This window comes from Enhydra lutris, unplaced genomic scaffold, assembly GCF_002288905.1.
Source record: "Enhydra lutris kenyoni isolate GAN:26980312 unplaced genomic scaffold, ASM228890v2 scaffoldscaffold4, whole genome shotgun sequence".
Lineage (NCBI taxonomy): Eukaryota > Metazoa > Chordata > Mammalia > Carnivora > Mustelidae > Enhydra > Enhydra lutris.
In genome coordinates, this window is record NW_019154088.1 from 51,537,332 (window position 1) to 51,608,259 (window position 70,928).

At 38.7% G+C, this 70,928-nt stretch overlaps 1 protein-coding gene across 2 annotated transcripts; it reads right to left on the bottom strand.

Moving 5' to 3' along the window:
• Positions 1–8,286: 8,286 nt before the first annotated feature.
• Positions 8,287–52,222, bottom strand: LOC111139155 (GTP cyclohydrolase 1). 2 transcript variants are annotated; one of them, XM_022491316.1, is made up of 6 exons: positions 51,790–52,222; positions 27,547–27,656; positions 23,158–23,213; positions 11,239–11,270; positions 10,247–10,331; positions 8,287–9,308 (listed from the first exon to the last, which is right to left on the bottom strand). In XM_022491316.1, exons 1-6 carry the CDS (start codon positions 52,127–52,129, stop codon positions 9,182–9,184), a joined length of 750 nt encoding a protein of 249 aa, XP_022347024.1. In that variant the 5' UTR covers positions 52,130–52,222; the 3' UTR covers positions 8,287–9,181. The 2 variants fall into 2 exon arrangements, with proteins under 2 accessions (XP_022347024.1, XP_022347033.1); XM_022491325.1 differs by having other exon boundaries at positions 9,037–9,058.
• Positions 52,223–70,928: the final 18,706 nt, after the last annotated feature.

Consider the following 70,928-nt stretch of genomic DNA (forward strand, 5'->3'; position numbering starts at 1 on the left):
TTAAAACACTCAGCTCATCAGAAGCACTTTTCTTTGCTAAAGTGGTCAAATTTCTGTAAAGTGGACAAATTTTTTGGCAGAAACTTTTGCTAAAAAATTTTCCAAAAAAGCACCTAATGTTGATCTAAGAACACTACAAATGATAATCTTAATGGATCTTACATCCCGATGGTTACAGAAACCACTCACCACTTAAGAGCCACCCATGTTACCATTAGAAGTACAAACAGTCAGCCTACACGGGGGAAAGAAAGGTTTTCAATTCACAATAATAGTAAAGCATTTCATAAGATATCCCTGGTGGTAACAGTTGCCTGCCTTACTCAAGGGCAGAAGTGAAGGTAAGCTTTTCCTTAATGTCATTTTGTGCTATGTGAATTTTGTGCTAAGTACAGGTATTACCAGTATAAAAAAAAATAATTTTTTTAAAATGTGAGCATTTAAGACTTACAATAAGATGGAACTATACAGATAGCTAATTCACACCCCTATCTTAAAGTTACTCCCCCAGAGCACTGTTGAGTTCAAAGGGGGAAGCCAATTGTAAACATGTTCCAAAAATCTGATTCCAATTCAAAACAATGGGAGCTTGGAGATACAGAGGTCAACTGGAAAAGATTAACCAGCTGCAATGATGAGCTAAAAGTGATCTAATGGCCTGGGCCCACTGGTTAATAGAAAGACCAACAGATGGAGATTCAAGATAGGAACATCTGCTCTTTAATCCAGTGACAGTGACGCAAGTCATTTAAGTCTCCTGGAGCCCAAACTTGCTCACTGATAAAACAGAAATGTTCTTTACTCAGAAAAGTGTTGAGAAAATAACACTGTGAGAAGTACTATTAAAAGTTTAATATACCCCATTTAAAAGAAAAAAAAAAGACGCCTTATAACAACGATTCCAGACTTAATGTTGGGTACACATGCACATGTGCACACACAACGTTAGATCTGGAAAATTTCTCTTCCATCTCCATAAAACTAAAAAGCAGGAAACATAAATTGCCATTTCTCAGCACTCAAGGTTCAACCTTGATTTTAATTTTTTTTATACTGCTCTAGTTGAAAAGGCCATGAGAATTCATTGTTGACTTACTTATACTTCAAACACACAAGAACTTTTTCATTTTATAATTATTTTCTAAATACTAAGTTTATATGGAAATTTCATTAACAAAATGTTCAGGCACTGACATAAGTCACTCTCCCCCTTACCTGTTCATTATGAGGTGATTCTGACAACTGCTAAGCAGGACACGGTCAGTAAGACTTGAATAAGGATTTCAAGTACCTGGCTTCTAGCTCACAGGTGAACCAACTTTCAGGAGAATTGACTTTCAACCCAGAAATGAGAATTTTGCTCTGAGATTAGTTGTCTTTGGTTAATATGACTTTCCAAATGACCAATATGAAATAAACCTGCAGTCCCTCCAGTTATTTTAAACTGATTTTTTACTTACTGGCTTTTCTGTCTTTTCAGTTTATTTCTAGGTTTTAGAAGTGAAAGAGCCCTGCAAAGAGAAAAATCTCTATAAAGAAATTAACCAGTCAAATGTGCTATGGTGAGTGCTGTGAAATGTGTAACCATGACAATTCACAGACCTGAACCCGCGGTGCTAATGTTATATGTTAATAAAAATTGAAAAAAATGACATTTACCAGTCAAGACAGAAGATAACTGTAAAAATTAGTATCATCACATATGTAATGGGAAACCCCACAAAAAGAAAAATTAAAGGGGCGGCTGGGTGGCTCAGTGGGTTAAAGCCTCTGCCTTTGGCTCAGGTCATGATCTCAGGGTCCTGGGATCGAGTCCCGCATCAGGTTCTCTGCTCAGCAGGGAGCCTGCTTCCTCCTCTCTATCTCTGCCTGCCTCTCTGCCTACTTGTGATCTCTGTCAAATAAGTGGAATCTTTAAAAAAAAAAAAAAAAGACAAATTAGAAAGAAAAATAGCCCGTTTGCCTAGTCATTCAGCACATTTTCAAATATGAAAAAATCCAGGAAAAAAGAGGGAGAAGACACTCATCCCAAAGTCAAGAGAAAATCAACAAAGCCTAAGTGTGATGGCCTTAGAGGAAGTTTCCATACATGTCCAGGCAATTCATCACAGGACTTCCTCAACAGAGCCTTCTCTGTGCTGACCAACAGCCAAACCACATCTCTCTGGGCATCACAGTCAGTTCCAGAAGTTAAAGGATTTCTCAGAAGGTCAGTGCTGTAGACACATTGCTCAAACCAAACAGGAGAATGCCGAAATAAGAGGAAAAGCGGGGGGGATGTATTAGGGTTACGTAAGGCATGTGCTACAAGTTCTCCCAATAGGATTTGTAAACAAATCAGAACTACACTGTTAGAGAGCAAAAGAAGCTACTTAAACACAAGACCTGGTGTGTCACTTCCTTCTCCACCCCAATCAGCCAGAGCCTGCCTGGCATCCTTACTCAGAAGGCCAAACAAATGTAACTGCAGTCAGGTACCCAAACACTCCTACCGTCCAACCCAAACCTCGGAATTCCCCAGGGGTTCAGCCCTCAAAGTGATGGCAAGTCTTGGGGGATTCACTATTTCCAGTCCTACAATAAACCAAAATCTTGGCAGCCAAGGAAACTACCACACTGTGGGAGCCAAGGAAACCGTGTGGTAAATGTTTTACAACTGAAGCCTATCCAGAAGGTTAAGACACTCCAGCCCAACCCACCCCAAGGAGGAGTATATTCTGTTCCATACCTAGGAGGGTACAAAACTAAAAAGCGATGTGCTCAACTTGAATGTCAAGCAGTGCAGGCTGACCTGAGCTGTCTCAGGAATAAGAATTTAAGGATATGAAGGAATGTTGTAGCAGATAGCAGCCCTTTTCCCTCTGCTCAGCTGAAGTCCCTCTTCATTCAGACCGTCACAGACATCCCAGCTGTTGACATTTCCTGGGGTACACATGGAGCTTCTCCAAAAGCAAATAACCAAATAAATTGTAAGGAAAGTATGAAAGAAAGGGAGAAAGAGGTGAATCTACAACTTTAAACAGGCTTATGAAACATACCAACCAATGAACAATCCAAAGAAAAATTAAGAAAATTCTATTTACAGTAACACCAAAAAGAATAAAACAGATGATGAATGGAACACAGATCATATTTAGAGCAGAAAACTACTTTGTATGCCAATGTAATGGTGGAGGCAAATTATTACACTATATTATTATATTGTCCAAACCAACAGAAGGTACAACACCAAGAGTGAAACCTAATAAAAACTATGGACTTCGGATAGTTACTATGTGTCAATGTAGGTTCATCAATTATAATAACTGGGGGGTGGTGATAACTGGGGAGGCTACACATGAGGAGGACAGGAGGTATATGAGAAATCTCCATATCCTGCACTCAATTTTACTATGAACTTAAAACTGTTCTAATAAATAAAGTCTGTTAAAAAAGAAAATAAAATACTTAGGAATAAACTTAACCAAGATAGGGAAAGACTTGTACAGTGAAAACTATAAAACAGTGGTGAAAGAAATTTAAGATAAAAATAAATGGCAAAATATCTCATGTTCATGATTATTAAATATTATTAAAACAGTCATACTATACATACTATACATATCTAAATATGTATACCAAATATGGATACTATACATATCCAAAGCAATCTACATTCAATGCAATCCCAACAGCCTTTTTTGCAGAAATAGATTCATATGGAATCTCAAAGGACCCCAAATACCCAAAACAATTTTGAGAAAGGAAAACAAAGCTGGAGGCCTCACACTTTCTCATTTCAAAACATACTACAAAGCTACAACAATCAAAATAGTGTGGCTCTAGCATAAGGACATATAGACCAATGGAAAAGAATGGACAGCCCAGAAATAAATCTGCATATATATAATTAAATGATTTTTTACAAAGGTACCAACACCTTACAATGGGGAAGGGATTCTCTTTAGCAGATGGGGTTGGGAAAATCAGACATCCACAAGCAAAAGAATAAAGTTGGACCCTTGCCTTACACCATACACAAAAATTAACTCAAAATGGATTAAAGATCTAAATGTAAGAGCTGAAATTATAAAACTCCTAGAAAAAAGCAGAGGGAGATCTTTACAAATTGGAATGGACAATGATTTCTTGGATATGACACCAAGAGCATAGGCAACAAAAGCAAAAACAGACAAATGGGACTACATCGAATTTAACAACTTCTGTGCACCAAAAGAAACAATCAACAGAGCGAAAAGGCAATCTATAAGATGGGAGAAAATTTTTGCAAACTATTTATCTGATAAGGGGTTATAAAGAACTCCCATACCTCAACAACAACAAAAAATAAATAACCTGATTTAAAAATGGGCAAAGGGGGCGCCTGGGTGGCTCTGTGGGTTGAGACCTCTGCCATCGGCTCTGGTCGTGATCCCGGGGTCCTGGGATCGAGCCTCGCATCGGGCTCTCTGCTCAGCAGGGAGCCGGCTTCCCCCTCTCTCTCTGTCTGTGTGGTCTCTGTCTGTCAAATAAATAAATAAAATCTTTTAAAAAAAAAAGTGGGCAAAGGATTTTGAATAGACTTTTCTCCACGGAAGATATACAAATGGTCTACATGAATTTGAAAAGATGCTCAATATTATAAATCATCAGGGAAATGCAAATCCAAACCACAACGAACTATTACTTCATGCCCCTTAGGATGGCCACAATCCAAAGAAGTCGGAAAATAACAAGTTTTGGCAAGAATGTGGAGAAATTGGGACACTTGGTACACTGTTGGTGGGAATGTAAAATGGTAGCACTACTATGGAAAACAAAATGGAGGCTCCTCAAAAATTTTTAAGAGAGAATATAAAAATTCTGTAATCCCACTGCTGGGTACATATCTAAAAGAACTGAAAGCAGGCTCTCCAGGAGATAATTTGCACTCCCATATTCATTGCAGTATTAGTCACAATAGCCAAAAGGTGGAAGCAATCTAAATGCTCATCAACAGATTGATAAATCTTTAAAAATATACTATATAAAAAAAAATGTACTATATACTGGGCACCTGGGTGGCTCAGTGGGTTAAAGCCTCTGGCTTCAGCTCAGGTCATGATTCCAGGGTCCTGGGATGGAGCCCCACATCAGGCTCTCTGCTCAGCGGGGAGCCTGCTTCCCCCTCTCCACTTGCCTCTCTGCCTACCTGTGATCTCTGTCAAATAAATAAATAAAATCTTTAAAAAAAAATGTACTAGATACTTACAGTGGAATATTATTCAACCTTTAAAAAGAAGAAAATCCTGTCATTTGCTACAACTTGGATGAGTCTTGAGAACATTACGCTAAGTGAAATTAAACCAGTTACAAAAAGACAAATACTGTATGATTCTGCTTATATGAGGACTCTAAAGTAGTCAAACTCAGAAATAGAAAGTAGAATGGTGATTACCAGGAGCTGAGGGGAGGGAGAAAAAGAGTTCAATGGATATAAGTTTTCAGTTTTACAAGATGAAAAAATTCTAGAGATCTGTTTTGCAACAATATACATATAGTTATTACTAAACTTACACTTAAAAATGTTTAGGATAGTAAATTTTCTGTAGGTTTTTTTTTTAAGATTTATTTATTTTAGAGAGAGTGTGCATCAGGGGAGGGGGGAGGCGGGGGAGGAGAAAGTCTTGAGCAGACTCCCTGCTTAGTGTGGAGCCCGCTGTGGGGCTCAATCTCATGACCCTGAGGTCACGATCTAAGCCAAAACCAGGAGTTGGGTGCTTAACAGACTCTGCCACTCAGAAACCCCTATGAATTTTTTTTACAATTAAAAAAAATCAGATCAACCAATTGCAATGTATGGATCTCATCTGTACCTTGATTCAAATAAGCGATGAATAAATTTATGAGACAATAGGGAAAAACTGAATGCTGACTGGATATTTGATATTAAAGCATTAATTTTTTGCGTGATAATGAATGCACTTTTTTTTAATGTGGTTCTTCTCCTTTTTGATAATCTGAAATATTTTATGGGTGAAATAATATCTGGAATTTGCTTTGAAATAATCCAGTGGAGATAGGAAGTACAGGGGAATCAAGATGGCCATGAGTTGAGACTTACTGAAGCTGGGTGATGGGTAGAAGAGGTTCATGTAATTATGTACAGTCTATGCTATATATGTTTTTTTCTGTAATAAAGACTAAAATAAAGCAAGTGCCTCTGGAGGGTTGGGGCTATTGGGTATTTACATTTGGCCTTGAACTCATCTACTGAGACTCCCTCTTCTCACCATCAGCAACTTCAGGATGAATCTAAGTTTGTACTGATGACATTCTCTCTTACCTTTGGTGTTTGCAACTGCTCTTCCCATAAGTTACAAAACAAGGAACTCGGCCAATCTTTCGTGAAAATACTCAGGAGCAGCAACTCAGGCTTAGCTGAGCAGCTCATTGTTTTACTGACACCTATGAGTTGTGGTTTTAGGAATGTTTATACAATAAGCAACCCTAGTTTGGGTGACTAGATTCACTACCCAACAGTCTACGAAGTCCTTTGAGGAGCAGCAGGCCACTCCAGAGCCCTGACACCTGGGCATGCTGACACCAGTGAGTTCAGGGGCCTCTGCTTGGGTAGAGCAGAGAATGGGGAGAAGAACAGCCCAAAAGAGGGACTGACAAGGTCACCAGCCACAGACAGAAAAGAGGCAGCAAAATCTTCACATTTACTCAGAAGTCTTGTCCAGGGAATGTTCTTCCCTAGAAGAAGGAGTGAAAATCTCTTCTACTCCCTGCACTGCCTGGCTCCCTGCCCCAGTCTGCTCTTCCTTCTCCAATAGCTCCCACACAGAAACAGTGCCAGTTCTCAGAAGGCTGCAGCTTCCCAAACTTAGATTTAGAATAACAGAGGCATGAGGGCCACTCAGATTCCTCACTCTTACCCCAGACCTCCTCATCCCTTATCAGCCAGAGGGTGAGGACAGTAATAGCCAAACCAAATACCAAAGGAAGACAGAGAACCCCAGGTTAATTTCTACCACTACTGGGATTTACATTCTAATAGCTTGATGACTATCAGGGTATCTTTGGTAAAAGAGAATACAATTAAAATAATCTAATTTATTGGCATATTTATACAAATGGTTCAAAAAGAAACTACTTCCACAAGAAACTAAGTTATAACACTTTAATAATTTCAATAGAACCAACTTCAGGAACAGATACGCACACACACATTAAATTCAAACAATTTAATTGAACAGTGTACTTAAATGCATCAACTTCTTAAAAATCCCCAAAATGGAGTCAAGGCCATGGATATGAAAAGGTAATTTTGAAGTACTACAGACTAGAGTAAAACAGACAAGGTTATTACTTTGCATTTACCAATAAGACGACAGCCTGCAGATACATTAGACCTTTATGAGAACACTTCCAGGCAATGTTAGAACAGAGACTCATTAAAAAGAAATACAATTGATCTCAGAAAGATTAATTTATAGCTAACAATTTCTTTGGTCCTCCAAGTCACATCTGTTTTTACTTTAAAATACCAAACATGAATAGAGTGTTTAATTCTACTTCTAAGTGTCTATTAAGCAGGATAATGTTTATATCACATTAGATTTTAAAGAGAACTCAAAATAAATTACCACTGTACTTCAGAAACTCCATAGAAAAATATAGGAAATAGATGTAGGGAAGTTTAAAAAACAAAAAACAAACAAACAAAAAACCCCAGCACTTCTGCCACCTTGTCCCCATCCTAAGGCAAATGACATCAAAATGGCAGAGGCAGGACTACCAAGGTTAGAGTAATCACTGTAGTTAGTTCTTCTTAAGGTAATGGAATAAATTTGAAGGATACAATGTCAACCAAATATGAGACTTTTCCATGGAATGACTGTAGCTTTGTTTTTGCAGGGAGTTGGGTTTGGTTTTTGTTTGTTTTAATTTGGCCCACACTGCCCCAGTGGAGGGAATTTTAAGTAGTCATTAATAAGGCAAAAGCTTCCTGGACAAAAAGACTTGTATACCACTTGAACAGTTACACTGAGGACGAGACCCATATGGAGCACAAGAGGAATCAGTATGGGGCTTCTAATAATTTCCAGTAATTCCAGAAAATTATAGAGCATTTTCACAGATACCAACAATGCAGCTTTCATTGAACATTGGCTATCACTCACACTGTGCAGTCCACAGTTAGTTCATTCTGCATGCTTTCCTGTACACAGAAGCTATGGTTCTGCAGACCTGAAAGTGATGAACATTTTCAAAAGTTTCTGGAAATACTTAGAAAAATATTTGTTAAGGTAAAAAAAAAAAAAAAAAAAAAAAAAAGTTTTGAGACATCTCCAAGGAATACACAAAGTAAGCTTGCAAGAAACTCCTAAAGGTAAAACTGTGAGGACTAGTTATTTGCAGGGTCAGTACTGAAGTCTCATAAAATAATGGCTTTTTTAAAAAGGCAAAGGTATCTATACTCTAAGTGGTGTGATATTCTCATCAAGGCACAGAGAGTTAAATATCTAAATCCCTGTATGTTCACATGAGAATACACTTGTAAACAATAGGAACTAATTCCCTGTACTTGAATTTTAAAAAGGATGGAAAGTAGAAATGTGCCTTTTTAACTCACAAAATCAAAAACATAGATATTCCACCACCTTCCTTTGGTGACTAACGTCACAGCTGGAGAGTCAAAAAATAAATATATAAAAAATAAAGTGCCCTGGCAGTTTCATAAATGTGATTAAAGTGAAGCCTGTTGGACTCTGAGTTTGCACAGCAATGCTGCACAGTGTACAAAAATTCTTTTAAGCACTACACCATTTTTGTTTGGGGAAGGAAAAAAATAGTATTGGCCATAGTTTCCCCCCATTCCCAACATTCCTATGCTTAGGAACCCAGTTACCATAGTATTTGAACAAAATACTTGAATTTTTCTTCCTTCCCAGCACCCTCAAGGTTATCCAAATGGCAGTGGTTTTGTGCATGTAACTTACACAATGGGCAGTTTCTTTGATAGTTACCACTAAAAGGTGGCAAGAAGAAAGTAGAGGTCTCACCCCTTTGCTAATTATTTTTATTTGATTTGCTATAAATAATTATTAAACACCATTAGTGACAAGGAATAACGTTCACGTCTGAAACAATTGAAAATGCAACGTACAAACAATTAAGACCAATGATCCTCAAAGCACATGACACACGCTGAAGTTCAGCTCTTAATGAGAGTTAGAAACTCTTCCCGAGTCTTTGGGTCTTCCCGGAACACACCCAACATCGTGCTGGTCACAGTTTTGCTGTTCATTTTCTGTACCCCTCGCATTACCATACACATGTGTCTACAAAACAAGACAACAGAGGTGGCTTAAAGGAATAGACAGTTGCTGGTTTGGTTTTTAAAGTCAAAAGCAGCTCCCAAAATTAAATCCGGTTATATTGAGTTCACAGCTACCAACTATATCCAAATGTCACTTCTTGGACAAACGTGACCTAAAATGTTTTATTTATGTTTCTTAGTCCCACGGATCTCATTCTCATCAGTGGTTGAATCTTTGAAGCATCTAGCAGAAGGGGAAACAAGGGAATTTTCTCCCTAGGTGAAAATAATACAAGGGGTCCATAGAGATAAAACAACTTTGGTATAAAAAGCAATTCAGAATTCTCACTTGCTCCATCTGTAAGACCCAAAGAGCACAATCTTAGCTTAGGTATTTGGAGAAATACTGAAGTATGTGGTATCACCAGACAGAATCTAGAGAACAGTGGCCCCAGTGCACGTGAGCAACCTGGGGAAGCTAGATGGCGTGCACAATACAGAGCTCATGCCCTGTCGGAAGAATGGATAAGATGTGTGCAATTCTCGCAATTCATTCTAACTTAAAGAAGTGTCTTCGGATGCCCTTTACACCCAGTTTTTGCTCCATTTTTAAAAACGTGTGACAAAATATTAGGAAAAGTCCTCTTGGAGCAACAAAGAGCTAAAGAAGAAATCAAGAGAAGACATAAAATGCTTCTGGTTGCACACATCACTCCGCTTAGGCTGATGACTCCCGACATGGCCACCAGCCCCACGGAAAACAAAACAAAACCAGTCTCCCATCTGGTTCCTGTATCGGCCACGCAGTCAATGCAAGAGGTCAAGAAAGCTTCAGGTCAGAGGCAGAAAACATGACAGTGTCAATGATGTGGCATCACGGGGTGCTGGAAAAACTGAGCAACACTAAATACCACTTCCAGGCACCACAAGGACAATTGTTAAGGGCAAGCGTGGACTTACGTGGCTTCCACCACCACCCCGACTCCAGCAGGCCGCAAGGCTTCTGTGATTGCTATGGCAATTTGTTTCGTCAGCCGCTCTTGAACTGTGGGGGTGACAAGAGGCTCCGTTGAAGAGTCTGACACAAACAGCAGTCTTGAGAATATTTGTTGTCTCTAGAATATTCGAAATCTTAAAAAGCAGACTTCTGTGAGGCTTCAGAACCCAGACGCACGAGCTCTTACAGGTCTGCTTTGTCTGTGGCCCACAGGAGGCCGCCGTTCAATTCCCTCACCCGCAGATCCAGTACTGAAGAGCGTTTGGCACCCCCACAGAAAACGGGTGCGAGCGACAACTGTCCCAGGCGTGCAGGAAGACCAACTGATAATGAGCTCCTCCACGCAGATGAATAAGTCGCTCGCGACAGGATTAACAGAGGCACTAAACCCAATTACTGAATTGTACATGGAACTCAAAGCCAACAATCTAACCTAAACAATGCGGTCCCTGTGCTGAATAAACAACTCGTCTTTGAAAACATATTAAGAGTGTTCACTGCAGCATCGTGTTTATTTGAAAACTGACAAAAATCTGCAAATGTCTATTAGAGCAGGGACTGGTTAAATCAAGTCCCAGTACAGCTGGACAATGGAATGCTAAATAGCCAGCATAATGAACGAGATAGTTACATGCATGTAGGAAAAAAAAATGTTTGATTTGTTAAGTGGAAAAAAAAAATAGGGGGAATAAAAGGCCATTACATACAATATGAGCCCATTAAAAAATGTAATATATTGATTTTAAAATGTTGGTAGACACACAAAATATGAAGGAATATGCAAATACAACAATGATTTCTTCTGGAGGCCTGAAACACTGCAGACTTTCCCTTTCTATATTATATTCCTATGAGGTTTTAAGTCATATGTATTACATGTGAAATAAGAACAACAAAAAATACTTTTTCCTTAAGAAGAAAATGTTTTTCTGCAAATAAAAGTTTAAAAGTTTACCTTGTAATCGTCTACTATAGATTTCTACAATCCTAGAAAAGAAAGAATTGTTTCAGTTAATCATAAATTTGTTTGAAAAATGGAATTGGCTTCCTCAAAGTACCAAAAGGACTTTATTGAAGAAATTGTAGGGTGTGGGCAGGAGATCACTGCTTCTAAGAGGAAGAAAGATACAAAAACTACATGGAAATGAGAAGAGGGAGGGTCTTGAGGAAACCACCAAGAATGACACAGAGTGTTAGTACCCTATGTCTCCAAAGAGAAAGAGAATTACAAGAATATTCACTAAGGAAAAACACAGTGATTTTAGAGCTCCCAAGTCATCAATTTTAGACCAAGTCTCAAGTGTTCTAATTAGTCATATTGTTTAACCAGAGCTTAAAGTTCAAGTTAAAAATAAAAAGACTATTTGTTAATTAATAGCAGGCCATTGTCAGCTACTGTACCCACTAAACCTATTAGGGTAATCAGATTAGGACTGAACAGACTTCTTCAGACATCTCTTTATAAGCTACGTCTATATAAGCACTCTGTATGATTAATTCCCCAAAATAAGAGCCTCCTGATCTTGGCTTCTAACACAATCTGTCAAGTGACAGATTTTCCCCTTTTAACACTTTTCACTCTAGTTGTGAAATGTAAAGATGGTCACATGAATTACATATTTGAGGATAACAATTCACATTAAGGATCTTTTCTTAAAATTTGGCCTTCTAGTCATGAATTTGGACTCGATTTAAGGATCACTTCACCGAGGAGGCATTTTACAGCTCTTCCCTCTGCACCCCCCTCCATATGGTGCTCAGATAAAATTACAAAGTTGCTCCTTTATACCCATTATAACCAATAAAGTCAGTAACAGATACGGTGGCCTGTTTACCACTCAAACTGAAGGCAGGATGCATTCTGATTCTTCTTGTTTCTAGGAGATTTATAACATTGAATGAATACAATTATATATTTTAAATTTTGAATAAAAACCTGAAGAAGGATGCTGTTCAAGCTCCTGGATAGGAAATATGTCTTATTTCTTCTGAGTCAAATCTCTATATATTACTTTTTATAGTTTTCCAGGTAATTAATTTCTGTTGTATGACTAGGAGATGCCATTGATTTAAAAATTAGTAATATCTCTTTTTTTTTTCTCATAGTCATCATTTCCTTCTCTAGAGTAGAATTTCAGGTACAACATTAAATAACATTGACAATATTGGACACCCATATTTTGCTCTATACTTTAACAGGAATGTCTGTGACATTTTACCATCATCCATGATTCCTGTCTGTTTCTGGTAGACAGCCACTCTCACACCAAAGGAAGGCCATTCACACAGATCATTATTGAGTGCCTTCTACATATATGATTATGGGATAAACAGGATCCCTATGCTCAGAGTTTATAATCTATTCCTAGTTTATTCAGTTTTCTAAGTAAGCAGAAGGCATTGAAATTTTGTCTTCTCAGCGCTAAAGATAATTATATAGCTTCCCTGAATTTAAAAAACAAAAAACAAAAAAACCAAAAAAGCCCCCCAAACCTCTATTTTGGCCTCTTTCTTGAAGATAATGTGTTTAGAGGTATTTGTTGAAAATAGAATTCTAATTTGACACTAACATTCATCTGCCTTTTAATATTGACATTGGCAAATAATCATCAGTCTAATTGCTATTACTTTGTAGGTTATGTTTTCTATGAAGCTGCTTTTATGATATTTCAGTATGTGTACTCTGAGGTTTTCTATGTCATATCTAGGTGGGGATTTAATTTTTTTATCCTGTTCAGGATTCATTAGGGTTCCTAAATCTGAAGACTGATTTTTTTGCATGTTCTCCAGAAACGTTTTTAGTCATCACCTTCTCCAACACTGCACCTACTCCATGGCCTCTGTTACCTCCAGGAATTTCAATTAAGGACATAATAGACCTGCTCAGTCCTCCACATCTCTTACATTCTCACCCATATATTCCACCGAGCTCTGAACACAATTGCTTCAGACCTTTCTTCCAGTTCACTATTTTTGGCTGTGTCTAACCTGCTATCTATTGATCTGTATTTATTTGTATTATTTGTATTTATTTATTGGAGAGAGAAAAAGTGCACAAACCTAGGGAGAGGCAAAAGGAGAGAGAGAATCCTCAAGCAGACACCCCACTGAGTGTGGAGCTGGACTCGATCCCAAGACCCTGAGATCATGACCTGAGCCAAAGTCAAGAGTCTGCTTAACTGCCTGAGCCACCCAGGCGCCCTTCAGGATTATTATATTCTAACATATTTGTTGTATGTTCTGTATGTGTTAGCACCAGCCTCTGCCCTCTTTGACCATTTGTTTCAGCTGACTCTGCCTCATGGTGGCCTTTCTTTTACTTTTGGTGAATTCATGCTCCTTAGAATATCATTTGTGGGAATTCTCTGAAGCCAAAATAAAAGTGCATCAGAAAAAAGAGCACTTGTTTTTGCTAGGTGCTAAAAGGCTGCCTCCTTGGCAACATTTTAAATTAAATTACTGCCCTGGGTCTGAGGACCATCCATGGTGATATGAATTCTGAGCCTAAACCCTTGTGAATATATGGCTATAGGTTCTTTTTCCTGCTCTTCCCAGAACAAAGCTAACAGGTAATATCTCTTCCAATTTGGGGTTGAATAGGGAGGACAGAACCTTACCTTTGACTCCAGTGGCAGCTAATTCTTGTAAATTCTTACTGGAATTTCCCCCAATGTTTGAAATGTTCATACACATTATAACTTTGTATGCTATACTAGGAGGGATATCATTACCATCTAGTTTACCACAGTCCCAGAATCAGTAGTTCTTAATTTTAATCTAAGCCATTTCTGTATTCTTAGAATAAATCTCCCTGGGTCATGATGGAAAGAGTACTTGTGCCTGTTAAAGTAGGAATTGATATTTGGAATTCTTCAACTATATTAGTAAGTGGGATTAGTCTATCATCTTCTTAGATGCTAGTTTTATCAGACTTTCATCAGGGATATACAGCTTCATCAAATTAATGGTGTAGCTTTTCAGGTTTTTCCATGCTCTTGAATAATTTATACAACACTGGAATTAGTGGTTACTTGGAAGTTGTCTATTAAATTGACCATCCACCCCTTTCCCTCCCACCCCACTCCTAACATTAATTTGACTTTTTCCAATGGTTACTAATTTATCCAGGTTTTCCAATTCTTGGTTCATTCCCTTCTCTCTCCAACTTTTTCAACTAATTCATAAAGATTGAAAGTTCCTAAAATATATTTTTAGTTACACAGCTTCTCATTTCCAGATGTATTTCTTCTTCAATCAGACTGCTAAGCAATCTATCATATATGATATTTTGGATTTATGTTTTCTGTTCCTTTTTAAAATTTTATAATTTAATCATTTTATTTTTCTTTCTTCTTTCCCATTTGTCCTATTAAGCTTGCTTTTTCTTTAAAAAAAATATTGAAGTTTAGTTTACTTGTTGGGTTTCTTATTCAATAATGAAAGCATTTGTGGCTATAAATTTATCTCCAAAGCACAGGTTTTTTTTTTTTAATTTTAAAATTTAAAATTTAAAATTTTTGAAATATCATTTTAATTTGTATTAATTTTAATTTGTATTAATTTTAATTAATTATACCTTTACTGAGCTATAATTGACAAAGACTGTAAAGATAAAAGGCATAATTGACAAAGATTATAAAGTATACATTGTGATCTAATATATGTATACATTGTGAAAAAAATCCCCCATCTAGTTAATTAATATACCCATCACCTCACATATTTATCTCCCCCACCCCACCCTAGTGAAAACAATAAACACTGAAGTAGAGCTATCTCTTTAATATCCTATCTTCACTTCTTCTGGATATATACCCAGAATTAGGATTGCTGGATCATATGTCAGTTCTAGTCTTAATTTTTTGAAGAATCTCCATACTGTTTTCCATAGTGGCTGCACCAATTTATATTTCCACCAACAGTGTACAAGGGTTCCCTTTCTTCCACAGCCTCACCGACACTTACATCTTATCTTTTTTATAGTACTGCAGCGGTAGTTGTGCAATGATATCTCATTGTGGTTTTTTTTTTTTTTTAATTTTATTTTTTTAAACATATAATATCTTTTTATCCCCAGGGGTACAGGTCTGTGAATCGCCAGGTTTACACACTTGTGGTTTTGATTTGCATTTCCTTAATGATTAATGAAATTGAGCACCTTTTCATGTCCGTGTTGCCCATCTGTATATATTCTTTGGGAAAATGTCATTTAGTTCCTCTGCGCATTTGGATCGATTCTTTGCTATTAAGTTGTATGAGTTCTTTATATTTTTTGCACATTAACCCCTTACCAGATATGTGATTTGCAAATATTTTCTCCCTTCTGTAGGTTGCCTTTTTATTTTGCTGATGGTTTCCTTTGTTATAAGAAGCATTTTAGTTTGATGTAGTCTCGCTTGTTTATATTTTATTTTGTTGCTTTTATGTTTGGTGTCAAATCATCACCAAGACTAATGTCAAGGATCTTACCCCCTATGTTTTCTTCTAGTTTTATGGTTTAAGGTCTTATATTCAATCCCTTTTAAGTGGATTTTTGTGTACAGTATAAGAAGGGAGTCTAGTTTTCCCAACATAATTTTTAAAGTTTTATTTATTTTTAAGTTTTATTTATTTGAGAGAAAGCAAGCAAGCACACAAGCAGGGAGAGTGGCAGGCACAGGGAGAAGCAGGCTCCCCACTGATAAGGGAGCCTGATGCGGGAATCGATCCCAGGACCCTGGGATCATGATCTTAGCTGAAGGCAGACGCTTAACCGACTGAGCCACACATGCCCCAAGTTTATTTTTTAGTAATCTCTACACTGAACGTGGGGCTCAAACTCATGAACCTGAGTCGACTACATCAGCTTAGTCACACATTCTACTGATTGAGCCAGCCAGGTGCTCCCCAACACCATTTACTGAAGATACTATCCTTTCCCTATTCTTTCTTTGTCATAAATTAATTGGCCAGAAATGCATGGGTTTATTTCTGAGCTTTCTATTCCATTCCATTGGTCTATGTATCTATTTATATGGCAATGCCATTCTGTTTTTATTATTATAGCTTTGTAATTTAGCTTGAAATTAGAAAGTGTGAAGTCTCCAGTTTTTACGGTTTTTCTCAAGATGGCTTTGACTATTTGGGGTTCTTTGTGGTTCTATACAAATTTTAAGATTGTTTTTTCTATTTCTGTGAAAAATACTATTGAAATTTTGAGAGGGATTACACTGAATCTGTAGATTTCTTTAGGTAGTATGGACAATTAAACAATATTAATTCTTCTAATTCAAAAACATGAGATATCTATTTTTATCTTCTTCAGTTTTTCTCAATAATGTCTTCAAGTTTTCAGTATACAGATCTTCCACCTGTTCGGTAAAATTTATTTCTAGGTATTGGTGCAATTATAATTGGATTGTTTTCTTAATTTCTCTGACAACTTGTTGTTTAATGTATTGAAATACAATTAACTTTTGCATATTAATTTGTATCCCTTAACTGAATTTATTAGTTCTAACAGTTTTTTGATGGAGTCTTTAGGGTTTTCTATATATAATATCATGTCATCTGCAAATATAGTTTTCCCTCTTCCTTTCTGATCTGGATGCCTCATTTTTGTCTAACTGCTCTGGCTAGTATTTTGATGCTATATTGAATAGAAATGGTGAGAGAGGGTGTCCTTGTCTTGTTCCTGATATTAGCTGAAAGCTTTTCATTATTGGTATGATGTTAGCTGTAGGCTTCTCACATATGGCTTTTATTATATTAAGGCACATTGCCTTTATATGTAGTTTGTGGGGAATTTTCATCGTGAATGGGTGTTAAATTTTGCCAAATGTTTCTCTACATCTATTGAGATTATTGTATCATTTTTGTCCTTCATTTTGTTAATGTGGTTTATCACTGATTGATTTGCAGATATTGAAATATCCTTGTGTCCCTGCAATAAATTCCAGTGGATCGTCGTGTATGATCCTTTCAAAGTATTGTTGAATTCAGTTTGCTAATATTTTGTTGAGAATTTTTACATATATGTTCATCAGAGATATTGACTTGTAATTTTCTTGTAGTTTCCTTTCTGTTTTGATACCGGGTTTAATACTGACCTCGAGAAATGAGTTTGAAAGTATTCCCTTCTATTTTTTAGAAGAATTTGAGGAGGATTAGTATTAATTTTAAAGTACAGTTTTTTACTTCGAATTATATACACTGACATACAGTGTTTGCATCATAATGATTGTCATATCAAAGGAATTTAAAAACTTTAACTTTCAAAAAGCTAGTTTTTAAAAATAGTTTTGTGGGGCACCTGGGTGGCTCAGTGGGTTAAAGCGTCTGCCTTCGGCTCAGGTCATGATGCCAGGGTCCTGGGATCAAGCCCCACATCGGGCTCTCTGCTCAGCAGGGAGCCTGCTTCCTCCTCTCTCTCTGCCAGCCTCTGCCTACTTGTGATCTCTGTCAAATGAATAAATAATCTTTAAAAATAGTTTTGTATTAATTTCTAGTTTTCTTGTTACACAATAGCCTGTTCACTTTTTTTTTTTAACTTAAAGTCTGTCTTTTGGCCAAAATCCTATTACTCTGCTTTGTATAATCTTTTGTCTGCCCCAACCAAAGGCTGAGAGGTAATTAGTGTTTCACTCATTTCTTTCAGGTTTGTCAGTTTCTCTATGCATTTAGCCCAGTTTCTGTTTTCTGTTTTAAACCAATTTGACGAAAAAAAAAAAAAATTCATGACCACTTTTTATTATACAAACTTCCTCAATATAAGAGGGCCAACCCAGTCTCCTTTGATAAACTTTCCTTTTTAACTTTAAAAAATTTTTTAATAAAAGGGACATGATTAGGTATTGGATTTAACCCAGTAGACATCTTATTGGACTTGCCCACTTATTGGTCTTATAAAATCTATGCTAGGTCCTCTGTTTCCTGTATTGCATTATGCTTCCTCTCCTCTTCTTCCTCCTCCGGGAGCTAGAAAAGTAATGTGGTAATTCCTTTGCAGGTGGATGGTATAATTTAACCCTTGCAAATCTTAATGGTATTTTTGATGTCTTCATATAACTTGACTTGTCACCAAGCTGCAAACTCTCAACTATGGTCACAGCAAAGAGCAAAACGCAGCAGGAAGTAGAGGTGGATCACAGTGGGACTTGTCGGCTAAAGTAAGGAGTTTGAACTTTATCTTAAAAGGTATGGGGAGCTACAAAGGAGCAGCAGTATCAAATCCACACTTTGGAAAGTACATCCTAGCAATGTACGAGAGCAGGTTTAAAGACACTGAGAGATTAGAGTCAAAGAGGAGTTCAAGAGTTTTATAATCCAGAAAGAACATAAGTAAGGCCCAACAGAGAGTGGCTGCAAGGATAGTGAGAAGGCAGCATGGTAACAGGAAGGAAATTGGGGTGCTGCAGGAGGTCAGTGAGGATACAATGGCAAGGGATGGATTCCTCCCCACTCCTTGCACCAAATGCATTCCAGATGGAATGAAGATTTAAATATAAAAATAAGGCCATAAAAATAAACCAAAAACATGAGTTTATGACTACATAAAAGTTTTAAAACTTCTTTGTGGAAAAATGATATTTTAAAACAAAACCAGAAGACAAATGACAAGCCTGGAAAAATTATTTGCAGCACCTGCCTAACTGGTTTAACATTCAAAGACCTCATACAAATCAGTAATAAAAAGACAAGCAGTACAATGGGAAAATTAGCAAAGGTTAATTAAAAGCAGGAAGCTTCTATAAAGATTCAAATTCTATTAAAGAAATGCAAGTTTTAAAAATGTGCATTAAAACACGAGGTACCCCTTTCCACTTATCAGTTTAGCAAAGACTGAAAAGTGTGATGAAACCCAGTGTTGGCAGAAGTGGAGAAACAAACACCAGTTGACCATATAAACAGATATGCTTTTCTTTGTAGAGCAATTTGACAACATCAAAAATTCAGCTACCCTGAACCCAGCAATTTAATTTCCATAATTTACAATATGCAAAACATGTTCATGAAAGTATTTTCACCTTTTCTGACAATAGTCTCAAAGTATAAAGTATATTTCTATCAAAGACTGGCTAAATGAATTATATTGAACAATTAAAGAGATATATGTGGTCATTAAAATGGACTCAGACTTTTGGGACTAAAACCAAGGGATTTCAAAGTTTTTTAATTAAAAAAACAAACTAGGGGCACCGGCATGTGACTCTTGATCTTGGGATGTGAGTCTGAGCCCCATGATGGAATTATTTTTAAAAAATTAAAAATTAAAAAACAAAAAACATAAGGCTGTAGTACAGAATGTGGGTATGAGCTCCCTGTTTTGCTGTTTAGTTTCGCTAATTTTAAAAAGCTCCATGTTTGTGCTTGCAAAGAAATTTTCCAGAAGGACAATCTCCAGTCAAGAGACAAGAAATCTCTAGTTTTAACTATGGGGAATAGAAATAGAAAGGAAGGCTTTCCCTTTACTCACTCATTCGTATTTAAGCTTAATTGGTAAGTATGTTACATTTATAATAAAAGAGGAAAAAATAATGTTCTTGTAATCTAATACCCACCCTATCTTTCCAACTATCTTACATTCATCCCTGTCTAAATCTCTTAGTTCTATCAATTAATCGGCTCCCCATTCACTGGAATATGCCTTGTGCCTACCCTCTTATTTGCTTTTGCTTATTATGTATTAACCTAAAGGAATTTCTCTTCCATTTAGAATTCTGCTGTCTTCCACCTCTCAGTCTCTTCAACCCTGCCACACCACAGTCGTCTTAGCTCCTCTGAACTTGAAGCTTCAAACCAGGAATCTCAGTGGTACCTGCTGCCTCGTACTGTCCACCCTCCTAGAAGACAGTGGCTGTGTCCTCTCTAGCAGTCATCGTAGCTGCCACAATATCCTTTCACAGTAGATGCTCAATTGGTAGATGAACCATGGCTACCCTGAGGCACTTCAGTTCTATATTCAAGATTTAATTATGTTCACTCAGTTATTCTAAGGCAAGAAAAGGAAGATATATTCAATGGATTTTCAGTAACAAAAGGATTTTTTTCTTAAAAATAAGATTTTATTTTATTTTTTAAAAGATTTATTTAAGTAATCTCTATACCCAACACAGGGATCGATCGAACTCATGATACCGAGATCAAGAGTCACATGCTCCTCCAACTGAGCCAGCCAGGGACCCCAACAAAAGGAATTTCTATTCAAACTGCATTTACTCTGGACTTCTACTAGAGTTAAACCAGATCAACTCACTTCTGGCATTTTCTTGTTACTTAAGGCTTTACTGTTTGATATTTGACTTCCCTGGCACTGAAAGGTCATTCGTTTAAAGGCAAGCATATAACAGACTTCACATACAAGATTAAAATGAGCAGTGAAGTTTTGCTAAGACATCCAGCTTTCTTTATTACTCTTCATTTCCTAAATATTCCTACTTCTTATAAGAAATAAGCAGTTGGATAAAATCTTTGCCTCCTTTCCTGTTTAATAGACCCTTCAGTCAATTTTTTTTTACAAATATCTGAAAGTAACATACACTCTGTTCTTTGGTTTAGTGTTCCTTTTTTTAAGTTTTAATCCCATTGGCATAAGGACAAATCCCTATGCTAATAATCAACTCCTTTGTATTGTTTCATAAAAGCTTAATTATTGGAGATCTTTCCATTTCCCTAGGAAAGGAAGTAACCAAAGATTATTCCTTTCTACCTCTAAATTACCATTTATTCCAAGGTCTCACTGGATTACTCAAGAATCCAATTCCATAAAGTATTACCCATGGTCTACACAGCGTGGTCTTGTAGAGAAGGCTACTTATATTAAGACCAAGGCCTAATATGGTCTATCAAGCTTCCTTATAATCTGGAAACTATCCACAACCTACTCTCTCATATGGACAGTGTGTTAAAAGCATCAGCAGTGCCAGAATTTCTACATAGGAAAGGCAGAGGGTTAGCAATCTTGCAGGAAAGAAGCATGCCATGGGGCTGGGGCTGGGGCTGGGCCTGGAGCTAGGTTTACACAGCAACCACACTGACTTCACTTAGACTCTGTCTTATAAAACAGTAAGAATAACCAATTTTAGTAAAGACGCTTCCATTCACTGTTGACATGACCTTATTTATTATTTAGGAGTTGCTAGGGAGGGGGTTGCTAATAGAAATTAGAGTGGGATTATTTCCCCCCATCACCACCAATACCCTTTTTCAGCCACCCCTTGGCGCTGCCACTGGGTACAGATCACTGAAAAGCGGCAAGATGTTTCTGTATTTGTGTAAAGAGCCTTTCTTCAGTGCAGCAATTACAACCATGATATAAAAACATCTTTTCATGGTACCAAGTAGCCCTGTCTGATGGAGAAAGTGCTGAGCAGGCATGAGGTCAGAAACTAGGGAACTTAAATGGCTCTCTTCTACCTACTCTCTCATTAATTCATAGAGGAAATGAGTGAGAAAGCGGAAGTGAAAACAAAGTAAAAAGAAAAGCTGTGGAGAGCAGCTGTCAGATTGGCAGGGTGGTTTTTACAGATTCCAATACAAAACTGAAAAAGATCTGAACCACCATTTCAGGACTGTAGTGTACCCTAATGTCTAAGTGAAGAAGCAGGAACCCATCAGAGCCATAGGATAGTTAGCCAGTCACCAAGACTCATTTATTCCAATTTTGATACAGTCACTACACCCTCAAATTATCCACACCTCGCTTGGTTTATTTTAAGGGGCAAGGGGCACTTGACTATATTTTCATCACCTGTTCCCTCATTTTGTTCTTTTTTCTTTAACATTTTATTTTTCTTTAAGATTTTATTTATTGATTTGAGAAAGTGAGTGAGAGTACACGTGAGAGACAGAGCACAAGCAGAGGGAGCGAGAGGGAGAAGTAGGCTCCCCGCTGAGCAGAGAGCCTGAGGTGGGGCTTGATCTTAGGACCCTGGGATCAGGACCTGAGCTGAAGGCAGACACTTAACCAAATGAGCCACCCAGGCACCTCTCACTCATTTTGTTCTTAATTCCCTCCACACATACACACATACCTCCCAACATTTGCCCATACCTAGGACTCACCAACTCCATACAAAAAAATTACAAAAAAGAACATTTAGGGGCAATAAAGAATTGGTGACTGAACCTAGCAGAGATATACGAACACTGATCCTCAAGCTGATCTCCACTCAAACACAGATGACCGTACTTATCCATTACTTCTCCTTCCTAAGGCTGAAATAAAAATAGGAGCAAAGGAAGTTTTTAAAAGGCATGAACCCACAGGATAAAGAATGAAAAAGGAGACTGTAGTAGAAAAGAAAGAAATAGGAGAGTAAGTATTGTTTTGGAATATTGCTGAGAAAGCCAAGAAAGGCACAGCACAGTCGTGTGTCTGCAGAGGTAAAGAAACCAGAAGTGAATGAATGGCCCTGCAGGACCCCCCAAGAGATGCCTGGAGACACCCAGATGCAGTGGAAGACAGGACTGAGACCCCAGTAGTAGTCTGATTAAAAGTCTGAAAACAGGGTAGTGCAATTAGATCCCTGCACAGATTTCCTTTTCCCACCTGCTAGCTAAACCACCCTTAAATATGGGGGCTGGACTGAAAGTACCCTTGGATCCTTTCCAGTCAAGAAAGGTCCTGCAGAGAAAGGTATGAGCTAAGACTTTTTAAGGATGTGTTGGTGGAAGAGGGGTGGGAGGTGGGGGAGGAAGGCAGGGAGGGCTGAAAAGAAAAGGGATTTGTGTTTCAGGTCCTCCAAATATGTTTGTCTCTGCAACCATAAATTTTAAGTAGCAATGTGACTTCCAGGTTAGAGCCACACCAGTCAGGAAAGCCTTATGAGATTCTTGCCATATAGGGACAGGTCCTACAAATCTGTTTTCCTGTTCACCACACAGTCATACTTACCTCGCAAGTTTGCTGAGGCCAAGAACTTGCTTGTTGGGAAGATAACCAATATGGACCTTCAAAGAAGAGAGAGAAATCATGACTGAAAATCCAATGCTTCTTTGTAACAAAATAAGGAAATAAGGAAACATAATACAGTATATGCACTATGTAATTCAACACAACGCAAATGTATCCTTAAGATATCTATATTGACTTAGAAAATGAAGAACTTACAAAAGCATTTAGAAAATTACATATATGCAGTAAAAGAAAAATATACATGAATGTTAATGAAATGGCAAATTTGAAATACAGTCATGGTATTTCCTGGTGAAGTTAAACTCTTCATATAGTTCTTCAAGTCCTTCTTCCATTGAGGGGACACACTCTAGTATCCTGTAACAACATTAAAATATAGCCAGGAAAGCATCCTTCATTTTTTTTTAAAGATGTTATTTATTTTGAGAGAGACAGAGAGAGAGAGTATGAGCAGGGGGAGGGGCAGAGGAAGAGGAAGAGAGAGAATCTCCAGCAGACTCCGTGGTGAGCGTGGAGCCAGACACGGGGCTCGATTCCACAACCCTGAGATCATGACCTGAGCCAAAATCAAGAGTTGGTCTCTCACTGACTAAGCCACTCAGGAACCCCAGGAAAGCTTCCTTTAAATGGCTGAAACTGTAACTATAAATATTGCCATTCCACCTTAAAAATCCCACCCTGTTGCACAGAAAGAGGGTCTCCATGCTCTCTGTCATGCTTGGTGGCCTCATTTCCAAGCTGCTGGAGAACACTGGAGAACACTATCTTCCTGATGGGAGATAAAGGACACAGATACAAATGTGACTCATCAAGACCTGGACCTTAAGACCTAACGCCAAGCCAATTCTGTAATATTAAATGTCACTAACTAGTATCTCCTATGTCCATGTTACCTCTCTTTGAGCCATGTATCAATTATAAGAAATCATTAGTTCTAAAAAACCTAGTAAAGTAAATGGTCATTTGTAGGCTATCAATTAGCCTAATATAAAATCACAGATTCATTTGCATCATGGTTTGCCAGCATTTGTTGCATTTCTTCAGCTAATATTTATTATATATGTGAATAATCGATCTAGTAGTTATTAGTAACTTTTCATCTATTAGCACCTTGCTTTGGGAGTTTGAGAATAGTAATTCATCACCTTCCTGGTCAGCAGAAGGGGAAAATAAAGTAGCACCTCAACACCAGGTATTTCAAAGAAAAAAAGAGTTAAAACTTTCTCACAGAACTTAGAGCTTCTGTACTAACTTGAAATTTTTATACTTCTATACAAAGCCATCCTTTATTGCTTGTACTATTTTTTATCTTTCTGAAGATCCTAAGTCACTTAAATGTCGATTATAGAAAATCCTCACTGAATAATATATTTTTTTAAAAGTTAACAAGAACACAAACATAGAGATAATCATAGCAGAAGGTAACAGGATATAGTGGTGAGAGAATGAGCGTAGACCAAGTCCTAGGTCTAGCCCCAACCAAATCACTAACTCCCTCTGTCCTCTCGGACAAGTCATAGGCTTTCTGGGCCTAAATTCCCCATTTACAATAAAAGGTAATAAAAGGTAATAAAAGGTAATAAGATAAGCTCAAAGGTGCCCTCCTTGAAAAACCTAAGCCCTGATGTCACATGGCTGGCATGATTAATTGTGGGATTGCCAATCAGTGCATACCTCTTGATGAGATGAAATACAGAGCCTTCAGCAACCCCATGAACTACTCCTATCAAAAATGTTTAGCCTTAATCTTAGGAAGTTTTGGATCTAGTCTAGTTTATGGGAAATCCAGAGGTTGAATGGAAGAAATCCAGAAGGCAGGACACTCTACAAGACAACCAGCCCTGTCCCTTCAGTAAGAGAATGTGGATGTGGGAGGGGGGAACTATTTTAGAATAAGAGACTTAAGAAGCGTAACAACCCAAAGCAATACAAATGTGTGACTCTTATTTGGATTCTGGTTTATTTATTTATTTTTTTAAGTAATTTCTATACTCAACATGGGGCTGAAACTCACAACCCTGAGATCAAGAGTCACATGCTCTAATGAGCTGAACCAGCCAGGTGCCCTTGGATTCTGGTTTAAACAAACCAACAGTAAGACAGTTGAGACAACTGTAGAAAGGTAAATATAAGGGTTAGTGACTAGATGCTATTTAGGAATTACTTTTATTTATGGTAGTGCTACTGTGGATAAGAAAATATTTTAGAAATGTGTATTAATAATTAAAAAAAAGAAATGTGGGGGCGCCTGGGTGGCTCAGTGGGTTAAAGTGGGTTAAAGCCTCTGCCTTCGGCTCAGGTCATGATCCCAGGGTCCTGGGATTGAGCCCCACATCGGGCTCTCTGCTCAGCAGGGAGCCTGCTTCCCTTCCTCTCTCTCTGCCTGCCTCTCTGCCTACTTGTGATCTCTGTCAAATAAATTAAAAAATCTTAAAAAAAAAAAGAAATGTGTACTAATAATTAGTGATGAGGAGTCATGCTGTCTACAACATACTTTATATTCTGTTATATGTTGAAAAATTTACTGCTAACTTTTCAGACTGATAGTCAGATCAGAGTTACATTTCCTTAAAAATCCTTATCTTTTACAGACACATACTAGAAGAAGATATGGAAAAAAACAATATCATATCTAGGATTTTCTCCAAAATAGTCCAGTGGGAACTTATATATAACAAGACTGGTCCTTTATCGATAACTATTGAAGTTGGTTTTAGGAAACATGGAACTTTATCATACTAGTCTTTCCATTCTTACATATGTTTGAACTTTTCTGTTATAAGAGGTTTAAAAAAGAGAGATACCACTACATCTGTATGAAAATATTAAACTTAAAAAGACTGAAAGTGCCAAGTGTTGGCAAGGATGTCAAGTGACTGAGACTCACCTTAGAGTACATGAAGTCTAAAGTGGTACAACTACTTTGGAAAACTCAAGATCAGTATTTATTAAATTGGATATGCATATATCCATGACCCTGTCAGTCTACTCCTAGGTATATTCCTAACAGAAATGCGTGCACATATACACTCAAAGAATGCTGATATCAGTATTGTTTGTAATAGGAGAGAGAGAGACAGAGAGAGAGAAAAAGGGGACAATGTAAATATCTATCAAGAACAGAGTAAATTGTGATATGTTTGTACAATGAAATAATATATAGCAATGAAAATAAGCTACAATGACAGGTAATAATATCAGTGACTTTTGCAATGTGGAACAACAACAACCAAAAAAAAGCCAGACACAAAAGATTTCATGCTATAGATTCTTACCATTTATGAGTTGAAAAACAAGCAAAACACTATAGTGTTTGAAATTGATATACGGGTTACCCATGGGGACAAAGGATGGGTTAGGGACTAAAAAGGGCACAAAATGACCCTGCAGGATAGTAATAATATTCTAGTTCTCCACCTGTGAAGAAGTAAGGAATAACTTTATAATTTGTGCATTTTTCTATGTTTCACTTTATTAAAGTGAGAAAATAAAATACTTTTAACAAAAAAAATGACACAAATGTTAACATATTAAATTTAGGTGATGGGTATATACGTACTCGTAACACTATTTCCTGTAAGTCTTCTGTTTAAAAACTATTAATAAAAAGTCAAAATAAAATAAAATTATAATGGGGGTAAGGACAGCACTACTCTTCGTCTTAAATCCACATGTTTTCAAAGAGATGTTTAAGTAAAACAAGCTAGATAACATTATCTAGTTTACATTAGATTCATTTTTCCTAATACAGACAAGGTTGAAAACAAATTAAATCCACTAATACTATGACCTCTACCACAAGAAATTCTGCAATCATTGCTGCTCATGCCGTATTATACCAAAGTAAATCTTGGATCAAACACTATTTAGTCAAAATAAAGAGCAAAGGTTTTCAGAGCCTGTAGCAACTACCTAGGAAAAGAAAATGAAACTTTAATCTCATTATTTTAACCTATTAACATGGTATTTACTATGAAATGTTTGTCCTGAGGACTTTCTGCTACTTTGTTTTTGTTAGTTTTTTTTTTCCCCAAGATTTTATTTATTTATTTGACCAAGCACAAGCAGGAGTGGCAGGCAGAGGGAGAGGAAGAAACAGGCTCCCCGATATGGGGCTTGATCCCAGGATGCAGGGGTCATGACCTGAGCCAAAGGCAGGTGCTTAACCAAATGAGCCACACAGGTGCCCCTCGTTTGGTTAGCTTCAAACTATTAGATTAGTCAAGTTGATAAAGAGTAAATGTTTTTGTGTAACTCTACATACCTGGGATATTAGGAATTAACAGGTAATGATTTTAAATATAATAATCCTAATTTTAAAACTTTAATGTGCTTTTTAAAATTACTAGGAAACAGAGACAACCTTACCTTTCCAACAAATGGAACTAGATGATGCTCGCACATGGAAAACATATCTATGTCCTTCACAATCACCATCTCATCGTGATCTTCATCAAATATAGCATCATTTAGGACATCTGAAATCAAGAGTTTTGCGTTAGTAACATTTCTGATTTTATAGAAAGATATGGAGTAGAAAAAGTAACAATCTCCATGGATAAATATAGACAGTCAACAAAGACACAACATTAATCCTAACTAAAATATTAAGGGAATACAAATTAAAACTACTTATTTTTCTCCCACCAAATTAGCAAAGTCTTTTTTTTTAAATGATGAGAAAAATCCTAAGGATATAGTATTACATAACAAATGCAGGATTACAAACAAATGTGTTTGCTGCATGACAGAAGGAGAAAGGGAGAAATTATGCAAAACAAAAGAGTGGCTATTTCTGGTGATGGAAATGAGTTGCTTTCACTTTCTTCCTTACATTTTCTTGTACCTAACACTTTCTCTATAATAGATGTGTAGAAAACCATATCTGACTTCTGAGGCCAGAGGTCCTCAGCCATCTGACTCTAAGCCAGATCTAGATACCCATAAACTTGATATGTTATCTATCCCCTAAATAATCATCTACTCTTACAGAATTTTCTAGTTACTGTATGCAAGCATCAGACTTAAACAGTTGCCTTCTTCCCTAAAGAAATAAATGCTACAATTTTTATGTATATGCCTGTCCAGACTGGCTTTTGACCTCCGGATTCTGGTACATATGGCCAGGCATATGACAGACATTTAGAAACAAAAAAGCTTTATTTTTAAAAAGCACACTGGCATCTGGACATCTTGGCAGCCTACACACATTTAAGACTCCAAGCTGTGTGATTTCAAGGATTTGGGGATACCCATCTACACAGTACGACGAGACAGAGCAGGGAAGTGACGCGCAGCAGTGTGCAGTGACCTACCGTTACTTCCCCTCAGAAAGGCAGGCTGCAGAGTGAGTCACAGGGAAGAAGCGCAAACGTCCACCCACACAGCCTGACCTTCAGCGGCTCCGCTGCTACTAGAATAGAGGCTCACAGATATTGAGTCATCGTTTAACTACCATTATCATCCCCTGAGTCAGGCTATTCCGAGATACATGTGATTGTGTAGTGGAAAAGTCATTAGTGCGGTCAAGGAAAGTGAACATGCAGGGTTTAGATAGCCACAGACAAACACCGCACTCCTGGTAGCAGAGGCTGATAAAATCCAGGGAAGAAAAGTTCATTCTTTTTTTTTTTTTTTTTAAGATTTTATTTATTTATTTATTTGTCAGAGAGAGAGAGAGCAGAGCAGGCAGAGCGGCAGGCAGAGGCCAAGAGAGAAGCAGGCTCCCCACTGAGCAAGGAGCCCAATGTGGGACTCGATCCCAGGACTCTGGGATCATGACCTCAGCTGCAGGCAGCGGCTTAACCAACTGAGCCACCCAGGCGTCCCGAAAAGTTCATTCTTGAAGTCAATACTTCTCCACAATCAGCTTTCTATACTGAATACTCTGCCCTAAACTTCAGTCATAATTCTGAAAGAAGTCCCCAAGTGCTCCCTGAAGTATCCTGGATTTCTCTAAGATTTTAAAGTAAGATTACTGTCAGGCATAGCTTATTAAAATCTTTAGTCACCTAAGAAAAGGTCCTGAAAGGGAAACAAAGTTCTTTTCTTAAAGAACAAAAGAGAATTATCAAAAAGCAGCATTTATTTGTTTTCTCTGGCAGAGAATGAGGGCATCCCCATTTCTAAGCTCTGACAACAACCATATGGCCCTTGTTAAAATCTGGTCCTCGAGTTAGGCTAAGTTAACATCTGGGTCCATCACTAACCAGCTGCTGGACCCTCAGCAAAGTACTTATGCCTCAATCTTCTAAGCTGTAAATTGGACATGAAAATAGTGCCTACATTTTTCAGGGGTATCCCAAGGATTAACTGAGATAACCCATATGTGTTTAGAAGTGTGGAGTGAGAGGTAGCTGTTGTTATTACTATTATCATAAGTAAGGTTGAGAGAGTCACTAAACTATGTGTCCCGTGCACACGAACACATATCAGAATTTAAAAAGTAATAATTTTCTTCTAAGAGACAGACCATAGAAAAGGAAAGCTATTAACTGCAGTGAGGAAACATGGCAAACACCACTTTATCCAAGTGATCCAGGTTAACTTCACCAGGAATAAGACATATCGATACCATGTAGCTCCTGGTATAATCCAATGAGAAATGCACATCACCTCTATGGTGTCCTTCCCCAAAGTGTGTAACTTTTGTCCAATCACTGGACAAATTGAGGGACATTCTGCAAAATACTTCAACAGGTACTCTTTAAGATTTTATTTATTTATTTGACAGACAGAGATCACAAGCAGGCAGAGAGGCAGGCAGAGAGAGAGAGGGAAGCAGGCTCCCCGCTGAGCAGAGAGCCCGATGCAGGGCTCCATCCCAGGACCCTGGGATCATGATCTGAACTGAAAACAGAGGCTTTAACCCACTGAGCCACCCAGGCACCCCAACAGGTACTCTTTTAAAAAGACATGGAGGAGTGCCTGGGGGGGCTCAGTGGGTTAAGCCTCTGTTTTCAGCTCAGATCATGATCTCAGGGTCCTGGGATCGAGCCCCGCATCGGGCTCTTTGCTCAGCAGGGAGCCTGCTTCCCTTCCCCTCTCTCTGCCTGCCTCTCTGCCTACTTGTGATCTCTGTCTGTCAAATAAATAAATAAAATCTTTTAAAAAAATAAAAATAAAAAAATAAAAAGACATGGGAAGTTTGAAGAAGTGCCATGGATTAGAGGAGACTAAAGAAACATGAAAACTAAACACAATGGAAAAACTAAGATCCACAGAAAGCCTGTAGCTTAGTTAATAGTATTGTACCAATATTAATTTCTTAAGGGATGATAACTGCACCATGAGCCATATGAGATGTTAACATGGGAGGAAGCTGGGGCAAGGGCGTATAGAGGCTTTCTGTACTATCTTTGTAAGTATTCTAGACATCTAATATTATTTCAAAATAGTATTTCAAAATAAAAAAGTAAAAAAAAAAAAAAAGCAACAGGACAATGTCCACCAAGTGGAATATAAAAACAATAGAGCAATACCCAGCAATAAAGTGGAACAGCTACTAATATCTGTACTAATATGGCTGAATCTCCAAAGAATTATACAACATGGAAGAAGTCATACACATACATACAAAAAACTATGTATGAAATTCTAGGAAAGAGAAGTATAAAGAGAGAGAGCAGACAGATGACTTACCAGGGACAAGAGGGGTGGGAGATGGGAATGACTGCAAAATGGTGGAATGAAACTTTTTGGGGCTCTGGAAAGAGTCTATACCTTCAGGTGGTTGTGCAACTGCGCGCATTCGTAAAAATTCACATTGTACACACCACGTTGGTGAATTTTACTGAACTTAAGGTAGCCCTTAACGGAGTGAGCTTTTTAAGATAATCTTAAAAGATTGTAGAATAACCTGCAACCTTTTGTGTAAAGAAAGTGGAAAGGGGGAGATATGAACATAAATACATTTACATGCTTATCTTTAAAAGAAACACTGGAAGAATAAATCAAAAAGCTAATAAAAATGATGACCCCAAAGGACAAAGGAAACAGGAGATAAGAGATATGGATAGAAGGGAGACATCTTTAAACATAATTTGTCACTCGGTTGACTTTGAAATCATGTAAATGTTTTACATACTGAAAATTAAATCAAAAGGAGGGAAAAAAAAAAAACAACTAGTGACCCTCGTATGTCTCAATGCTTTGTGGTAATGGAGCAATATAATGTTGCCTATATTCCATTTCATAAAAGTGGACCCAGACTATAAACTTGACCTAGCCAAATCATTTTTCTTCAATAATGAAGTTTCCCTGCTATATTTATTTATGTTTTGCTCCAACGTATCTGAAAGCTACCATCTGTGGCTAATAAGAACAAAACACTATCACAGATTGCTTTAATTTCCTGCCTGTTATCAGCAGCAAGAGGTAACCCTGGAAACAAGGATTTACGGCATTCTGTTTCCTACTGTTGGTCATAACCAACAAAGGAAACTGAAGGGGCCTCCAAAAGTTAAAGGTTTGTCTATTACAATGCCCCACAAAGAAAAGCGTAAAAGTACACCTTTCTCATGTCATTAATGATGAAGCAATGTCAACAAATAGCCCTGCTAGCCAGCCATCCCTCATGTCTTAAGTCCCTTTCTTAAAGTACAGTAAGTCAGGTCCATAACAGGAGCCCAAGTTCCTATTTAAGCACCCTCTGAAGCAGGGTGCTGTTCAGACTCCCCTAGTGGGCTTGTTAAAACACAAATCACTGGACCCCAGTCACAAAGTTTCTGATTTCGTAGGCTTGGGTGGGACTGAGAATTGGCATTTCTAACAAGTTCCCAGAAGATAACGCCCCTGCTCTGGGAACCATATTCTGAGAACCCCTGTATTAAAGTTCTAGTCCATGTTTTGCGTTGCTACCAAAATCTTCACAACTTCAACATGCTCCTACTCAAACACGGTCATATAAAAAACATGGGCCTACTTCTGCAAGGGTAAAAGGAGGCAGAATCTCTTTCCTGGGAGATTCCCATTAAAAAAAAAAAAAAAAAAAAAAAGCTGGCTCATGGAATTTCTTTTGAATGAATGGTAATAGGAATTAACATAATCTAGGATGTTTGGTGATCAGCACTAAAAATTAGAGATCTCTGGGGTGCCTGGGTGGCTCAGGGGTTAAAGCCTCTGCCTTCAGCTCAGGTCATGATCCCAGGATCCTGGGATCGAGCCCCACATTGGGCTCTCTGCTCAGCAGGGAGCCTGCTTCCTCCTGTCTCTCTGCCTGACTCTCTGCCTACTTGTGATCTCTGTCTGTCAAATAAATAAATAAAATCTTTTTTAAAAAAAGTTAGAGATCTCTGAAGAAGCCAGAATTTCACACCCCATGCACCTTCCTGGAGAACAGTGTTAGCAGACAATGGAAGAAAGCCTGGAACACTGAATGTGCATCCATCCTAAGGGATAGCGAAGAGAATGAGTCTGCCTACGAATTTTAGAACTAAGACAGCAGAACACAGAGAGTGAGAGCTAAAAAGGCATAAAAAACCTCTTTGCTCCTGGCTGGAATTAAATCAACTCATGGGGCAAACAAAGACAAACCTACCCTGACTTGGGGGAGAAAGGTCTGAATCACTGGCCCAAACCCTCCAACATCAGAGCTGCCTCCACCATCATACACCCCTTACTTCATCACACCTCCTGGTAACACTGTTATACGTGTAATTTCTCCCAACCTTGGAGGCAGGCATTGCAGCTTAAGGCTTTAAAGCTTCCACACAGTGCCCTATATGCCATGCACAGAATCATATTTAAACACAGAACTTCCACTTTATCTAATTAATATGTCAGTCTTTACCCTGCCAGTTTATTTCCTTAAGATAGATTTCAAAGAAAGGACTCCAAAGAAACTCACGTGGCCAAGGGCATAGAAGAATTATCATTGCAACATTATTGGTAAGAGCAAAATTAGGAATTTAAACATGCATCAGAAGAACAATTACACAATTTGGGTAGAGTCATATAATAAAATACGACCCGGGGCACCTGGGTGGCTCAGTGGGTTAAAGCCTCTGCCTTCGGCTCAGGTCGTGATCCCAGGGTCCTGGGATCGAGCCCCGCATCTGGCTCTCTGCTCAGCGGGGAGCCTGCTTCCTCCTCTCTCTCTGCCTGTCTCTCTGCCTACTTGTGATTTCTGTCTGTCAAATAAATAAATAAAAAAACCTTTAAAAAAAATAAAATAAAATATGACCCAACAGTGAAAGTAAGTGAATCAAAGCTGAATTATTTCCTGAAACAATGTTCAATGAAAAAAGCAAGTATTAAAAGCAATAGCAGATATATACAGTATGATCCCTTTAAATGAACTAGAAGCAAAATTACATGTTCTTTATGGACATATATATGAAATAAAAGTATAATAATAGACATGAGAGTAGAGGTCAAATTCAGGAGAGTGGTTAACTCTGTAAAGGGTAACAGGATTAGAAAAAGGTATCTATGAAACTCCATTTGTATTTTCAGAAGCAATTACAGCAAAATATTAAGAGTTGTTCAAACTAGATGACGGTTGGTTAAACAAATTCTTTGTACTTTTCCTTATTTCAGACCTTTCATTAATTAAAAAAAATTATTGAGTTTTTCATGCATGTGCTGGTGTTTTGGTGTTTTTCCTGAAAAAAAGCAAGATACTGAGGTTACCTTTGCATAGAAGGTAATTGGCTAGAGGTCAATTACACAGGAAAGACAGAGCCTGCTTCATGCAATGTTGCAAACTCCTTCAGAAACCTCCCTAGATCACACTCTGCAATTAAAACAAAGGCTTCTGTCTGCCCTCATTTTGGTGATAAAACATTTTGTATTCTACCCTCTATTTGAAAAATTTGTCCTACAAGTAAGTGTAAGTCACTATCTCTGCTTTCATGTCCATCATGATGGTACACCACTTATTAGCACTTCCAACACTCACAGCTTCTTGCACTTAACAAGACAAAGCTAACATTTGTAAAACTTGGCCAAAATAAGCATGAATTCAAACATTCCACAGACTGATAGAACGATGGAAACTAAGATGACTTTAGACAACCATTCACACCATCTGCTGAAGTAGACAGAGCTGTGGCATAGCTTTGTTAAGCTCCATGAACTTATTTCACAAACTGCAAGTTTGTCAGCAGGACAGATCTAATGCATTGCAGAGAAAAGTAAAAACTGGTTATTTTGGAAATTTTCATTCCTGTCATCCCTGAAAGAGATAAATTCCCATGTTGCTTGTAAGCAATTAAAATACAGCAAAGGGGCGCCTGGCTGGCTCAGTCAGCACAGCATGTGACTCCTGATCTCAGGATTGTTAAATTCAAGCCCCACACCGGGGGTAGAAATTACTTAAAAATAAAATCTTAAAAAAAAAATTATAAAATAAAATATAGGGAAGACAACACAGATGGATTTTGATGGAATTATGCTAAGTGAAATAAGTCAGAGAAAAACAAATATTGTATGATCTCACTAACGTGGAATCTAAAAAAAGCTGAACTCTTACAAACAGAGTAGAATGGGAGGGTGGGAGAAATGGGGAGATGTTGGCCAAAAAATACACACTTCTAGTTAAAGATGAATACATTGCTGTTTTTTTTTTTAAATGCACACCTTTTTGAATATAGTTAACAATACTGAATTACATATTGAAAGTTGCTAAGAAAGTAGATTTAAATGCTTTCATCATAAAAAAGAAACAGTAATTAGGTAATGGAGGTATCAGCTAACCTACAGTGGTAATTACATTGCAATATCAAATGTATTTGATGTAAGTGTATCAAATCAACTTGTTGTACACCTTAAACTCACACAATGTTGCATGTCAATTATATCTCAATAAAACTGTTCAAAAAAATGTAGCCAAGGATACTGAAATAAATGTACTGGCTGCCCTCAAAATATTACTAATATGCATGTTTTATTCAGCAAATAAAATACTAGAGAACTATTCCCATCTTCTTAGCTGGGCTTGTCATGAACACAGTGTTTGTTATTGAGGGACATGTTTTCATATACGAAATTATCTTTATTAAACAAAAGTTTTCCCTCATTACAACAGTACGGTTTGTTGTGGTTTATTTATAAGATACTGAAATGAGGGGGCGCCTGGGTGGCTCAGTGGGTTAAAGCCTCTGCCTTCAACTCGGGTCATGATCTCAGGGTCCTGGGATTGAGCCCCACATCAGGCTCTCTGCTCAGCAGGGAGCTTGCTTCCCCCTCTCTCTCTGCCTGCCTCTCTGCCTACTTGTGATCTCTCTCTCTCTCTCTGTCAAATAAAAAAAAAAAAAAAAAAATAGATACTAAAATGAGAAAATGGAAGTGCATACAATTTCTCTACCCAGACACCATTACTTAACTGGCTCTTTGAAAATCACACACACAGTGGGTCAAAAAGTAGAATGGCAAATGAGAAGAAAAGAACTTTAAAAGTCCAAAGACCCATGTTCTCATTTGAACTTTGTACAGACTATGACCTTAGCTACAGGCTCCTCACAGGTGAGAGGACGATTTTAGAGAAGGAACTTAACAGGACTCCCAGGTTCCTCGCTTGCACAACTCTAGGGGTGTTAGAAATCAACGCCAAATTACAACACAATTATTTTCCCACCCCCAATGATTGTTCACCTTTTGAGATGGGCAAAGGCAATAGCCAGCAGCTTTCTGTACTGAGGCAGGGAAAAGCACTTGTTTTAAACTTCAGATTTTTTTTTCCATGGATAAAACTGAAGGCTGCCAATTCTGCACATTATTAACTCTCAAAGTTATCCGAGCCTACTAAGTATTCCCAATCTGGTCTCAGTTTACTACTCTGAAAATTTGTGGTAGACAAAAATGAGAACCTTAAAAGGCTATCCAAGGAAAGAAAGAAGAGTGTATTCAAGGAGTCATTAAAAAAAAAAAAAAAAAAAAGAGGCACACTTGCCAAATTTAGTTTTTTAATTGGATAATTTTATATATCTTTCACAATCCAGCTGTTAAACTGTAAATGGAATTTACAAAACAGATGGTGGTAACAAGGTCTGGTTCACAGCAGTTCTAAAGAAAGAACACACCAATCTGATCAACTAACCATTTGCTTCCGAAGCTTTTAATAGGCTCATCCCTTATCATCCTACATTCACTTATGCCATGAAATATCATACAGATGGATGTTATGGAACCATCTGTAATTTGTCTGACAAATAAATACCAGCAGGGTGTGCATCAATTAAACTGAAACTAACGTATAGAATTGTTGAATCACTATATTGTACTCCTGAAACTAATGGAACACTGTCTGTTAATTATATTAGAATTTTTGTAAAACATGCCTCCGAAAACGGAGAGAATGCCTAGAAGCTAGACTACAGAAGCAGTAGTTAAAAAAAAAAAAAAAAAAAAAAGCAATTTTTACCAAAAGGAAAAATTATGGGCTAGGAAAAAACATGATATTGAGCATAAAGATTTGATCCAGGCCTTAAGATGCATGGAAAGAAAGGAGGGTTTTCCAGAGGGTATAAGGAAGAGGGAGACTGGGGCACCTCAGTGGCTCAGTCATGAAGTGTCTGCCTTAGGCTCAAGTCATGATCCCAAGGTCCTGGGATGGAGCCCCGCATCAGGCTCCCTGCTCAGCAAGACGCCTGCTTCTCCCTCCCCCACTCCCCCCTGCTTGTGTTCCCTCTCTTGCTGTCTCTCTGTCAAGTAAATAAATGAAATCTTTTTTTTTTAAGATTTTATTTATTTATTTGACAGACAGAGATCACAAGTAGGCAGAGAAGCAGGCAGAGAGAGAGGAAGGGAGGCAGGCTCCCTGCTGAGCAGAAAGCCCAATGTGGGGCTCGATCCCAGGACCCTGGGATTATGACCTGAGCTGAAGGCAGAGGCTTTAACCCACTGAGCCACCCAGGAGTCCCAATAAATGAAATCTTTAAATAAAAAAAAAAAAAAAAAAAGGAAGAGAGATGCTATAGGAAATAAAATACAGAAAAATAGGAAACAACAAAAAGTGAGGACTGCCTGAGTGTCTAGAATTAGACAGAAATCAAATAACCTTCTATTTTAGAGCATTTTTCAAATTAAAAATTACATTTTGCTCATGACTTCTTTCAGGCTCTGCTTTACTCTGCATTTGTCAAAAGTAGTTATCATCCCCATTTAACAGATGAGCAAACTGACGCTCTATTTGGAAACATTACGTGCCTGCTAAAGAAGATCATACCTGTTAGCATAAGAGCTGGATTTTGACCCCACCTTCTGATTTCCACAGGACAGCCTGATCACCAGCCACCAGAAATCTGAACCTGGCCTACAAGAACAATGAACTCAAGGGGGAAAGCCCAGAGGCAAGAAATCAGGAGTTGCTGTAGTTCACAGTCAGCCACAAGGTAACAAGCCTAAAGCCAGTGAGAGCAAAGGAAACAAAGGAAAGAAATCTGATGTTTTAAAATAGAAGTTGTATTAGTGATAAACACAGGGGCTGAAGGAGAGAAGCTATCCATCAGCCCAAGAGAGCAGACAGAAAGTGCAGCCTGATACCCAGAGGCTGTCAGAGCCCAGAGCTGGTGCACACTGTTTACAAAAGACTGTTTTACCAGCTATTTATTTGGTTTGTATGAGGGAAAATTCAGTAATTTAATGCTACTTTGACCTTTACTTTTTGAAATGAAACTAGAACAGTTTCAGGGGAAAGGAGAATCCCATTAAAATCTTCAAACTAATAAAAAGGCTTAAAAAAAAGAAAAAGGAACATCTCTATAGAAGTTTATCCTAGGAAACTGGTAAAGAGTCACTTTTCAAACTAACTACAGACTTTAAATCTTCAAGATCCAAATATATTATGTCTCCTGGTGTGATATGGTATGAAGAAAACAGCATTCTTGTTAAAAATGTTTTCCCTGAATTTAATCGAGTCTTTAGACCCAACTTCCAATTCCAGGAATATGAGACATAGAGCAACAAGTTAAATGAAAACAGGAAGAAAACAATCAGAAATCTCAAAGGTGGAAGAGGTCATACGACAACTTAGAATCTCTGATAAGTCAGTGTCACAGGGTAGAGGTAGGAAGAAATCTTCTAGATTAAAACCTAACAATAAAAAAAAAAATAAATGAAAATAAAAAATAAACTTTTAAAAAACTAACAATCAAATGCAAATGTATGGATCTTGAGGGGGTCCTAGTTTAAACAAATCATGAGTCAAAGACATTTGGGACAATTGGGGGCATAAAATTAGGTGTTAACTCTACTATTATGAATGTAGACTAGGTATTAAATGATATGAAGAAATTAATAGTTAATTTTAGTAAAGACAGTACAAGCGGTTAAGAAGAAAAACACTTTCTAGGGTGACATTTCACCTCTAAATAAATGTCTGACTTGTTCTCAGTAAAATAGACCATGTCAATAGGGCAAAACATTAATTTTGAATCTAGGTAGTAAGTATGTTAGCTGTCCATATACAATTTTGTCCATTTTTGTGTGTGAAAACTTTATATAAAAAAAATGAAAAGTAGGGGGGCGCCTGGGTGGCTCAGTTGGTTAAGTAGCCGCCTTAGGTTCAGGTCACGATTCCAGGGTCCTGGGATTGAGCCCTGCATTGGACTCCCTGCTCAGCAGGGAGCCTGCTTCTCTCCTTCCCTCTGCTTACCACTCTGCTTACTTGTGCTCTCTCTCTCTGTCAATAAATAAATAAAATCTTTTAAAAAATAAAAAGTATAAAAGTAAAATAAAATGTCACAGGACACCTGGGTGGCTCAGCTGGTTAGGCATCCAACACTTGGTTTCAGTGCAGGTCATGACCTCAGAGCAGTGAGATCGAGCCCCGTTTTGGGCTCCATGTTCAACATGGAGTCTGTGTGAGATTCTCTCGCTCTCCCTCCCCCACTGCCCTTCCCTCTGCTCCTACAAGTGTGCTCTCTGTCTCTGAAATAAATAAAATCTTTTTAAAATATTTTTTCTTAAAATAACAATAAAATGTCACAATCCTAACAGAGAACATTGGTTTTCTTATTATTACTGTGCTAACAGGCAATCTAACAATTCCCCTTCTAATGGATAGGAAACCTTATTAACAAACTAAACCTCAAGCACTAGTATGACTAGCAATTGTTTATTCTTCCTGAGGAAAAAGTCCTTAAATAAAGGCTTTGTCTCACCCATGGGGCTATAGATTGGAAGACCACAGGCCCTAAAGAGCATATAGATGAAGAACATTTTCAAAAATCTGCATCACAAGAAAAAAAAAGAGAGAGACGTGTTACCATAGAAACTATCTGTGTGGTTGAATGTTTCAAAGGAAAACAGCACCTTTAGTCATGAAAGAAGCCTGAGGTAGAACCTCACGTGTCAGCGGAAGAAAGTCATCAGAGTGAGCAATGAAACAATTCTGACAAACGTGCCTGTAGTACAGACACCTAGGTGTGACAATTCCACTCCTAGTCCAACCGCCCCTCCTGTAGACCAGATCCAGAAAGCCTTGAAAGGAACTTGTTAGGGCTTAAATTAGTTAGTGGGGATGCTGTGACTAGTGCAGACTAGTTGTTCTTCCCATTATACCAGGATGAACTTGTTGACATACTAAAATAGTTTAAGAAACACCAGCTGGACCTCAGGATTCTATCAGTAAACAAAGTCTAACAGGCTAACTATAAAGCTGAAACACCTCTCTTAGAAAGCACTTCACTTCTAAACAGCCCCACCCTCAAAAAGCTCAGTTGAGGGACACCTGGGTGGCTCAGTTGGTTAAGCGGCTGCCTTCAGCTCAGGTCATGATCCCAGTGTCCTGGGATCGAGTCCCACATTGGGCTCCTTGCTCGGCAGGGAGCCTGCTTCTCCCTCTGCCTCTGCCTACCACTCTGTCTGCCTGTGCTCACAGACTCTCTAACAAATAAATAAATAAAATCTTAAAAAAAAAAAAAAGCTCAGTTGATAGCAGTGGTGGAGGAATAGGAAGAAATGGGTAATAAAATGAAAGGAAAAAACAGTGTGGGATAAGCATGACTTGCTTATGCAGAGCAAGGGCTCTAACGGCTGGAGGCTGTAAGCTAATCACTCTGCTGCTGAAAGGCAAATTGTTTCTGGTGGCAATCAGTGGCACTTCCGTGATTGCCTGTGCATTAGCGGAAAACACTTACATTTTGAAGGGGTAGTCAGTTAGCTCCTTGGCAAAGACCTCACTCTCAGCTGAACTCCAGCACCTAACACCTTCATCTCTGCTCATGAACAGCTTACCATACAATAGGCATAATTGCATTTTAATCTTTTTTAGTAGAGAATTTCCTTGTTTGGGACATTTGTCAATGGCCTCTGTTGAAATGGGTCCTGATTCCTACTTAGAAAAATAAATACTCATTGATGTACATAAAACATATCATACCTCATAGAGAAGAGCCATATGTTCTGGCAAAGCTCTTCACTTGAAACAGCATTTGGACCAACTGGACCTCAAAAAAATTCAATGCAGAACTCAGCAACAGCCAATTTCCTCACCTAGGGGATATAGCTCAGTGGTAGAGCATTTGACTGTAATTTCCTCACCTAAATCTGGTTTCTTGTTCACAGAACTCTAGAGAAGCAATAGCTGTTGATAAATGGGTAGTGAATGTGTCTCCTCATGGTTAGCAACCAAAATCAAAAAAAGACAGTGAAAACAATTTAGAGGAAGAGAGCAGATAATAAGGGCCAAATATTTTGGAAAAACGAGCCTCAGGTAGAATGTCTGCCTTGATCTCCAGCTCCAGTGTGGAACGAAGCAGTGATTTTTCAAGACGGACTGTGCCCTAAATTAAAGGCCCTCATGAGAGGAGGAGTGATGGAACAGAAGGGGGAAAAGAATGCAGTCGAGAGAATGGAACACAACAAAACCTCACAGCCATGGTGAGGAAAAACAAGAAAAAAAATCAGGCAAGTATTTTCAGAAGGATGAGACCTGTTCAATTTTAGTAAAATTATAGTGGCACTAACAGCTAGAAAGTAAGTTGGGAAGTTAAAAAGTCACTGGACTTTTGGTGAGAGAGGACAAAGAGTCAGAGCAAGAGAAGATAAGACAGAGTCTAGAGATACTCAAGAAGTACAAGAGTCAGGACTTGGAGCACAAGTAAGCAAGGAGATTAACCAGAAGAAGCACAGATAAAACCAACAACCAGATTATAAAGACTAGACCAATTAAACCAAATAAGCCAACTAGCAACACGCATTCAGGTAAAGTTCATAGACGGGATGACTGGCCAGAATGGATTTTTAAAACATCAGAGAAAGGAGCCCACTGATGCCTTCCATCCTGACCTTTAAAAATTGGACAATAAATTGCTTTAAAAGTTTCATTTAATTTTAATTCTATGGTACCAACAACTATGAATATTAGTATATTGTTTTTAATCCAGAACACTTAGATGGTAGCCTTCTCTAAACCAGCATGGACAATTTCTGTTTAAACAACAAAAGGGGTGTCTGGGTGGCTCAGTCAGTTTAGCGCCTGCCTTCAGTTCAGGTCATGATCTGATGTGGGCTCCCTGCTCATTGGGGAGTTTGCTTCTCCCTCTCCCTCTGCTCCTCCCCCCCACCCCGTGCTCTCTCGCTCTTGCTTACTCTCTAATAGATAAATAAAAATCTTTAAAAATAAATAAATAAACAATAGCAGCAGCAACAACAACAAAAACACTTGGGGTACCTGGCTGGCTCAGTTGGTGGAGCATACATCTCTTGATCTCAGGGCTGAGAGTTCGAGCCCTGAGTTAGGTGTAGAGAGGACTTAAAAAACAAAAAATTTAAAAAACTTTTTCCAAATCCTCAAAATGAATTTCCTTCTACTTTCAGCTCAAAAGTTACCACCTCCACAGTAATCTGCGGTTTCAAGTCTCTCCACCAGAAGCATCTGCCTCCCTTCTGACCACACAAAACTCCATATGCTCCTCTCCTCAGGAACTTACTGTTTGGTCCCTGCTATAGACCCTGCTTTCTCTTTGCTAGGATTCAGGAAGAAAAACAGAATTCCTACATATTATGATCCTCACATACTAAGTAGGTCTTCATATGAAAACACAGGCACTTAAAAACTGAGGGGGCATGATGTCGATTAGAACATGAATGCTGTAGTCACAAACTACCTAGATCAGCCCAGGCAGAGCAGGTATTTCCATACCATCCTTTACAAAAGGGGAAAAATGACAATTAAACTTTAGAAACATGCCAGTAATTACATGCATAGTTAAAAGAGAAGGTCACATTCAAACTCAGTCTCTTTCTACATGCAATAAAGATCACAAAGAAGGGTGCCTGGGTGTCTCAGTCCCTTAAACATCTTCCCTCAGCTCAGGTCATGATCCTGGAGTCCCGGAATCAAGTCCTGCATCCAGTTTCCCATTCAGCAGGAAAATCTTAAAAAAAAAAAAATCACAATGAAGATCAAGCTCACAAATATATATATATATATATATATATATATATATATATATATACACACAATTTTTCTATAATTTCAGGGTAAACGTTTTTCAGTTATCAGATTTTTCTGGTTAGCTAGCACTTAGGAAAAGTTGTATTTATTTTACTCCTAGATTTGAAACAACTTTGCCAAAATATTTTCACCTATTTGAAAATACATGCACATACCTCAAAAATCAAAAACTGGAAATAGTGAAAAATATTGCTTCTATACTTATGTGCTATCGGCCCAGTTCATATTCTGATTAACATGTAATACCAATATAAGCAACATTTTATTGTACCACATATCCCATTTTTCCTACAAAATATAACTCCTCTGAGTTAGCCATTCTAAAAGCCTAGACATTGAGGTTACTTCCACATTCAAGGCTATAGTGGCTAACTTTGAGCATATGTATTTAATGTGTCCAAGTATCCATCTAAGATAAATTCCTAGAGGCTGGATTTTCAAGTAGCTTATATAACTTGGTATATGATAGATGTTGCCAAATTAACCTCCATAAGGATAGTATCCTTTCAACAGTAATAGTTTTTGCCCTAGCACTTCGATAACATAATGTAGTATCAAATTTTTGGACTTTTGTCAATCTAACAAGGAAGAAATGTCTGTGTGCATTTCTCTTACTGAAAGTGAGGTCAAGCATCATTCCAAGTGTTTAAGTCATTTGTATTTCCTACCCCATGAACTGTCTGCTTACAGGTCTCCTCGATTTTTCAGTTCTGTTTTTGACCTTTCACATTAATTTCTAGCCTCTCTTTTTATATTAGTTTGATTACCCTGTTGTCTCAAGGGGAGTTGTAAATATTTCTTCCCATTTTGTCATTTGAATTCATTCATGTTGGTATTTCACATGTGATAATTCATAGTTTTTATGTAGTTAAATTATTTTCTTTTATGGCTTCTAGATTACATCATAATAAGGTAGAGCTCTACTTTAGAATTAAAGAAACTAACAGTCATAATTTTAAGCTTTATTTTAAATACTTTTAATCTTACTAAATAGTTGCAAAGATAGTCTAAGACATTCTTCTATATCTTCTTTATAGAAATTCAGTCAATAAATTCAAAAGGAATTAAAGAACCAAACATCATTATTTTGCAAATTATAATTACTGGGTCTAGACAATCATCAATGGCTATTAAAAGTAGTAAGTGAAAGACTGGTGAGGCACTTTATAATGGATGAATAAGGCTGATAACACCTAACACTGAACAATTTTGATGTCACAAAAAGACAACTAGTTATTTAGTTGCCTCCTGATGGAAGCATATGCCACCATTTATAAATTATTCTTTACTAAATTTAAGAGTTATTTTTGGGTGGGAGCAGGGAGGCACACCTCTAAATCCACTAGTATTTAAGGAACATGTTAAACTAAATCATGAGAAAATAATGAGCAAAACCTAGAATGTGGAAAATTCTATAGGACAAATGACCCTGTTTCTTCAACAAATTATAGGGGATAAAAAGGAATAACAAATTGTAACAAATTAAAAGAAACTTAAGGACATTAATCAAATACAATGTGTGAATCTTGTTTGAATCTTTATCCAAAGAAACCAATTTGTAGGAGTGCCTGGGTGGCTCAGTGGGTTAAAGCCTCTGCCTTTGGCTCAGATCCTGATCCCAGGATCCTGGGATGGAGCCCCACATTGGGCTCTCTGGTCAGCAGGGAGCCTGCTTCCCTCTCTCTCTCTCTGCCTGCCTCTCTGCCTACCTGTGATCTCTCTCTGTCAAATAAATAAATAAAATCTTAAAAAAAAAAAAAAAAAAGAAACCAATTTGTAAAGAGACACCTGTGGAAAAATCAGAGAAATGTAAACACTGGATAGATATTTGGAAATAAGGAATAACTGTTAATTTCAAGCACAATATTTTTTGGTCTTTTTATTTTAGATATAGTGAAGTATTTATCAATGAAATGACGTATTTGGGATTTGTTTTAAAACAATTCAGTGAGGGAATGTGAGACAGAAAGGTTGAAATAAGATAGACCTATATTTATGCTAACAGTTGAGGCTAGAAGGCACACATCAGCTCATTATACTATGCTGTGTACATTTGAACATTTCTATGACAGCTTAAAAACTGATTGCAATCTTGACAGATTTTCTAGAGATCCTTCCCCATAATTTTTATGTGCCAGGGAACAGACCAGTCACTTCAGTGATACCTTGAAATAATATGTTGACTGACTCTAGGAGCTATCTCAAACAGGTGAGTTTCTGCAGTGCAGACTGTCTGACTCTACACACTTGTCTAAAGGATGACCTCTGGTCTAAAAGTATTCAGGAGGCCCAGTTGGAATAACTTGTGGCTTTTTTTTCATAAAGACAAGTCCTCTGAATTTTTCTTCAGTGTATAAAACAAGTAGTATTTATTGAGCACCTACACAGAGAGGATTGTGGTAGAAAAAAAGAGTTAAGAAAGGGTCTTTGTCTTTATGAAATTAATTCAAACACGTGCTGGGAAGTTTGCTAGGGATGCAACACGGAGTACAAACAGTTCCTCTTCTCTAAAAGGGACTAAAAAACTGCTAATGAGGCTTGTAATCAGACAAAATTCCAGTGAGTAAATGTCCTCTCAGCCTTGAGTATAACACATTTACCTCAGTTCAGATAATCTTTGATTAACCAAATCCAAATTATCCCCAGATCTAACTGCCATAGATTCAAAAGAGAATGTAGAACCGCAGGGAATATATTCATTTATATAAACTGGAATTAGGAATGGTTCATATGATCCAGGATTCATAATCTAGCATACATCAAAGATTAGATAGTTGCCCTCTCCTGGCAAATTTTAATACTGCAGTCTGACTCAACCTAATACGGGACTCAAATTACAGGAGTATATTGCAAATGAGCCAGTGGGTGAAACCCAGCCATGGAAGAGTTTCAAGAGCTGAACAAAGAAAACAGCAGAGAAAATACAAAAAGGGGGAGGAGGAGGGAATTTAAATAAATCAGCACAGTATTATGATAAAACAGAATGCCAGAAACTATAACTCTCATTTTCTATCATCTTCCCAGCACTGCTATTGTCAAGATACGATCTTGGGCAGGTCCTCTCTGTGCCTCAGTTTTCTTATCTGTAAAATGGGAATACATCACCTACCCTCTAGGGCTACTGTGAGGGCAACCGAGACAATATATGTAAAGAACTCAGCACCTAGTAAGTTATCGTAGTGTCTGTTTTTACTCACATGTCAGCTCAGGCATCCACACTCCTATCTCCCAGCACAGATAAATTCCTTTGTTAAGTGCTCTCATTGAGCTCTGTCCATTTTATCCTTAACATTTCTCAATCTGTAATCCCACACTCACTCATGTGATTTTGATGAATATCGGTCTTTGTCCAAGAGTCTGTAAATTCCGTAACAGCAGAAACCATATCTGGCTTTACTTATCCTGTGTTCCAAGCATTTGGTGCAGGGTCTGGCACTCAATAAATTTGTTATGTGAAACTGTAAAGTTGCCAGTCTTATGAAGAATAGTATTTAGCCCTGGTATAGGTATAAGGTGAATCGTATTCCTTCCCAAAAAGATAAGTCAGAGCCCAAAACCCCAGTACCTCAGAATGTGACTTATTTGGAAATTGAGTAACGGCAGATGTAATTAACTAAAGTAAGAAGGGACATAGTGGAGTACAATAGACTCAGTCCTATGTGACTGTTGTCTTTAAAAGAGGAAAATCTGAACACCAATAGAGATGGAGATTGGAATAATGCAGCAAATGAACACTGAGGTTTGATACCTACCACCAGATGTTGGGAAGAGCAAAAAAGGTCTCTGCACTACAACTGTCAGAGGGAGTATGGTTCCACCCACACTTCCACCTACACCTTGCTTTTGGACTTCTAGCCTCTAGAACATGGGACAATAAAATACCTGTTGTTTAAACAGCCCAGTCTGTGGTACTTTATACCAACCCAATGAAACTAAAACAGGCACCAAACTGATGGCTTTGTTTGGTATTCCAAAGTTATCTGTAGTGAACTTTTTTTCTCCCAGGTCAGAAAAATTGTTAATAGATAATATATTTTTAAAAGAAAACCTTAGAGGGCACCTGGGTGGTTCAGTCAGTAAAGTGTCTGACTCTTGGTTTCTGCTCAGGTCATGATCTCAAGGGTCATGAGATCAAGCCCCAAGATGGGCTATGTGCTCAGTGTGGAATCTGCTTCAGATGCTCTCCCTCTGCCCCTCCCCCCACTCCCACTCTCTCTTTCTCTACCAAATAAATAAACAGATCTTTAAAAAATAATTTAAAAAATAAAAGAAATCATTAGGACAAGCTGTTTTCCTCCATTCTCAATGGCTTAACAGCTTTAATCAACTTTGACTATTCCTAAATTCCAGGCATGTACTTCAACAACTTCATTATTTTTTCTTCTTTATTCATAGTACACTTTCTAGCAGTAAGTAGAACTAAGTCCTATAAAAGTATTCATTAGCAAAACAATTTAAAATAAAAATTACTAGTGAATCAATATGTAGATGACCTACACACATCCAAAAATAGCACCTCTCCATGACGAGATTAACATTTAATATATTTAAAAACTTGGGACATAAACTCACATTTCATCCACAATATGGGAGGGATAGTAAATAATGTGATTCTTGTCCCCATTCATACCTTATAAATTGTTACAATTTTTAGTTCATCATTGGTCTGATTTGGTAAATCACAAGGATTTGTGATTCAAAAACAGTAAAAAATCTTTCGTGAGTCCTAGCACATTTCAGCATGAAGTAACTAAGACTCATTTTTGGATAAACAAAGTCTCTAATTGCTTTGTATTATCTTTCTTTGTTTATTTTTGAGAATGAGAGAGTGCCTGCCTGTGGTGGGGGTTGGGAGGGCACAGGGGGAGAGAGAGGATCTTAAGCAGGCTCCACACCCAGTGCAGAGCTCCACATAGGTGATCTCATAACCCTGAGATCATGACTTGAGCCAAAATCAAGAGTCAGAGCCTTGACCAACAGAACCACCAAGGTGCCCTGCCTTGTGTTATCTTTAAAGGATAGATACCATCTTGCAGTGAAAATTACTGAGGCAGGGCTCCTCAACCCTGGTGGGAAGACAGTCAAGAAGCCCATCACCTGTGGTACCCTCTCCTCATGCTGCATTACACACATGCTTAAGTGCTTCCTAAAAACTGATTTATGAAAACTGTTTTGGCATCCTGGATAAGACAAGCTAAAACCTACATTAATTAGAAATACAACACAAGAGTTGTGTGTTCCCATAAATGCATAAAGAGGACAACTGATGAAAAAAGGTAGATGCCCTTAACATTTGGAAGATAATGCTCATTAAAAGGTTATTCCCATCTAAACACAGGAGGGAACAGGGAATGGGAAATGTCAGACACAGGGACAAGAAGACCAAGAACCTCAAAGAACAGTAGACCCTCAAATTTATTTAAAGTTCTGAATAAGATATTGGAAATACAGGGAAGATTCCTTATTAGAAGGGGGACCTCATTGGAGGGCCTGGATGGCTCAGCCAGTTAAGTATCCAACTCTTGATTTCGGCACAGGTCATGAGCTCAGGGTCCTGAGATGGAGCCATGTTGTGTCAGGCTCTGCGCTCAGCGGGGAGTTTGCTTCTCTCCTTCTCCCTCTGCCCCTCTCCACCCTCCTCTCTAAAAAAAAAAAAAAAAGGAGACCTCATCAAGGTAAAACGTAGAATATATAAGAGAACTACGATGTGTTAAATGGAAATAGGACAGCAACAGAGAAAGATGAGCTGGTCCAAGGATCAGGATGTAGTGGCAGATTCAAAGGAGAGCCAGTTCCTGGGAGAGGGTGCAGTGTCTCTTTCAGAGTTTCCTCCTAACCCAGTGGTGAACGGTGACCAGAAGACTTGCACAACCCTGACATAGCCCCATCACTGGTGATCATAGATGTACCCATGGTAAGGTACACATTAGAAAGTAGATGAAAGGTACACTAGGCAAGGGTCATGCAGAGCAGGGGCAGTACAGGGGGCAGTACAGAATGCCAGAAGTTAGCATCAATCCACTAAGGAGGGAAGTAACAAAAAATTATTTGAGGAATGTAAGGCACCAATGTATTTTCTATTTTACAACACTGAAGTCAACACCATTAACCATAAGAGATATGAAAGATACAGAGTATCTTGTTTACAAGTAAAGAAAAGTGAGAGTTTTAAAGTAGTTTATTTCTTCCCAAAACAATTTTTAGTGGTCACTAATTTATGCTCTCTAAAGAAATAAAAATTAGGGATTGTTCAGGATTGTTTTATTACTCTCTGCTATATTATCTACAGATTTAAAATATCCTTCCTTCTGTCTCCTACCCAGGCTGGGGTAGGGTCTAGCCCACTACCATTTGAGGTTTATTCCTTTAAATTCAGCACTACCCTTGTTGTCCTCTCCTCTCTGTCTTCTAACTATGTGCCTCTAAGAAATGTATTAATGTATTAAGCCCTTAAGTGTGAGCCCTTAGATAGAGGCTTTCAAACTTTTTACCACAATCCACAGTTAATTATATTTACATCTGGAGCCAGTACACAACAAAAAAACAACAAAAAAACCCCTACAAAACCCACACAGAAGCTCCTCACAACTTGTAACCTTACTACATGTGATAAACTGAACTTTTCAATTCTACTCCACCTTTTTTTTTTTTTTTTTAATGCTGCTAACCCAGCTGTTAGGTCATAGCTCACAGTTTGAAATATTTAGAGATAAGGTACACTGACACATCAAAATAACAACATGAGAAAGTAGGTAAGAATTCCACATTCAGACTGTCTGAACTCAAATACCAGCCCTACCACTTGAAGCTGTTAACCTCTCTCCCTCAGTTTCCTTGTCATGGGGTTAAAAGAACAGTGTTTACCTCAAAACAAGGATTAACCAAGACCTTCCACATAAAGCAGTTAAAACATAAAAAAGTATTCAGTTAACGGCTAGTATAATTCTTAAATGGCCTGTGGACTCTTTTTATTGTGGTAAACTATACATAAAATTTATGCATAATAAAATTTTTGTATAAATTTTATAAAATATAAATATAAAATATAAATATAAATATAAAATAAAAATTTATGTATAATAAAATATGTATTATAAAATTTATCATTTAAAAAATTCATTTTAGGGGTGCCTGGGTGGCTCAGTGGGTTGAGCCTCTGCCTTTGGCTCAGGTCATGATCTCAGGGCCCTGCAATCGAGCCCCACATTGGGCTCTCTGTGCGGCGGGGAGCCTGCTTCCCCCACTCTCTCTCTGCCTGCCTCTCTGCCTACTTGTGGTCTTTCTCTCTCTCTCTGTCAAATAAATAGAAAAAAAAATTCATTTTAGCCATTTTGAGGTGTACAATCCAGTGGCATTTAATATACTCACAATGTTCTGCAAACACCACTATCACCACTCTCTAGTTCAGAACATTTTCATCACCCCAAAAAGAAACCCATTAAGCAGCCACTCCCCATTCTATCCTCCTCCCCAGGCCCTGGCAACCCCTAATCTGCTTTCTGTATCTAGGTCCATGCACTTTTGAAGTAATAAGTTAACAGGTGTAAAACCATTTTCTAAGGTAGATTGAAGTGTTCTTTGGATTCATTAGCCCTCTGGCTCATAAGACAAACTTATGCTCACCATTTGTTTAAATAAACATTGTGAATCACTTTAGGTAATTTTGTGACCTGTCTGGGAGTCAGAAATACCTCTCTCCTGTGAATTTGGCCAAGATTCCCAAAGTCTGACCCATGTTATGAAGGGGACTGCATTCAGTATCCACAAGAGGCAGAATGAGTAAGTCCCTAAAAGAGGTTCCTTCATTACATTGTGGAATGTTACAAAATGATCGAATATTCACCAAATGAAGACTGCTTATTCTTCAGTCTTTGCAGTTTGAAATTTGGCTTTTCAGTCTCTGAACTGTTACCATCAAGAGGTAAAAAAGAGAACTTGGACACAGAACTAGGACTTTCTTGGCTTTAGTATGTAGTATTACTTCCTTTTGGAGCCCCACCCCTCTCACACTGATTTCCCACCCTTCCTCTGGGGTGTGGAAGACCGAGCAAAAATAACTTAGCTCTTCCCGGGATCTATAAGGGGAGTCGCCGGACTCGCCATCAAGAAAATAACAGGGGCAGGGAAGTTACCTTGCAAAGCAACACTGTTCTTTGAGACACGATGAAAGTAGAGGCTTCTTAGGCCAAATAACTAAATGTCACCAAGAGGCACCAAAGATTTAAGCTGGAAAACATCTTTGGTCCCAGTTGCAGAAGTCAGAAGCTTTCGTTCTCTTTTTTGTAAAGAACAGCACCATTCGCCCAGCAAATAAGCAGCTAAGTCCTCATTTTCCATTCTCCCTCCCCTATCCCCTACAGCTTTCCAACCTTCTGGGTGAAAGTCTGACCCGCCTCAGGCACGGATAACATTGGGCAAACCCAGCTTAGAGGTACTCCAATTCGGGGTCCCAGAGCCCAGCGAAACTTCCCGACTCCCCGGGAGTCACTTAATTGATTTTGAGCTTTTAGAATGGGGACGGGGGCTTCAAACAGCAAAACGTCACGCCTCAAACTCTGGGCAAGTCCATGTCCTGAGCTGGGCCAAATCCTGGGAAAGTCCTGAGATGGGAGTTAACTTGCAGTGGACCAAAGAGAATTAGAACTATCCCCAAAACCCCGGTGCCCTAGCAAGTCAGTTGAGCGTGCGGGTCTCCGAGTTTGCCACAATCACCCCCGCGCTCCAAGCAGACCAAGCCAAAGCTTCACCCCAGAACTATCAAAAAATTAGACCTCGAGAAGAGGGACGACCTAGGAAGAGCTCCCTTCCACGAGCGCCAGGCGATCCTAATCCTGGTAAGTCTGGGTTCGGCACGTGCTTCAGGCATCCGGCTCTGGGCGCTCGGGCGACAGGGGCTCCAGCCTCCCACCTGGCAGGTAGCTCAGTGACCGCTGTCCCCGCAACCCGAGGCTCAAGGAGAGGGCTGCGCGCGGGACCGGGAGGACCCCGCAAGGACAGCTGAGCCGGACGCCGCGCACAGGGCCCTCGCCTGGGCGGGACAGCGGGGCCAGGGCCGAAGGTGGGGTTTGGAAGTGACAGCACTCTATCTTCTGCCAAGAGTGAGGCAACTCCGGAAACTTCCACGAGCCCACGCGCGCCTCCCGCGGCCACCTACTCGGTGCCCGCAAGCCGGAGCGGCCCGCGCCCACTAGGCCGGCGGGCGCACTGACCTGAGATGGTCTCCTGGTAGCCCTTGGTGAAGAACTGCATGGCTGTGGCCGCCCTCCAGGGCGTCTTGAGCAGTCCCTGCCGCTGGGGGTCCTCGCCCAGCGAGCGCAGGATAGACGAGTAGGCGGCCGCCAGGTTGGGGAGGTTCAGCTCATTATCCTCCTCGCTGCGCGGCCGTTCGCCCTTCCAGCCGTCCGCCGGCTGGACGCTCTTGGTCTCCGGCCGCGGCGGCTTCTCCGCCGGCCCGCTCGGCCCGGATCGCGGCGGCTCCCCCTCGGGGAACCCATTACTGCACCTGGCGCCCCGCGGCTTCGCCGGCGCCCGCACCGGACCCTTCTCCATGGACCCGCCCGCTGCCGCTCCGGAGGGACTCTGGGACGCTTCGGGGACTGACACTCAAGGGCGCCGGCGGCCGCAGGCAATGGGCTGTGGCCAGGATCACCTGAGGAAAGTAGGCGACCGGCCAGGGACACCTCCTCCGCCAGGGACAGTGGCAGGCTGGAGAGCTCGGCGGTGCCTCCTTTTTATCTGCTGGCGGCAGGGCCGGCGCCGCGGGGCGTTCCCATTGGCCGGAGCCTCCGCGCGTCAGGCGCTCGCCCCGCCCCCTCGCCTGTCCTCCGCCGGGCTCCTTACAGGGGCGGCCCCGGGGGAGGGGCGCGCGGGGGGGATGGACCCGGTGAGCTGCGGAAAGTCCCCCGCCAGAGGCGGTGACTCGGCCTCGCGGGGGACCCCTCCGGCGCTAGCCGGGAAGAAGGGGTGGACCACTCGGGCTGTTGCAGTGTGAACCGAATCCGAAAGGAGGCCGGCGTCGGGTGCTGGAACCTTGGCGAGGGGGGCATGCTCTGTGCGCACGGTCAGCCCTCTCCTAGGCGAGGAAAACGCTGCTTCAGAAGTGCTCTGGTCCCCTCGCTCTGCAAAAGATGACCCAACAGGTGGCCTCAAGGGGAAAAGACTGTGGGTAAGGAAACCAACTCCTATGCTTTGGGGGCAAGAGAATAATATGACACGAAACTCCTGCGTTGGTTAGTTAAAAATTGTCCCACGCACCTGCCACCTACAAGAACCCTCTCTCTGCTCCGAGGGAGAGTGTTAACACCAAGTGGTCCTCGCGTGAGTCTCTGTATCTAGGACGATGGTGTTTGTGAGGGTCTGGAGAAAAATTGATTTACAAGAGAAGAAAAGTTAGGACTTTGATTAGAAACCCATTTGTGCTCTGGGGAAATTTGGTACTGATCGTTTTAGAGTGACGTGCTAAGCTCGCTCCTTTCCGCTAGTGTTGGTACAAATTGTGAAACGTTATTGATCAGCTGGATTCGTAACCAAGGACATCTGCTTTGACGTGTTTTCCTTAAGATTAAAAAAGGGGCTTTTTTTTTTTTAATTGGCTGTTTTCCTCACTTGAGGAATTATTTCATAATGCCAAAGGTAAGTTTTAAAACACGAATCAAATTAATAACGTATGATTTGCTGCAGAAGGTTTCTAATGCTGACTTTCTGACATATATACAGATATTAAAAAGCTTCAGATCATACAAACCAGGAGAGAAGCCCCTGAAATCGTTCCATACGAATATAGTCATTGTAATTACTAATTAGTATCTATTGTATCTATTAGTATCTATTGAATATCTGCTCCAGACATAGCCCTGTTCTAAGCATCAAGGAAAGAAATACTGAATTCCTCCGCCACCTTGGCATCTTTAGTCTAAAATAGAAGTGTTTCCGGATCCTGGGTGGCTCAGTGGGTTAAAGCCTCTGCCTTCAGCTCAGGTCATGATCCCAAAGTCCTGGGGTCCAGCCCCACATCAGGTTGCCTGCTCAGCAGGGAGCCTGCTTCCCCCTCTCTCTCTGCCTGCCTCTCTGTCTGCTTGTGATCTCTGTCTGTCAAATAAATAAATAATCTTTTAAAAATAAATAAATAAAATAGAACTGTTCTTGCCAATGTGGTTTTTAAAGATAGTTATTGAATTTCTATATGCATTAAATACCAAACTACATAAATCAAGAAATATGACCATCCCTTGGGCTCTTTGTTAGTCTGCTAACATTTTTGTGAGTTTTTTCCCCCTCAGCAAGATCCTGCAACATTTTTTCCCTATAACTGCACTGTCCACTGTCCACGGGTATTTTCTGGTCAGAGTTATCCACTGGGTCTCAAACTGTTTCAGCATAGTTGGAGACAACATTACAGAATGGCTTTGTTTTAGCCAATGAAAACAAAGACACCAAGTGAGGTACTTTTAAAAGAGGAAGGATTCCGTGGAGACATTTTCAATAAGATTTTTTAGTGGCAATCTTGTGCCTACCTTTAAAAGCATTTGTAAACATTAACTACTGTTCTCTAAAGTCAATTTCTAATTAAATTTTTACCCTAAAAATTAAATTTTCTTATAAACACTGCCACTGAGGCATCAGCACTTTTGTTACCAAATAGTGCAAAGTCTCTGGATTTGTTCTATGAAATATTTACTTGTTAAATGCAGACAATGCCTTTCAGCCAAATGCCGGAAGGTAATACAAGGAAGCTTTACAATCACCATTATAGACACAGTTTAACAGTGAAATGTTGGTTGTTGGTGAGGGTGGTTATAAGTAGAAATGAGAGAAGAGGGAGGAATAAACTAAAATAAGAGGGACATATTCCCCAGAATTTATTAGCACAAATTATTTCAACAGTAAAACTATGAGCTTTCACAGTCAGAAATTGTAATGGCATCTAGGTTTTCTAATCCAGTAAGGGACCCATTTTCACCTTGGACCCAACCTGGGAATTGCTTTCTATCAAAAAACCAAGGAATTTTTTTTTAATTCTCCCATTTTTAGGAGAGTAATAGAACAGAGAGCAGATGAGTAAGATACACAGAGATTGAGTACTGTAACGCTTTAGAAATATATAGTCACTTACCAAGGGTAACAGGTAAACTAACCTTAGGCATTTGGCAATTTTAACTGGAAAAAAGTAAATTTCTTTAAATGCACTGGATGAAGATTTTATATTTGAGATTCAAACTTAAGAGGATATTCTTGATTAAGGTGGAAAGATGAACAAGAAAAGTGTCATCATTCCGCTCCTAACTTCCAGAAGTAGGACTATGAAGTCAATACAATCCTGAGATGTCTCACTAAATTCCCCAAATGTCAGGGGAAGCAAACTAAATTGAGGCCCTTACCTTTTTTCTCCTCTGACTGAGGAGGAATGGAACGTTTGGAGAGAAAAATGGAACACTGAGCTGATTCTCTGAGATGGAAAGGAATGATCAACGGCTCTATACTGAGCTGAGGAAGGTGTCCACAGCCCAAAATTACCTCACAAGGGAAGGGTAGATGTACGCCAAATGTCACACGTCCCTGGCAGAGGATCTTAAATCACCTCAAAAGAACTAGCATGTGCTGAAAAGAGGGATACTAATGAAGAGTGTGCTCTATGACAGATGAACACCATCCCAACCTTCACAGTCCCTCAACCATATATCACAGTCATATATCATAAGCATATATCACAGTCACCTCAACCTCCAAACCGTAGCAGAGTCAGGAAAGCAAATGAGCTTCCATAGTAATGGGAACACAAAGAAGTCATCCTCAATAATATTATGCATGGATGGAACCTAGAAACAGCATGGCAACCAGAGCAAACATACAATAGCCAAACAAACAAAACTAAACAATGGTGGAAATAATATACCATATAGAAGACACGAAGACAAAGAATGCAGCTGAGTAAGAAATAAAGCTCATGGAACAAAAGAAAATTCCTCACAAATGTTTTATGCTACAAAACAACTTAAAAAATATGAGTTCAGTATGATAAAAAAACTGAGATAATAGAATAATAAAATTGAAAAAGGAGTTACAGATTTAAGGAAATGAATTGAGAACCATCATTACTATGGAATTTCTTAAAAAGAACCATGTATAAAATAGATACTGCAGAAAATGTAATTACCGACATGAAGAAAGCAGGTGAATGAATGCAGAATAAGAGAGAAAGATGAAAACTTTTAGAGAAGACAAAGATGATCCAGCATAAGAATAATTAGGGTTCCAAAGATAGAGAACACAACAAATGAGAGAGAATGTAGTCAAAGATATAATACAAGCATATTTCTGTACCAGAAAGAAACCCTTATATTTATATGCAATTGATTTTCAACAAGAGTGTCAAGACAATTAAATGGGGTAAAGAGTCTTTTCAACAATTGGTACCAAGGTAAGTGGACATCCTCTTGCATGTAGTAAAAAAAAAAAAAAAAAAAAAAGAACCTGGGGTGGGGATTGGTGAAATAGGTGAAATTGGTGAAGGGGATTAAAAGGTATAAACTTCCAGTTATAAAATAAATAAATCATGAAGACAAAAAGAATAGCCTAGGGAATGTAGTCAGTTATATTCTAATAGCATATAGTGACAAATGTGACTACACTTATTATGGTGAGTTCTCTATAATGAATAGAATTGTTAATTCACTATGTTATACACCTGCAGCTAATATAACATTGTATGTCAACTATAATAAAAAAAAAGAAAGAATCGGATCACTATCTCACATCATATACCAAAATTAAGTCAATTAGATCAAATACCTAAACATAAGAGCCAAAATTATAAAACTCTTAAAGGAAAACATAGGCATAAAACTTCATGTCCTTGGATCACCCAATGAGATTTCTTAGAAATGACACTCAAAATGGAAGTAACTAAGAAAAAAGAAAATATAAATTAGACTTCACCAAAATTTAAAACTTTTATGCTTCAAAGGACACTGTCAAAAAAGGAAAAATATAACACAGAGAATGGAAGAAAATATTTACAAATCATGCATCTGATAAGGGACTAGTATCTAAAATATATAAAGAACTCTAGAGCGGCTGGGTGGCTCAGTGGGTTAAGCCTCTGCCTTTGGCTCAGGTCATGATCCCAGGGTCCTGGCATCAAGGCCCACATTGGGCTCTCTGCTCGGCAGGGAGCCTGCTTCCCCCACCCGCTTCCTGCCTCTCTGCCTACTGTGATCTCTCTCTCTCTTTCAAATAAATAAATAAAATCTTAAAAAAAAAAAAAAAAGAACTCTAACAACTCAATAAAAAGACCAAAAACTGATGGGCAGTAATTCAGTGGACAAAAGAATTGAATGGACGTTTTCCCAAAGATATACATAGTCAAAAAGCACATGAAAAGATTCTCAATGGTATTAGCCTTCGCAGAAATGCAAATTAGGGTATGAGTGAATACTGCCTCACAACCCCTAGGACAGCTGTATTCAAAAAGATGATAACAATTGTTTCTGAGAATGTGAAGAAATTGGAATTCTCATACACTGCTAGTGGGAATATGAAACAGTGTAGCTGCTTTAGAATATGGTCTGCAGTTCCTCAAAAAGTTAAACATAGAATTGCCATATGACCCAGCAATTCCACAGCAAGTAGAAACCTAGGAGTAAAAAACCCACAAAACTTGTACATGAATGTTCATAGCACCATTATTCATAATAGCCAAAAAGTGGAAATAATCCAAATGTCCACCAACTGATGAATAGATAAACAAAGTGTGATACTAAGTGTGATATACATGTATACTGGAATATTATTCAGCCATAAAAATGAAGTACTGATATATGCAATAGCATGGATGAACCTTGAAAATATTATACTAAGTAAAAAAAAGACATGCAAAATGTCACATATTGTGTAATTCTGTTGTACAAAATACCTAGAATAAGCAAATCCATCAAGACAGAAAGTAGATTAGTAGTTGCCATGCCGCTAATAAGGTATGGTTTCTTTTTGGGTGGTGAAAATCTCCTGGAATTTGTGGTGATATTTGTACAACTTTGTGAATATATTAAAAACTATTGAACTGTATAGTTTAAAAGGATGAATTTTATGGTATCTGAATTATATCTCAATAAAAAGGATATTTCTCTTAAAAAATAAAAATAAAATTTGCAGAATATATCTATAATTTTCCTAGAACAATATGTTATAGAAAAAAATTTGAGACAGAATGCTTAATGCCAAGCTGGATAAACTTCAAGGATAAGGACAGTTTCAAGGATAGAATTTTTCAAGCATCCACAGAAAAGCAAAACAGAACAAAACAACCAACTGCCTAAAAGTTTGGGAGTAAAGACAAGCTATCCGCTGGTTTTTCCACAGCAACAATCATTGCCAAAAAAAAAAAAAAAAAAAAAAAAAAAAAAATTTTTTTTTTTTTTTTTTTGAGGAGACAGCTTTATAGCTTTAAGTAAGTTTTACCTACTCAAGAGAGCATTTAAGTACAAGGGGACACTGTCTTAAACATGTATGAACTCAGAAAATACAACTCATATAAGTTCTTTATTGAGAAAACCCTTTGATATGACATCCTGCTAATTAAGAGATAATCAAAATAAAGAACTCAAGAATAAAGAAGTTATGGCAAACATTTAAATATAAAATCAATTTAAATTTGTTAAATATTAAAACAATTCTAAGTGCAAAGCCAATACTAAATCACTTTGAAATCATTGTTACAGAACAGAATATGAACAGTATGAACCTGGACATTATAAGAATAAAATGACTAACCAAAACCAAGATTTGGAGAAGGGAGATGGGTAGTCTTCACCCTTCATAAAAAGGAGTCAATAATATTATTTAAACTGAAACATATTAGGGGTACCTGGGTGGCCCAGTCAGTTAAACATCTGCCTTTGGCTCAGGTCGTGATTGTGGAGTCCCAGAATCGAGGAGACCTTTGTCTGGCTCCCTGCTCAGTGGGGACTCTTATTCTCCCTCTGCCCCTCCCCCCAGCTTGCATGCTCTCTCTCTCTCTCTCTCTCTCTCTTGCTTTCACTCTCTCTCAATTTTTTTTTAAAAATCTTTAAAAAAATAAAAATAGGCAGAAACATATTGGTAAAAAATCAAAAAATTTTTCATGGTTTTTATAATTTTTTTTAACTTTAGAGAAATTGTTAAAGAAATACCACAAAGAAATTTTGTGTCAACTTGACTGGGTTAAGGGTTGCTCAGATACCTGGCAACACATTTCTGGGTACATCTGTGAGGTGTTTGCAGAAGAAATTAGCTTTTGAACTGGTGAACTGAGTCAAGCAGATTGCCCTCCCTCCAATCTGTGGAAGGCCTGAATAGTACAAAAAGGTGGAGGCAGGGCAAATTCACTCTGTGCTTGGGATGAGACATCCATCTTCTCCTACCCTCAGATGCTGGACATCAGTGCTCCTGTTTCTCAGGCTTTCTGATCCAGATGAGGACTTAATACATTAGCCCCCCTCATCCACCCTGTTCTCAGGCCTTATGGACTCAGACTGAAAGTACAGCACAGGCTTTCCTGCTTGCAGAAGGCAGATTGGGGGACTTCTTGGCCACATAACAAAATGAACCAATTCTTATAATAAATCTCCTCTTCTATATATCTATATATATTTTATTGGTTCTGTATCTCTGGAGAAATCTGACTAATACAGATTTTTCAAAATATCTTCCTTCAGATTTGCTTCAGATCCCTTTTCTTCCTATTACATTAAAATAAAATGAATGTGTTTCTATTAAAAATAGAATTTCTGATAGGATGCCATTTGGCAAAGGGTTTCAACCAGCTTTTAGTGAAGAGCTGAAAATTCATATTAGAATGCCACTACATGGTATTCATAGTTACCACTCCAATAAACTGTATGTGGTTCTCATTCTGTAGGGTAGGCTCAGTTATAAATTCCATTAAAATCCCAAGGATGGAATAAGTCACATAGTACCCCAACTGAAGATTGGATCCCGACTCCCAGAGTGGGCAATCAGCTTAATGTCACTCTGGAAAGGCTGTTGTAGCCGTGTTTCTTGTCTGGGTGAGCTACACAGGAAATATGGTTAGAGAATGCAAAATCTAAGTTCCTATTTCCTGAGTAGATGTGAAAAAAGTCAGGCAACACATGCGTCACCACCCTAACTTGTGCTAAGATTGTGGAATTCACAGGGAGAGCTAGCTGTGAAGCATTCTTTAGTCTGCTTGACAATGGGGGGTGAGAGTGAGGCTTCAGTCCTGGGATTCCTTCCTTTAGTTACTGCCTTGAGTCTGGACGATCTGCACACTCACTGTAAAATGCAACAAACCTCTTTCCATCCATGTTCCATTTAACCTTGTCAATGTCAGTAGGCACCAACAGAAGACCCCTAGAGACAATTTCCCCTATTCTGTATTGGATCCAAAACCAGATGTGGACCTTAAGGTTGAGAATCCCAAGCCAAGAAGGGGAAATGTAAAGTTTCATGAAATCGCCCAAATGCCTTCATTTTGAGTTGAGTCTCTCAGGATTTTAGTCAATTTCTAGGTATGTTTAGGGGGCCCTTTTTGGTCTGGAACCTAGAATGTGCAAAATATTTGTGGTTTTGGAGATTACCAAAATTAAGCTTGCAATCTGCTCTAGCTGAGTCAATAAACTTCAGAGAAGGGTTCCATTACTATGGCCCCATTGGTCCCATCATGTCATCAAGATCAGGTGTCATTCATTCATTCAACCAATATTTAGTGAACATGTACTCTACGTCAGGCTCTGTGCGAGGGACAGGGAATGCAACAGTGAACAAAAAAGAAAACAAAAACTCTGTGCGCTCAAGGAGCTTACATTCATTCATTCAACAAGTTCTTTGTTGTTGCTACCTCTACAACATACCTGCTTTTTTTTTTATTATTGATTTCAGAAAAATTCTAGAGACCATTGCCACTTAAAAAGTAAAACTATGTATGGGGCACCAGGGTGGTTCAGTTGGTTAAGTGCCCAACTCCTGACTTGAGCTCGGTTTATGGTCCTAGAGCTCAGGGTGTGAGATAGAGCCCCGCCTTAGGCTCTGCACTCAGTGGGGAGTCTGCTGGGGATTCTCTCTCTCTCTCCCCCTCTGTCCCTCCCCCTACTCACACACACGATTTCTCTTTCTCTCTCAAGAATAAATAACTCTTTAAAAAAAAATGTATTTAACTATTTAAGTTCACAAACTAAAAAAATAAGGGTCATGTCATATATTGGTTAAGAAAAAAACCTGTGGTGTCACACTTTCTGGGTTCATGCCTTGGCTCCAACAGTTTTCAACTTGGTAACTACGGACAAGTCTCCTAACTTCTTTTTTTTTTTTTTTTTTTTTTTTAAAGATTTAATTTATCTATTTGTCAGAGAGAGAGAGCACAAGCAAGGTACAGTAGGCAGAGGGAGAGCAGACAGAGGGAGAAGCAGGCTCCCCACCGAGCAAGAAGCCTGATGCAAAACTTGATCCCAAGACCGTGAGATCATGACCTGAGCAGAAGGCAGCTGCTTAACCGGCTGAGCCACCCAGGGGCCCCAAGTCTCATAGCTTCTTAAAAGCTTGTTTCCTTATCTGGAAAATGGGCTGGTTTAATAATAGACCTTCTTCATAGACTTGTTTTGAGGATGGGAGACAATCCGTGTAGAGTTTTGCAATAGCACTAGACACATAACAATTGAGTGATAAATATTAGCCATTGTTAATGGTTAAGGCATTTAAAATGCAAAAAGAATATTTTAACTATCAAAAGATCCCTTTGACAAGGAGTATTTAAGTGTCAATTTACCCAAGGGAATCTAAATTCAGACCAGAAAAGCTTAATATTATTTCATGATTAACTGAAAATCAATCAGAAGTTAAAATAACATAAGAATGTTTGTTTTAAGTTTTTCAGTAATAGATTGTGAGGTAAAACTGTAAATACTGTAAGTTTGGTATCTTTCAAATGCAATTTGTACAACCTCTGATCATGGAAGTACAGAATTATGCCTATTCACTGAGAAACATTTCCCACTAAACGCCCATACTTTGAGCGCCCAACCAGATATTGTGAAACAGCGGGATTCAACAAGAAAGGCTGGCAAACTCATGTATGATGGAAAGAATGAGGAAGTGCTCTGTCATCTGAGACAAAGTTGATCTGGACATTGACCCATATATATCTACAAAGAGTGCCATCCCCAACACAGCCATGTCTGACGGGAAGGCTGCACATCTCATCCTAGAATTTCCACTTTTCCCAACCTCCTCTATCAATTAGCATGGTACTTATTTCTGGAGGATGCCAAGTTTACCCATAGTAGAGGATTTATTTTCTAGTCAGCAGATGCTTTCAAGTGGTAATTTAACTGTCAATGAAAAATAAATAAAAGGTGTTGCAAATTCTGTAAGATCTTAGCCATTCGTGGAAGCTCTGTTGTTACTGAATGTATCTTCCTCTCAGTTGCCTGGGGAACTGCATTTTAATGTTACACATCAAGCAGTTCTTTCCTGAATGTAATTGTAGTTTTTCTGATGCTATGGTTAAAGCTGTTCAAATGTTTGGCTTCTGGCAAATATTTCCTAACATCATTCATGACAGTGATGGATCTGAAGCAATTTTAATGCATTTTAAAATTCCACTAACTTGTTAAATAACCAGAGAAAGAATCCTATGTAAATTGAAAATATCTTTATTACCCGAAGAGGTGTCTGGGAAGATACATTCAAATTTGTAATGATCTGATGCTTTCAAGATTGTGGTTGGTCCTTTGCAGAATCACATGTAGAGGGCAGCCGTGATCTCTCATCAGAGAGGTGTCTTATGGCAAGAGGAAGCCCTGCACTGGCTTGACCATTGGTTTCTTGCAGTCACTGCTAGATGCCTACCCAATATTCTCTCTTACCTTCTTTTTTTACTGAGAGATCTCCAGCTTTTCAGAGAGGCAATGTGGCTGGACTTGGCTGAAAACACGTTTTCCAAGCTCTCTGCAGTTTCAATGGTCTTATGACATCATTCTACCCAAAGAGTTACCAGTCACTGGGTGGCATTTCTGGGAAAGATCTTTCATGGTGTATGGATAGGTGCTCAGCTGATAGGCACTTTATGTCCTTCACATTCTTTCTCTTAGCAGGAGTGCAGAAGCCTTGCTAGAAGTGGATTAGTCATCTTTGCCCAGGAAACCACATACATGTTCAAGATGGCTGAGCAGAAAGATAGGAAGATCCTAAGTCCCTGATAGCACAGCATAGCCTCCATTCTAGCCCGGGACCCCTCCCTCCAGGCTTCCCACTACTTGAGAAAAGTGAAACAATTTGTGCCACTAGTGTTTGGGTCCCTATCATTAAAAGCCAAAAACAAATCTTATCTGATACAAAATTTAGTACCTGTAAATGGAGTGCTGCAGGTAAAACTGAAAACTAAGTGTTTGGACAGAGGGCTTTAAAGATCCACCTGTTGGAGGCTGGAAAGCTAGTGGTCCCTGTTTTGGCAAGGCATTTGACCAAGCTGTCTCTGTTATACCTTGCTTGCTGTGCCTCAGTCAGCACTATGGTGGCGGATTAGGAAGATGGATGGAATCTGGTCCATTGAGAACATTTTTTTTTAAGTGCATTTTTAAAAAGATTTTATTTATTTATTTGACAGATATCACAAGTAGGCAGAGAGGCAGGCAGAGAGAGAGGGGAGAAGGGAGGCTCCCTATTGAGCAGAGAGCCCTATGCGGGGCTCGATTCCAGGACCCTGGGATCATGACCTGAGCCAAAGGCAGAGGCTTTAACCCACTGAGCCACCAAGGTGCCCCTGGTCCATTGAGAACATTGCCAAGTCATTCTAGACGAGCTCTGCCACCCCCAGACTCCTTAATGGATAAGAATGGTCCTCTATATTTTCTTTGCATTTTATATTATAGAATCCATTCTAGTTAAGGCACATAAAAGAAAGGAATGACTCCAAGTACTTTGCATGGTGCCTGGCATATGAAAACTAAAACAAATTTGTTAAACAAACGGGACACTCTTACCATCTTATTCTTGTCTCACTTCAGAATGTGCATCGATAAGGACATTGCTTTTGTTGGTTTTACCATTATCTGCTAGTTTATCATCCTTCCTTCAAGAAAGTGAATAATTTAAAAATTGATTAAATGACTAGGTTGGGGAAGCACTTGGCTGGTTCAGTTGGTAGAGCATGTGACTCTTAATCTCAGGGTCATGAGTTTGAGCCTCATGTTAGGCATAGAGTTTTCTTAAAAAATACACACACACATGCATACATAAAGTTGGACTTTCTGATAGCCAGGCCTAGCCCAAATCATAAGACGATAATACTACCTAGCACTTTTGAATGCTGTCATGTGCCAGACACTGTTCTAAGAACTTTATTATCTGATTTTTTTCTTCACTACAACACCATAACATAAGATTACTATTATGCTCGTTCTGTCAGTGGGAAACTATTAGTTTTGTAGGTACAGGCGGCACACGTAAGTTAGGCATCTTATCTGAGATCACACAATTAGAATGAATGAGTAGAATGAGTAGAATGAATGATCCAGGATTAATCCAAGTGTTCTAGCTCTTGACTACCACACTTTAATGTTACTTCAGTATTAATTTTCTTCATTCTTCGTCATCATCCTCATTCTGATCTTGGCCTCTGTGATAGTTGCTATTACCTTATGAGTTTGGGATTTTAGTCTTTGGTTGACCTTGCTGTGTATTTCTCCTTCTACCCACCTGTGAGAAGGTGATTGGGTTGGGCATCATGGCCCCATGGAGGCAGGCTCTCTGAAGGAATGATTAATGTTTGTACTTAATGCTTTAAAAAAAGTTGTAAATGTGTTTTATTGTAACAGTAAGGCATAAATATTTGCTGGTTACTATATTGACTGGGTAGCAGAGAATTCTAGATGTCTCTATCTCCATTCTCCCCTTCTTCTAAAGCAATAGAATCCTAATATTAATTGGAGTACGTGGCTACCTTTAATAAAGATACTTTCCTGACACCTTCACACTTAGATGAGGACACTGATTTCTGGGGGTATGGATAGGCGCTCAGCTGGACAATGGGATGTTAAAAAAAAGAATGTATTCAACTTTCAGGTTGCGTCTCACTTCTTTAGCCTGGAATGGGAACACAGTGGCTTAATGGATTATGTAGACAAAACAATCCCCTAGAGATAATGGAAAAAACAGATAGTTGGAGCCTGGAGCCTTAGTGAGTTTGTGGAGCAGAACCTCTATGTCAGTCCAGTCGCATACTTCACAGAAAAATAAATTCCCCTGTTGTTTAAGCCACTGGTATTTTGGACTTCCATTATTGGAAACAGAACCTATGTTCTAATTAATACAACTGGGATATATAATTTAGACTTCAGAGCCAGACCAAAAGTGATGCAAACATCAATCATATGATATTGGCATCCTGCATATTTATCTGATTTGTCAACATTTAACTGACATCATTGTTGTAGAACTCTGTATTGATTAGAGAAAAATCCCACATTTTAATAAAAACAACTTTGAATCTTTCCTAGAATTAGACCCTTCTCTGATGACTTCTAATCTCAAAGCCTCCAGATTCCTTTCTGTAGCTGTTAAGGACTGTTTACCACTATTAGAGAAATGATCTCGCCATTCCCTTTGACTTTCTATTTTTTTCTTGTTTGATTCAGTGTATGAATGTCTAGATTTGATAACCAGGGTCTACTGTAAGACGACACCCATCCCAGTTTGCCTGGTACATCCCTAGTTTTAGCACTGAAGGCATAGAAAACCCCTCATTCTTGAGAAACCAAGATGGTTGTTTACACTAGTTATGCTTTAAATATGATAAGATACCCTGTTACTTTTCCAAGAGCTTCTGAGTTTTTATCTACAACTACCTTTCTACTTTTTTCCCTTTCATTCTCAACTAACATTTGTTGATTGTCCATTATATGCCAAGTATAATGTTAGGTTTTGGAGAAGTACAAAGGATAATGGGAAAAGGACCTTTTCATCTACTAAAGGAAACAGATGTGTAAATCTAATTATAATAAAGTATAATAAATACAATTAAAAAGGTAAGTGTGAAATATTTGGGGAGTATAGGGGAAGCAGTAATTTGAAATAATGTTTGAGTTAGGAAAGGGCTTTATCGAGAAGGAAGCATTTGCTATGCATCTTAAAGATGGTTAGGTACTCATCAAGCAGGGAATTTGTTTCTTACCACTTAGTCCTTCCTTTATAATGGAACTTTAATCTGAATAGAAGTTCAATACAAAACAAACCCCCCAAAAATGGAAATGGATGCTCATTATTTATTATTTCTTTTTGTGAAATTTTTATCTGAATTTTTTTCCCACCCAGAAACATGTCATAGTAGTTCTGATTAAAGAAATGCAAACAGAAGTTGTTAGATAGATAGGAAGACTAATTAAAAGGGGCATACAGTTGATGTAAGCCCTTTTGACATTTCCCCTTACCATTCCTGGAATCAAAGGTGATGAGTGGGCTCGGACAGCCATCTTGAACCATGGACATTGAGGAAACTTTCAAAATGAGAGCACCAATGATGGCAGATTAGAAAAATAGGATGATACTTGGCTCCTGATAATTGTGGAGCAACCATAGGGGTCCTGGACTATCTACCTCAGGACTTTTACAAGAAAGAAAATTAATCATTTATGTATTCATACCATTGGTATTTACAGGTTTTGGATTATATGAAGTTAAACCTAATCACAACATATAAGTGACAAGTCGAATTTTTAGTGATTACTGTATTAGTAGTCAAACACCCACCACTACTATGACAGTTTAAGAATTCTCTGACATAGTACATAGACATCATTCTAGATAATAGAAAAATACCAGGCAACCTTTGGCCATATCCCACTTCAGCCCCACTTAAGCTCCCATCTCTCTTCAGATGCCGGGTCCCTCTCTTACCACTTCCCCTCTTTTCAGGTTTAGCTCTATTTGCCCACCATGGCAACCATTACATTCCTGTCCATTTATTTTGTTAATTAGTTCATCTATACTCTAGGTCTAAGCCTAGCTAAGCCCTGATGATCATGTACTTTCTACTCCCAAAAGATATTTTGCTTATCATGGACAACTTTCTTCCCTGTAAAGAACTCTATATTAACTCAAACTAACATTTCCCCCTCTACACATATGTTATCTCAAAATCCCAAAGCTTCCTCAACAAACCTGTAGCCATTTGTAGCAGTTCTATATCATTTCATACCCATGGAAAAGCTTGATCCACAAAGGAAACTCCTAACTGAAGATGTATGGATTGAGTTTATACCATTACATGATAAACTGAAGCATATTAAACTTTCAGGATTTTGAGCAAAAATTGATTCCAGTCAGGCAGCACCAAACTGGAAGTGGTTAGGCAGGCTCCACCAAAAGGAGCCAGGGAAAAGACTTTTATAGAGAAGATATGGAAGCAAAGCAAGGAGATTATTTGGTTGGCAATAGCTTAAACAGTTGCCTTATTTGGGAAGGTGTAGTTGACTGTTTGTGATTGATTTTCCTTGGGTTTTGATTTCTTTACCTTGAGTCATTTACAAGCTTGAGTTTTGGTTTGCTTGCTCAGGCCACAAAGACATTAAAGTTACCTCAATCTAATGGCCTCCTCGTTTAATTAACCTAACAATCTAAAGCCCTAACAATTTCTTCATACTCCGACTGTAGAGTACAAATTGCTTTTCTAAATCTAAGGAATGTGATCATTAATACCAATGTTATATATGTTTGTTTAAACCCATCAAGGTCCCAGAAAAAAATTCTGAGTTAATGTACTGTCCTGTTCAGGTATCAGACTTACATTTTCATGAGAAAGCCTAGAGACAAAAACTGTTAGAATTTAGGCTGGTAGGGAGGTATTCTTGAGCAGGAAAGCCTCATTGCCCCTCAGTTTTCAATGAATAAGATACTCCCACTCCCAATCTTCAGCCTCTAAATAGAGCTGCCTTTGGCTTTCAGGTGCTACGAGATATGAGGGAGATGAGAGAGGCTTCAGTGGAATTGGAAAAAGGGATATATCCCAGCAACCATAGTAAGTCCTGGGTCTTGGGAAATAGCATCACGTGGTTCTGTGGATCTGCAAAGTTGTGAAGAATCTACAAGGAGAGCTGTATAAACATTCCTCTGAAGGCTAAGTCAATTTCCTTCTCTTGACTCCCTGGTTTTACTTGACCTGTTTCTTTCCTCTTCTTTTGGCTTCTTCCACATCTGTCAAACTCTGCCCACTCGCTTTTGTTATATACCTAATATTAATGATTATTTAAAGAAATGAAATGTATTTCCAAACTGAGTGCGTTTGTGTGTAACAATAATGTATACATATATATTCTTATTGAAATCTACACAATTTTATAGGAGTAGGCAGATGTAACATTTGTGAGTTTGGGAAATATAGTTTACTTAGAACAGTGAAACCTCTCAGAATGCTAACACAATAGGAGTATGTGTTTAAACAGTATATTCCAAGCTTCAGTCATTCAAGTAGCATCTGGCTCTCATGATTGTCCTTATTTCTGAGGATATTTTAAAAGCTCCACGAGCCACCGCATACACCAAAAATTGGAGGGGTGTACAGAGATATTCCCAACTTTGTATGTTGTAATCACCTACCTTAAATATGATTCAAACCATGAAAGAGAACAGGCCCTTTAGTCACCAGGCCAGGAATGGTGTCCAACTAAATAAGGATCAAACACAAATCAAGAAATGACCAGGGGGCGCCTGGGTGGCTCGGTCGTTAAGCATCTGCCTTCAGTTCAGGTCATGATCTCGGGGTTCTGGGATCGAGCCCCACATCAGGCTCCCTGCTCAGTGGGAAGCCTGCTTCTCCTTCTCCCATTCCTTCTGTTGGTGTTCCCTCTCTCGCTTTGTCTCTCTCTGTCAAATAAATAAAATCTTAAAAAAAAAAGCTTTAAAAAAAAAATAAAAAGAAAGAAATGACCAGAAGGCAGAGAAACTCAACCCTCACCCTATATCCCTGAGCCACACTCTCTCAAGCCAAAGGAGAAAGTCTAGCTACACTCTAGGCTAATAGAGCCTTTACATGGAAACCTGTGAGCAGTGGCAGAGATTGAGAAGAAGAGCCTCCAAAGCCATTCATCCTGATTTGGGCAATTGTATATAGAGAGAAAACAGTTTAGCATTCAGACAAGCCTGTGGAATTACAATTTAGCCACTTATTAGAAGCTCTGTGCCTTGGGCAGATCCCTTAACCACTCTACTTCATTTTCATTTTCTGGAAAATGGGACTAACAATATCCTCCTTATAAAGCTACTGAAATAACTTTTTAAAATATAACGTACATGATATGATCCCATTGATATAAATTCTACAAACACGGAGAACTCATCTGAGATGTTAGAAGTTAAGGCATTGGCTGTCTTTGAGAGAGGGGAGGGTCTTCGTTAAGAGACGGGAGCAGTGATAGCTGACTCAGCTTTCTGCTTATGTTTTGGGAACGTTTCTGTATGTAAGTATATTCGACTTTTGTTAAAGTTGAAAGAAATGACATGTGTAAGAGTCCAGTACTGTGCTCGAGAGATTTTAGGCCCTTGGTGAATGGCAGTTGTCATTTGTTGTCTGTTTTAGATGTTAAAGCCTGTTAAAAGGTATGAAGTTGAGAAATCAATAAGACTGAAGCCAGATTTTAAGATTCCAATAGTTTGTGCAGAAGCACAACATGTCATTAATAGCCCACATGGGCATTTGAGAAATACTGTTATTAGCACCAGAGGAGGAAGTAACTGCAAGGTGTGAAAAACTGTATTTCATATAATTGAAGAGGATCCGTTGTACTGTTATACGGCACTTCACCTAGTTCCCTTGTCCAACTAGAGATACCCTGAAATCTTTCCCTCTATTCTGATCCCTTCACCATTTAGGCCAGCTTATGTCCATTTTAAATGAAAATTCAGTTTCTGCTAGTTAAACACACAATTTTTTCCATTGAAAAACTGGGGTGAGCCTTGTTCTAGTCAAAGGGGTTGATCTAATCAAGCTTTGATTGGTAGCCTTTCTTGCAACATAATAGAAGAAGGCATTTAAAATGAAATCTTCAGGGATGCCTGGCTCAGTCTGTTAAGCAGCTGCCTTCAGCTCAGGTCATGATCCCAGTGTCCAGGGATCAAGTCCCACATCGAGCTCCTTGCTCAGTGTGGAGCTTGCTTCTCCCTCTGCCTCTGACTGCCACTCTGCCTGCCTGTGCTCGCTCGCTCTCTCTCTCTCCCTCTCTCTCTGACAAATAAAGAAATTTAAAAATAAAATGAAATCTTCATTTTCATCATTTTCTTTCACTATCACAATTTTCCATTCAGTTTGGATACAGGATCTTATCGATTTGAACCTGCATTTATTTGGATGTCAGCAGTTGGAGGACTCCATAAAATGGAGTAGGGAATAACAGCCTCGAGTTACTTCCCCTTGACTCCTAATGCCCTCTTTCCCCTACCCCACAATCCAAGTTTCCCAGATTGTCACCTTTAGTGTGTCAAAATGAAACTGAAACATTAAGTATTGCCAAAAAAAAAAAAAAAAAAAAAAAAGGACAGCTGTAGAGGAGCGAAACGTACCTTTAAACAAGATATGAAAGTTCACTTAATTGGGCTTAGCCCGGACCCCCGGGAAGATTAGGATCAGATCTCTGTTATCAGCTGAAAAGAACAGATCAACATGAGTTGCCAAGTTTAAATAAATGAACAGGGGTAATTGGTAGGAAAGAGGCCAGAGAAATTTAGCAGGAAGCAGCATTTCAGAGGTAAGGACTGTTATTCCCATTTTACAGAGGAAGAAACTGGTTTTTATTTGCTGAATGTTACTAATTTGTTCCGCTGGTAAGTATCATGAAGCCCCAACTGGACCAACCCACCTTTGAGCCTTTGTGGAGAAAAAAGGCAGGCCAAATGATCAGCAGTCTCTCTTCCAGATACAGTGCCTGCCCTAGGAGAAAGAGAATGGAAGACCTCCCTCCTGTCTCCAATGACTGTTGGAAGACCCAGGGCTGAAAACCAAGAGCCTAGATTGTCACTGGGACACTTTCTTCCACACACCATTTGTCTTCCATCTGTCGCCTGGCCCTAAGACCAAATTCCAGTGGGATGCACGGCCATTCCCGTATCATTGATGTCCCCAGTCCTTGGATATCAGCCTGTGGCAGTTTTTTTTTTTGTCCCACTTCCCCTTCATAACCCCTGTCTGACTTTCTCAAGAGAACATAACCTTCCTCAGGCATCGCGCTATTTATCTATGATACGCTGCAAAGAGGCAGTTAAGAAGGTTGGCTTCTGTATGGTGAAAACTTCTCACTTGTTTTCCTCTAGTATGTATTAGGAAAACATCAGAAACACTTTTCACTGGCAA

Coding starts and splice junctions, on each gene's coding strand:
- LOC111139155 (XM_022491316.1), bottom strand. CDS start 52,129: ATGGAGAAGGGTCCGGTGCGGGCGCCGGCGAAGCCGCGGGGCGCCAGG. Junction 27,657..51,789: donor CTACCAGGAGACCATCTCAG/GTCAGTGCGCCC, acceptor TCTTGATTTCAG/ATGTCCTAAATGATGCTATA. Junction 10,332..11,238: donor CTATAGTAGACGATTACAAG/GTAAACTTTTAA, acceptor TCACCCCCACAG/TTCAAGAGCGGCTGACGAAA.